At 43.2% G+C, this 72,089-nt stretch overlaps 3 protein-coding genes across 5 annotated transcripts; 1 reads left to right on the forward strand and 2 right to left on the reverse strand.

Annotated features, from left to right (window-relative positions):
• Positions 1-18,482: 18,482 nt before the first annotated feature.
• LOC127310051 (pentatricopeptide repeat-containing protein At5g66500, mitochondrial-like) lies at positions 18,483-19,640 on the reverse strand. The gene has a single exon (XM_051340751.1). It carries the CDS (start codon positions 19,638-19,640, stop codon positions 18,483-18,485), a length of 1,158 nt encoding a protein of 385 aa, XP_051196711.1.
• On the forward strand, positions 19,564-21,226 carry LOC127306147 (transcription termination factor MTERF15, mitochondrial). Of its 3 annotated transcripts, none has more exons than XM_051336759.2 (2): positions 19,564-20,388; positions 20,470-21,226. In XM_051336759.2, exons 1-2 carry the CDS (start codon positions 19,714-19,716, stop codon positions 20,983-20,985), a joined length of 1,191 nt encoding a protein of 396 aa, XP_051192719.1. In that variant the 5' UTR covers positions 19,564-19,713; the 3' UTR covers positions 20,986-21,226. The 3 variants fall into 3 exon arrangements, with proteins under 3 accessions (XP_051192719.1, XP_051192720.1, XP_051192718.1); XM_051336760.2 differs by having other exon boundaries at positions 20,473-21,226; XM_051336758.2 differs by having other exon boundaries at positions 19,566-21,226.
• A 12,203-nt stretch (positions 21,227-33,429) lies between these two features.
• LOC127306149 (probable auxin efflux carrier component 9) lies at positions 33,430-35,716 on the reverse strand. Its single transcript, XM_051336761.2, has 5 exons — positions 34,825-35,716; positions 34,621-34,706; positions 34,354-34,511; positions 33,817-33,893; positions 33,430-33,733 (listed from the first exon to the last, which is right to left on the reverse strand). Exons 1-5 carry the CDS (start codon positions 35,643-35,645, stop codon positions 33,658-33,660), a joined length of 1,218 nt encoding a protein of 405 aa, XP_051192721.1. The 5' UTR covers positions 35,646-35,716; the 3' UTR covers positions 33,430-33,657.
• Between the last annotated feature and the right edge of the window lie 36,373 nt (positions 35,717-72,089).

The raw sequence follows: 72,089 nt of genomic DNA on the forward strand, positions 1-72,089 counted from the left end.
AAGAAGAACTCGTGAAGAAGGCTTGAGGACCAAATCCCCACGATCTCCCAAACTAGCTTGAGAGGGACCAAATGCTTTGGTGAAGATGCTTGCGAGATCCCGATCTATGGTTGTGTGAAGTTTGGGGAGAATCTAGTGGTGGGAAGTGCCTAGGGTGTGGTGGAGATGGTGGAGGCGGCGGCCATGGAGGTTTGAGAGGTGGGGGATAATGAGGAAGAAGATCCCCAAGGGGTATCCTCTCCAAAACATAACAGCCCGCACGGCCGGTCGGGCGCCCGGTCGACCGGGCCAGTGACCGGATGATCCGGCGCACAGGCCGGTCCGACCGGGCCAGTGACCGGCCAGAGTCAATTTTCCCAAAAATGTGCCATTTTGCCTCGTTTTGCCCCTAATCTTTGTGTAAATGTGTGTGAGTGCTCATATGATGACATGTACATATAGATAGATAGATGATGATGAGATGAGCATAGACATGGGGTTGGAAAACACAAAGTTCTCTAGGCATACCCATTGGAGTGAAAATGCAAACAAGATACAAATAGCTACAATGGGCATGATTCGAAGTATATCAAGAATCATAAGAGCATTTTGAAATAGTTTTTTTTTTGCAATAAGATCATTTGGCCTTATATAGTCAAATCAAGTTGTAATGAAGGCTCAATGAGGGGTGGGGGATTACTCCCCCTATGTGAAAGCGCAAATGTCATGAGACCTCGAAGAGACATGCTTGGGTCCATATAATGACATTGGGTCTATTTATGTTGCACACATAGGTATGCATCATACCAAGATATGGTAGAATGACTATCCCCATATGTGCTATGCCTCTAAGCTAGATAGCAAGATAAATGCAAGAATATAGTGTAAGAAGTTAATCAATCCAAGTTTTTAGGATCAAGAATACCAAGTTCTCCTCTCAAGTTAACAAAGCGGGCTTCATCCAAAGGCTTAGTGAAAATATCCGCCAATTGGTAGGTTGTTCCCACATGAGTGAGATCAATATCCTTATTGGCAACATGATCACGTAGGAAGTGATGGCGAATGTCAATATGTTTGGTGCGACAATGTTGAACCGGGTTGTTGGCGATCTTTATTGCACTTTCATTGTCACAAAGAAGAGGCACCGTACCAAGAGACACACCATAGTCTTTCAAGGTTTGCTTCATCCATAACAATTGAGTGCAACAAGATGCCGCGGATATGTATTCGGCTTCGGCGGTGGATAGGGCGGTGGAGTTTTGTTTCTTGGATGACCAACTCACCAATGACCAGCCAATAAATTGGCAAGCCCCGGAGGTAGACTTCCGATCAACCTTATCACCGGCCCAATCGGAATCCGAATAGCCAATGAGTTCAAAGGTTGACCCCTTTGGATACCATAGCCCGAGAGTAGGAGTGAGAACAAGGTATCTTAGTATCCGTTTGACCGCCACTAAATGGCTCTCCTTGGGAGCGGATTGAAAACGAGCACACATCCCTACACTTAGCATGATATCCGGCCTAGAGGCACAAAGGTAGAGCAAGGATCCTATCATGGAGCGGTATACCTTTATGTCCACATCCTTCTCACCGTCACATGAACCAAGTTGCCCCTTTACGGGCATGGGTGTCTTCATTGGACTTGCATTGGTCATGTTGAATTTCTTGAGCATGTCCTTCACATACTTTTCTTGAGAGATGAAGGTGCCTTTTGCAAGTTGCCTCACTTGGAAGCCTAGAAAGAACTTCAACTCTCCCATCATGGACATCTCAAATTTCCTAGTCATCAATAGCTCAAAAGCTTTGTTATGATTGGGGTTAGTTCCACCAAAAATAATATCATCAACATATATTTGACATATGAAGAGGCCACCCCTTTAACCCGCTTGGTGAAAAGGGTGGAATCGACCGTACCCATGCAAAACCCATCATGTAGTAAGAAATCCCTAAGGAACTCATACCAAGCACGTGGAGCTTGCTTGAGACCGTAGAGTGCCTTATGGAGTAAATACACGTGGTTGGGTCGGCATGGGTCTTCGAAACCCGGGGGTTGAGCCACATATGCGGTTTCTTTTAGGGGACCATTCAAAAATGCACTCTTCACATCCATTTGATATAATTTGAAATTGTGGAAAGATGCAAATGCAAGCAAAAGACGAATAGCTTCAAGACGGGCTACAGGCGCAAAGGTATCCTCAAAATCCATACCTTCTATTTGGGCAAACCCTTGCGCCACTAACCTTGCTTTGTTTCGTATAACAATGCCATTCTCATCTTGCTTGTTCTTGAATACCCATTTGGTCCCAATGACATTGATGCGATGATCCTTGGGTCTCTCAACTAGAGACCATACTTCATTACGAGTGAAACACTCCAATTCTTCTTGCATGGCAATTACCCAATCCGGATCGACCAAGGCTTCATGTACCTTAAGTGGTTCAAAACTAGACACAAAAGCATGATGTTGACAATAAGTGATAAGTAATGCATGGTGTCTACGAGTTACCACTCCTCTTGAGATGCTACCAAGGACTTGATCCACTTTCATGTCACTTGCCCTTGTAGCGGCCTTGATCTTCAGAACGGTTCCTTCATGATCAATGAATTCATCTCTTGCTAGTACTTGATCATGAGGGACCACTTGAGCTTGATCATGAGTTGAGGATGTTTCTTGATCGTCATCATGATCTTGCTCCATGGAATGAGGATCTTCTTCTTGTTCTTCGGATTGAGACTCATCTTGAGTAGAGGATGGTTCTTGAGTTGCACTTGATGGTTCGGCTTGAGTTGAGCTAGGCTCCACTTGTGGCGTGCTTGAGACATCTACTCCATCATCTTGATCATCATTATGAACTTCCATGGGCCGGATGTGTCCAATGCCCATATGCTTGATGGCACTAGATGGATCATCATCATTACCTGCAACACATGGAGCAACTTGCTCCACTTGGGAGCCATTATCCTCCAAGAACACCACGTCACAAGATACTTCAATAGTCCCGGAGGACCGGTTGTAGTATCTATAGGCGTGAGAGTTCTCCGCATATCCAACAAATATACCCTCTATGGTTCTAGTTTCAAATTTACCGAGCTTTCCTTTGTTGTTCTTAACAAGGCATTTGCATCCAAAGACACGAATATACATGACATTAGGCTTGTTACCGGTAAGGAGCTCGTATGGGGTTTTGTTGTGGAGGGGATGGAGGAAGAGCCGGTTGGTGTAGTGGACGGCCGTAGAGATGGCTTCTCCCCAAAAGTTGTGGGGTGAGTTGAATTCACTCAACATGGTTCTTGCCATCTCAATGATAGTCCGGTTCTTCCTTTCAACAACACCGTTTTGTTGAGGGGTGTATGGCGCCGAAAACTCATGCTTGATGCCCTCATCATCCACAAACTCTTGCATAGTGTAGTTCTTGAACTCGGTGCCATTGTCGGTCCTAATTGCCTTGATCTCGGATTCATACATACGTTGAGCTTTCTTGGCGAAGGTGATGAACTCTCTATGGGTCTCGTCCTTAGACTTAAGGAGAAAGACCCAAGAGTATCTTGAGTAATCATCAACAATGACAAGTCCATACTTGCTTCCACCAAGAGTATCATAGTGTGATGGCCCAAAGAGGTCCAAATGAAGGAGCTCCAAAGGCCTAGATGTGGTAACAATACTCTTGATGGGATGCTTCTTCTTGAGTTGCTTTCCGGCTACACATGCACTACAAACACGATCTTTCTCAAAAGAAACACCGGTTAGTCCCACAATATGCTCACCCTTTAGGAGTTGTTTAAGATTCCTCATGTTAACATGACCAAGGCGGCGATGCCACAACCATCCTTCGTAATGCTTGGCCGCCATTAGACATGTGGAGAAGGAGGGGCTCTCTTTCGAGAGGTCAACCACATAAAGGTTGTTCTCCACATATCCAACAAGGACCAATTTGAGATTGTCACTCCTAAAGACTTGCACATAGTATTTAGTGAAATATGAATTGTACCCGGCATCGGCAAGATGATATATAGAAAGTAAGTTATAGCCAAGGTGTTCAACAAGCATAACCGTCTCAAGGCACAAGTCCTTAGAGATTGCTACCTTGCCATACCCAAGTACCTTTCCCTTTGAGTTGTCACCAAAGGTAATGCTTGACTTCTTGTTGATATCTTCAATGAATTGATCAAGCACACCTTTTCCTCCGGTCATATGATTGGTGCATCCACTATCAAACACCCATTTTGGACCACCGGAGGAATACCCCTACAAAATCAAGTAGAGGATTTAGGAACCCATCGATTAATGGGTTCCTTTGCAATGGCAACAATATCTTTTGGTACCCAAATTGAGTACTCTCTATAAGCATAGCCATTAGGAGGGCCAACATAGTTAGCATAGACATCACCATAATAATCAACAAATAATGCATAGTGATCGTTTGGCCCCGTGCGGTCACCACTAGTGGCTTTGCCCTTTGAGGCTTTGCCATTGTTAGTGACCTTCTTGTTCTTATCTTGAGCGGGTTTCTCCTTCTTGTAGTTGTTCTTCTTGTGGGACTTGGGGACATATCCAAGTCCATACTTTTGATTGTTTGACCTTTGCTTACTCAAGAGGTCATCCAATCCCATCTTGTTCTTGGCGGTGGTGAACTTTGCAAGTTCCTTTGTTAGCCTAACATTTTCCTCAAGAATAGATGCTTGCTCACAAGAAGATTCATTAGGATGATAGTCAAGACCATATTTGGTCACCAAGGACTCAAGATATGCATTGGTCTCAACATGCAAAGAAAGTTCCTCTTGTACACGAACATGTTCCTCAACAAGTTTAGCATGCTCACTAGTAAAGGAAATGGAGGAACAAGCAAGCTTTTCAACTTCAATGGGATCCTTCATTGATCCAAGAGCCCTTTTGTAGGATTCTTGAAGTAGATCATGATTCTCTCCAAGTTTCTTGAGCTCATCCTTGACAAGCTTGTTAGCTCTTTCAAGGTGATCAAGATCCCTAGTGAGAGAAGCATGAGCAACTTCAAGTTCCTCCTTTGAGGCATTGAGCTCTTGGGTCAATAATTGAGCCCTATCAATAGTTTCTAGGTCCTTAACTTTATCAAGTTCATAAGTTTCAATTTGTTGCTTAAGGCCTTGAGATATGCACCTTTCGGTGTTTAGCTCTTGTCTTAGGAGATTGAATCTCCGTTCCTTCTCATTCAATTGATATTCTAATTCCTCAATGGACTCATCCTTTTCTTTGAGCGAGTCCATCAAGAAATCAAACTTGACAAGAGCTTCACCACGAAGGGTGCATCTAACATCATAGAGTTCCTTAAGCATAATTAATTCTTCTTGATCTTCGTTTTCATCATCAAGAACACTAGATAGGGAAGGTGGAGGTTCCATTACCTTGGTTTCCCTTGCCATAAGACAAGAGCCAATGATTGGAGAGGAGGGAGAGTCATCGGAGTCATCATCTTGAGTTGTTCTTGCCATGAAGGAAGAGCCAACATCATTCTCCGTGGAGTAATATTTGGAGTAGTCATATGTGAAGAGTGACCCGGGCTTAGAGTAAGCTAAACCGGCCACTCCGGCCTCCTTCTCCTCAGCTTCCTCTTCTTCATCGGACAAGTACTCGGCCCCAACAAAAGCTCTTCCCTTGTTCTTCTTGTACCGATCGTTGATTGGATTCGGCTTCAATCTTGGCTTGACCCCTTTGGTGAACTTTGGCTTGTCTACCCTTTTCTCATAAGGGCACTCATTTGCAAAGTGGTTGTCTTCATCACAATTGTAGCAAGTTCTCTTCTTCTTCTTGTCATTGAGGAGCATTGGGAACTTGACCTTGTACTTCTTGGCAAAGAAAGCAAAGTCGGTAGCAATGTCACTAGTTGAAGTCATTTCTTCATCTTCTTCAATTTCATAGTCTTCGTTGCTTTCATGGTCGGCTCTAGCTTTGAGAGCAAGGTTGTGTGACGCTTCATGGTTGTGTGAGGCTTCATCAACACGGTTCATTGCCTTGAGCCTCTTTCCGGCTTTGGCCATGCTTTCATTGGCGGCCACATAGGAGACTAGATCATCGGAGTTGAGATCGGCACTCTTGGTCATGATTTGCAAGTTGAGTCCAAGGTTGGTGTCTTCTTGTTTGACGGCAATCATAGCAATGACCTTGGATTTTATGAAGGCTTCGTTCATCTCGAATCCGTCATTGTACTTCTCAGCACCAAGTCCCTTGACCCTTACTTTCAGAGCACCAAGCCTAGCATAGGCATCGAATACGGATTCTCCATCTCGAATCATGAACTGGTAGGCCTCTTGCTTTGCGGTCTCATAGAGAGCTGATTGGATCAAATCGGTTCCCTCTTGGAGTACTACGATCCGATCCCACAACTCTTTAGCGGAGACAATGTCATCGACTTGATCAAGAAGCTTGCGGTTGATGCCACTTCTAATCTTGTCACGTGCGGATGCATTGAGTTGACGGTTGTAGAACTCGGTGGAGGTCAACCGAGTAGGATCTTGTGGCTCCCGACGTCCATGAACAATGAGCTCCCATAGCTCCACACTGCAGCTGCGAATATGAGATTCCATAGCAGATTTCCAATGTGGAAAGTGTGTTCCATCGTAATGGGGAACGGTCCCACTATGGTTTATATGAGGCATGGGTGAAGTGTTTCTGGGATAGTCATGGTTAACATCATGGTAGGTTTCCTTAGAGGCCGAAGCCCCACTAGAAGTTCCACCCGCAGTTAGGTTCTTAAGCATGGCAGTCATTTCAGTCATTTGGTTTTGTAGCTCATCCTCCCTTTTCTTCTTCTCGACATCATATGCCAAGAATCTAGATTTCGTCTCTTTAACCGAAAGGTTAGAGTCGTCATCTAGACCCTCGAAGAGTTTATCCATCTCACTCTTAAGGCGGTGAAGCCCTTAATAAGAGTCCAGGCTCTGATACCAATTGAAAGTATAGAGATGGTAAACCTAGAGGGGGGGTGAATAGGTTTCTACAAATTTTAATTCTTTCTTTGCAATATTAGGCTTTGCGGAATATAAAGATGAGCCTAATGCAAACTAGGTGAAGCAACCTATATGAGGATACAACTAACTCGAGCACGAAGGCTCTCACGAGCGATTAAATCACAAGTAAGGAGTTCGGTTAGAGATAACCGATAGCACGCGGAGACGAGGATGTATTCCCGTGTTCCCTTGCTTTGCAACAAGGTACGTCACGTTTGGAGGAGTGGAGGTCCCACGAAGGATTCCCCGCGCCACGAAGGCTCACCCTATTCTCCGGAGCCTATCCCACGAAGGAATAGCTCACTCACTTGTGGTAGACTTTGAGGTAGCCTCCAAACCTTCACAATCTTGCCCGGAGCAAATCCACAGCCCGGATGCTTCCGGACTCCTCTTGCCTACCTAGGGTTTCCAAGGAACCCTAGGAAGCAAGCCTCTCAATGAATACAAGGGGGAATGAGATTTGGCTTGGTAGAACGGTAGATCGGGTCCTCCTCTAATGATTCCCCGGAGGGATTTGAGTTTGGGTGGAGGAGGAGGGAGATCTGAGGCTTTTGGTGTTTCTAGTAATGGAGTAAGAGAGAGAGAGCTCAAGAACAGCTTGTAGTGTAGTGCCTAACTGTTCAGAGGTAGGAGAAGACCTATTTATAGTGTTCTTCGAAATACGGCCGTTGGTCACTTGCCACATCAGCAGATTCTTCGAGAAACCCGGTCAACCGGATTTGGCGCCGGACAGGCCGGTCCACAGCCCGGTCAGACCGGGCCACAGACCGGGCCGGCCGGTTTCCAACCGGAGCTGGGACCGGGTCTTGACCGGGCAGGCTTCGAAGCTTCTTGGATGGCGCCCGGATGTCACAGGCGCAGAGTCCGGTTGCTGACCGGGCCTCTCGGTCTGGTGCCCGGTCAGACCGGGCCATGGACCGGAGCAGCCGGTCCGTGACCGGGCTGGTGACCGGACGCAGACTGGAGGGCTCGCCTTCTTTACTGGAACTTGCCCGGATGGCACCGGTTCTAGGTCCGGTTGGTGACCGGGCTGTCCGGTGCCAGGGCCGGTCCGACCGGATCTGTGACCGGCCAGGCTCTGAAAAACTAGCTGATTTTTCGTCGAATTGGGGGGGTCTCCCGTTGCCTTTTGTTCCATTGCTACACCATCATACCTCTTTGGCTAATACCTGAAAGTCATCTTGTAGGCATGTATTAGTCCAAATACTCTAGCACGGTGTCATAGATACCAAAATAATGGATAAGGGTAAAATACCCTTACAGTATTGGCTCTGGCAATGGTGTGATCGGGGAAATGGGCGCCGACAACATCCCTTTAAGAGGCTCGGAAGCCATATCGCCTTCAATGTCCTGCCACTGCGACGCCGCCCAGCTGCGCCGTGCGAGGACCGGGCGGACGACCGCAGCGTCCGCGCAGCGTCCGCGGAGATGCAAACCTGGCGCATATTTGGACCAGGTTTGCGTCGCCGCGGACGGCCCGGTCACTATGCGTAGCCCCGCTGGAGGTGGTACCAGACGCATTTTCCGTCTGCGTGCGCCGCTGGAGATGCCCTTATGTATTCTCCAGAGGTATAGAGCTAATCGTGCAACTTAGATAAGCACAGTAAGACATGAACCGCAACGTCAAATCCTTTTGAAGCATTCACACATGTGCAAGATGACAATATCCATCTTCTAAAATGAAGCATGAAGACATAACTAAGGAAGACATATTTCTTCAATCAGTAATGAACACTCCAAGTTCCAGAGTATAAACATCCACCTCGTTGTTCTTGGCCATATGTATCTAATGAAATACAATCTACATCAACATGTACATTCCATCAAAAACAAATCTATCACATTTGAGATGATTGTTGCTCTGGAGAAGTCTGTCCTGGGGGATGCGCTTCGCCCATGGACATCCCATGGCATTTTGTCATACATGTTCTGAAGGTGAAAGGATTGGTAAAGAGAGACATCTGACTTGTACACCGTATTTACCTTTACCCATGAGAAATTTGTGAAGAGGTCTTCTGGGCTTGCAGACGCTTATGTTACTGAAGTTGCGCCACACTATGAATGATTCTGCTTCTAGGCTACCATTTATCTAGCTAGTTTTCGATGATCAAATATAAGTTACCATGCTACAACTATTATAGAAGTTTACAGGGACAAGTAACTTTTTTTGGAATTGTATAAGCTTTCATCATGTCCTAAGTGCATAATGTGTTGGATCCTAGAATTACAAAATATTGTTGACTTTTTTTTTGGCAGTGGAACATGAAAAAACTCAATTTTGAGCTACAGGTTTGTATATTTTCACCTTATAACCTTCACATATTTGCATCTCGTCATGGGTGAGGGTGTGCTATCCAGCAATACATAAATCACAAGCTTTTCCATGGTCAGCCTTTTCATTCTCTGAACCATGAATTTGTCTGTGAGCATTTTCTTTAGCCTAGATCAGTTAGAATTGACTAATGTAATTATAGTATGTGTATGACCGCTGCAGTACCTGTTACTGTATATTGAAATGAAACAAATCATCCACTAATTACGGTTTTGGCAACTGACGTGAGTGTGAATTTGTATATTCTGTTAAGTTGCTATGTCTTGAGTTCTCGACTTGTGATTGTTTGGGCTCATTTGAAACTCAGGCAACCTGAGAGTGGTGTGAGCTGAAGCTCCTCATAGTTGGCATCGTCAGTGTATAATTGTTTCTGTCTTTGCTTTGCCACTACTTTACTGTGGGGTGTGCTCACACATTCTAGATGGTTATTGTTCTGGAGTAGTCTGTCCTCGCCTCATGGGGGAAGCTTTGCCTGTGGTTGTCTGCGTCGGCACCGAAGCGCGATATCCTCCATCCCAGGTCTCTGTGATCAACATAATCCGGAAGAAAGAAATGGTCTGGAAAAATATGATCTTATGGGCTTGGTGACCATGGTTTATGGGAACTTTTATTTTGCTGTGGTTGATGACAAGTTGCGTAGACGTCGCTATATCACCACCACAGGGGACATGGATTTTTTCAGGATCTCCGGCGTGTGTATGAATGATCATAATGTGAATTATCGGGAGTCATGATCTTTATGTTCAAGTATCTGGATTTGCTGGTTAAAAACTAATTGAATTTCACACCTGATCCTGATACTCTTGAGGCGTACCTTGAAACTTGTTATCCTAGCACTCTGATTATTGCAATCTTCTGAGTACTTAACCTTTTATTTTGTAAAAAAAAAAAAGTAAATCTGATGAGATTGACTCTATTTTTCAGTTTGCTCACACTTTGGATTTTCATCACCAGTATCTCTTCTCCATTCCCCTTCATTCTATGCCTTGAGGTTGTGCAAACGAAGGGTAGGCTTCACGTCGAGCCAGGGCAAGCAGTGGTGAAAGGTGGAGAAGCGTTGTGGATTAGGTAAAAACTAGAAGGGCCTAGCCCGCTTTGCTGCACCCGTTGAATATTCCCAAGGAACAATCACTTTGTTGAATTAATTCAATACAGGAGCAGGTGTACCGTGCTTTCAAGATATACACTCACTATACAAATAACTACTATACTAAAGAGTAACAAACATCTTTTTTCTCCTAATTTTGGATTATTTTCGGATTAGTTATATGCTTGACACGTACCCCTAACTTATGGTTCATTTCTGGAGTGATTTTTCTGTGTACATTTCCGGTGCTGCTTTGGAACTACCGTACTCCTTTTAAGATTTCGTTTTGTGGTGGGCTTCGTTACTACCTAGGTGGATGTAGCAATTTCTTTTAAACAGTTGGTCAAAGCGGTGCATAAATTCCCGCACTACAAACGATTTGAGCGGTCGTTTTGTCCCGACATCTTCTTTTTCCCTCTCCGCTCTCCTCCTTGTTGTTGCCGCATGCCTGCCGCCGGCGTCCTTCTTCTAGGGCCGGCGCCCACCGACCTCCCCTTCCCTATCTGAGCTTCTCCCCTGCCCCTAAATCCTCCTCGTGGTCGCCGGTCTCCTTTTCCTCCGTGCTCTGTCGGCAGATTTTGGCTCCCCGGCGACCCACGACGCACTGCAGGAGCAGGTGGAGAGACTAGACTTGGAGATGAGATGGCGCGGTAGGTAAGTGAAGCACGCTCTGATCGGCCGCTGAAGGGGATGCGATGTAGCAAGGATTGAGGATTCGGAGGAGAGCGACCTGAAGCGGCAGACACCACCAAATCAATGGCAGGTTAGTTCTCTCTGGCCATCTCCTACGTCCTTATTTTTTGCATCTGCGGCAAAATTTTGGCGATTAGATTGGCGCTTTCCAGCCGGGCCCTTGCGCCCCGATCCTACCCCCTTGTCGCTCCGATGTTTGATGTGGAATCCTACTTCCGTTCAATTCCTAAATCGTCTAAACCGGATCATTTTGTTAGTTTACTCTTTGCGCTAGATCCATCTTCCCCTCTATCTTCTTTCTCTCTCTTTCCAGGAGGAGATGCTCACGGTCATGGTGAGGGACGGCTCTGATCTAGCACCTTCAGGATTGATTGAGAGCCTCTACAGGGTGAGGATGTCCGGCTGCTCCAATCCTCTCTATCTTAAGACGAGGTGCAGGTGGACATGGTCACATCACGGGCCAGTAAGGCTTCCAGATCGCCCCGTCCTTGCCTCAGGAGGAGTTCCCAATCAAGATGCTGACCTGCAAGGTAATGATAAATCGTTTCTCTCTGTGATTTCTACTTGATTTGTATGTGATGATAATATTAGGATTTAGAGTCAGTTGAACGGAGCTTTGGAGTGGTGCTTGGATAGTTCTCATTTTCTCCTTTTGCCTCTTTTTTTTTCCTGATGTGCATACTTTCTTATGCAATACTACTATTGTGTAGAATATGTACTATACATATATGTACGCTGGAAGGACAGAAATTCTCCTGGGCAAGCATTCAATTGATTGTATTGCCGGTATGTTTTTATTTTCTTTTCTGTTGGATGAAAAAATCTTCTATATCTGATTGTATTTTCTGGAAGCTTTGAGTGAAGAATGGGGTACTGGTTTTCTGTATGTTGTGAATACAAACTGATTCTTACGTTTTTGCAGAGAAGGGGGACCGCCGCCGCTCGCGGGAGATGGGGGCCGCTGCGCCCTGCTCCACTTACTTCATATCGCCGTCCTGCTCCGCGTCCACGGCGGCCATGCCCTGTACCAGACGTGCGGTGCCAACAACCCGGAGGCGCTCCGGGCCTTCGACGACGGCATGGAGAGAAAACGCGTCCGTCCGCTTGGGTGGGGGGCCGACAGCGGCAGGTAGTGCTGCGCCTGAATGGGCGTCTCCTCCGACCTCGGAACGGGGCTGGGGTTGGATCCTGCGGAGATGCGTTGCAACCCGTGCACACGGGATGCATATCTTATTCACAGCATCGACCTAAGCATTCACACTCAATTGCTGATCAAGGGTGCCAGAGATGCAGTTCTTGCCTCCAAAGGCCCTGTCGCCATACGGATTCAACAAGGTTGTTCTACGCGTCTCCAGGATTTGGGAATGCAGGAAGCAAGATTCGGGAAATCTGCATGAGCTAGGTTTCATTGCTGTCGACCATGAGGTATTGCTCTGTAATCTTCTGCTTTGCAGCTAATGCTCACACAAATTTATGTGTACTAGATTTCCTTCATATTAGCTCAATGGCCTGCAGTCATGCTGACAAACTCCCTGTACCTAATTTTACTATGAAATTCATAGATGAGAATAAATTGACTAGATATTTTCAACTAAATTTTCACACCGACTGACCTTCTAGCTCTTACTAGCAGCAGCTTCTGCCAACCTTACGGTGCTCATTCATCATTGTCGATATCATTAAAATAATGAGATGGCTGAGCCAACTTGTGGTCTAGAACAGACATGGAGTGACCAGCCATAATCAACAACTAGATTCACTTTAGTAGATGTAGCTGAATCAATATGGACACGAAATACACTGGATTTATGAATAATCAAACTCATACCTTTTATTTATTACTTACAGATATGAATATAGAACTGTGTTATATTGGTGGTTATTATGAGTGTTTCGCATAATTGGGTGTCAGATCCTCTGTTGTGCATGAATTACTTTTCAAATGATTTTGTGTTGACATCATGCACAAACTTCTGTCTATTATTAACATGAGGTAGGTTTAATCACCTTTTCATATATTTATCACAATTGCCGTTGTGTCAATTGGGAGGAAAAATATTCTATTAGGATTAAAGCAAACAGCAACTATTAGCACACATGATTGGTATATTTTCACCTCCATCCAGGAGTAGATTGTGCCCAGAGTCGGGACTGTTACTTTCCTAAGCATTTCTATCGAGCTAACTACCTTTCCTCTTAAAACAACAAAGCAGTTTGTTACATCAGATACAATGGCTGTAGAAACCTCAGTGTTTCTTACTACTCGCACAACATCATCTGTCACATGACAAATAGGACTACTTCTCACATGAAGGTGTCTGCTCCTGCCGCAGGCAACAGTAATGGAAGCCAACATACTGGCCGTCCGGGTAAAACAATTCAGAGATGTGCTGAAGAATTACCACGTGTTGAAGAATTGACCAACTGTAGTCTCTTGAAATCCAGCAAGCATACTATGTGCTCACTATATGCTCTTCATACAATATCTGTTTTTGAACCTAGATGTGTGTGTGCTATGGTCCAGTTTTCTCTTATCAAATGCAATTGATTATCAGTGTTCAAGTTTCTTAATCATATTTAATATGTTGTTAGTTTTGTTGATTGCACTTTGTATCTTATGTTAGTGCTCCACATTTCGATAAATTAACTTAGTAACCAACTTTTTTTTTGGTTTGGTATAATCCTTCTCAAAACAATAATTTGTAAGCTATAAGTTTTAAATATGAGAATTATTTCGCCAATATTACACCTATACTGGTAACAAATAAGTTGTCCATTATTTCAATATTTTCGTTCTTAACGCTGTATTAGAAACTATAGCTCATAGTGCATATGTTGCTCCTGATAAGTTAGTTGCTAAAATAAGACTGGTAGAAATTTATTGTTATTTATTTTCCACTGCTCTCTGAGAGTTTTTAGTAATAAACCCACAGGTTTACAGCTTCGCATGCTAAAACATACACACATTAAACCGTTGTCTTGCTCAGTTGAGGCACTTTGCCATTTTTATTTATTTGTCAAGTTAAGTATCTCATCTTACTTCTAGAGATCACACTACAAATATGGGTTTACACAACTATGTGCTCTTTTATCTTACACAAATTTTTGTTTCTTATGTCATCTTTCAGAGATGTCAATTTCTCACACTATTGCATCCATATGTGTGCAACAGGTAGAAACATGGTCTCGAATGATAGGCCATTCGTGCATGGCCACAAAATAAACTTCTACAGTTCAGTTATTTTCATATAGGAATTCAGATACGAGGTACATCCATATTTGTATTTTTATACACCAAGGTACATGCATCTCTGATGGTTTTTGCATGTTGTGTGTCTGATGAAATGATTTTTCGACACATACTTAGGCAAGAGATACACGGCTTGGGAGGCCACGGTAGTGCATAGGATAACAAAGTTATATTTTCTTGATGCTAGGAAGGAAGGTGTTTCTGGATTATTGGTGTTCATTAAGGTAAGGAAGACATGCCTCCTTTTTTTACTCATGTTAAAGATTCTTCGATTTGGCTATCCTTTGTTTTCTTATCTTCCTAGATTTGGAGGTTCATTATTTCCTTGCACACCAAAGCCTGTGAGGTGAGCTACCTTCTGATAAATACATCATGGTGTCTATTTGTCATTATGGAGGTGGTATAGTTTACTTTAGAAGTCAATCTTCAGATATCATGAAGTTTGATCGCACACATCACTTTGCATTCAACTAGATAGAGATTGCTCTATACTGAAATAACCCGACACGAATATCAGTAAGAGATCTGTGTTCATTGTTGCTAGCTCACATAAAACTTAACATCATGTTCCAACTGTGCATCACTGCCGGGTTTGGCCGCTCTTCACACTTCAGCCTAAGCTAAGTAAATGGTTTTATGTGCTTAAATCCTCATTCAGAATGCTATGTTTGTTTTTGAGTTGGAAAGCTTGCTAATTTGTACAAATTCGATACTAAGCAACGATGATGAGCTTTTCTTATAGCATAATGAAGGTTAAATTTTGCTAATTCAGTGGTGCTTACTCTCATATGGCACCGTATAATTCTGCCTTGTTGGTATGGTGTCTGTAATATATAGAAAAATAAATTAGTTAGGGTCCCCTGTTAGATATCTCATATCTGTCCATTGTGCCTTTACAGTTACAAATTTTCTATATTTGAATCATGCATGAGAGCGCACTATGCTCTCCAAATTTCAGAAAATTCTATGTGCATGCCACAAGATTGGGGCAAATTCATCTCTCTTTGGATACATAAATTTTCTGAGATGAATTTGTTCATCTGCAGTCTACAAAGTAGAATATAGAAAAAACTCGAGTCACATCTTTAAAAGTATGTAGGATCTACATGGTCTGCCACTGTATTTATGATTTTTCGTTCATAAATTATGCTGCTTATGGATAAAAAGAGGGGAGGCACCCAACATGTTCCCGCTGAACTAGAGGCATTGAGGCCTAATACCAAGGAAGATTAGGAGATGCACATCAGGCATGCAACTGAATATTCAATCAAGTTATAGAGGAGATTATGCGTGACAAGGAGGAGGTTGACTGCTCAAGGAGCTCGACTTCTCGGACCTGAATGACACCACCGACAAAGAACCGGAGCCTTTAATTAGCAGGAGAAAGCCAACCCCTGGTTGGAAGATGACAACAGCGCCATTCCTCAGCCATGAAGTCAATGCTAGCGATCGCGCAAGGAGGAATAATCCGAGCACGTGCCTAGGCATAGCGATCTGCCATGTTGTTTAAGTTTAGCTTGACTCATGTATGTCTTAAACTATGTTAGTTATGTAGTCAGGTAGTGTCAACCTCCCAATGATCTTTGTAATGCAGTCTGAATCTCTATCAGGGGTGATATTTTCTCACTGGAGCGTTGTGCAAACAACAATAGATTCACATTTGAAAAAGAATATATCAACCTCTACGTTGGCATAATATTAAATGGAGATTGGCATAATATTAAATGGAGATAGTTCTTTTATTCATCAACTCAGAGGTTACTTTGAGGGCACGGCGTGCCGCCGTGCCTGCATTTGCTAGTGCAAATCATGAAGGAATGAGCAGAGCAGCTCCATGTCATCTAAATAAAAACAAGAAAGTATAAAGAGCAGCAAAGTTTATGACTTGCATATGATTCCAGTAACAAGAAAACAAAAACATAGTAATGAGATATTATACATTACAACCAATATTGGTTGCTTCCATATGCAAAGGTTCAGTTTCTAGGTTTGTCTGAAAGGTAATATCAAAAGACCTTTGCCCTTGTTTGGCTCAAGAAATATTCCAGGAAGAAAATTAAAAGAAGTTGCTTTTGCAATCAGGATCAGGACTAAGAAGAGAAAATGGATAATCCAAGAAGTGCTTACTTTCCTCCCTCTCTTGAATTAGCCACTGATCCTAGCTTGTTGCATGCCTCTATACATCAACGTCACTATTTAGAAAAATAGCTTATGAATTCAGCAGTCCTGTCCATTTTCTAAACCATCCGTTCAGCAACATCACACCATCTTTGTACTGCACTGACTATCAACAGCTACAGTATGCACCATGTAGCTGTACATGTACGGCTGTACATATGCAATGAATATTAGAAGTGAAATTTGGCAAATGGTTGGAGACCAAATAAATTAAGAATGAAACAGAGGAAAAGCAGACCTGTGTATAGCTTTTCTATGTAAGAACGGAACGAATTAGGTAAGAGATCGGAAAACTCACAAATGCCTATTTCATAAACTATGGTCACTTTTCTGAATAAGGAATAAAATAGATTCATGGCACTGTTAGATTCAAGGACGCATGTATATCAGTATATGAACCTTCTATGAGATAGATGGCTGCAAATTAGGACCTGAAATTAGACCACACACGATTGTTGTTTTCAGGAAATGAACGTGTTTTTCAGTACTGCAAATTAGCTTACACTTGACTGGTAGCAAACTATTACGTAACTTTTCCATTAATTTCAGGGAAACACATGTATTGGAGTAGTATGTTTTCTTGTCTAGGTAGCAGAACCAGAACCCAGGAAACCATCAGGTCACACCAGCATTACTGATGTTTAAGATCCGGTTTTTATAATTCTGCTTTGTCACGCTAATTACTAACGACTAAAGATTTTTTTTTTTACCAAATAGTGTTATATGAAACAAGTAGGAAATTGAAATGACCATTTGGTGACATCACTGAACTGGCAGAAGGATCTTGTAGAAGGACCAATAATCACAAGAATCACAGACATCTAGTTTAGCATAGTAGAACCAAGATTAACCTGATAGTTTTAAACCATTCCTTTACTTTCAGCCCATAATCTTTACAGCTAGACTATTTATACCAGAGACTTTGAATCTCCATGATTCCAGTTAGCATCATGGCTACAATTATTTTTTCTGCAGGCATAATTGCCATCCCAGAAATAGGGAAATACCTACTGTTCTGGCAAGCGCTCTAGCACACCACTCTCACCGCCGAGCCGGACCGCCTGCACTGGAAGTGGAACGCAAGCGGCACCTACACCACCCACTCCGCGTACCTGGCAACCTTCCATGGCTCCGTCACCTGCTGCGGATGGAAGCTCACCTGGCAGGGCTGGGTGCCGCTGCGTGTACGCTTTTTTCACTGGCTGGCCAATCTTGACCACTGCTGGACAGCTGATCGCCTTGCTCGCCGTACTGATGATGACGGAAGTGTTTTTTCACCGCAGAATTGTTTCTCTTAGGCATACTGATCTTTCAAACCAAAACTTCAAAATGTATAATGACCTACTCCAACCATTTAATAACTGAAATTTAATTCCACGTGTAAGTCAAGAAAATAGTTTAAGTTCATGATACATCAAGTAATTGTAGCTGCCTGACGAATTTTTTCACCAATAGTCCCAAATGTATTAAAAAATTAAAACATGGCAACTGAATTAGCTAGATGAGAGATACACTTGCTCTCACTATTGCAGTATAACTCATATTTAGTTCTTAATTAAAAAAATATGCCAAGTCAATTTAAAATAAGGCACCATCATGTCCAACTGTGCAGCAGTTATCACTGCACTAACAAGTTTCTAAATATATCTCAAATGAAGAGCAAGTTTAGTTTGAGACATGTTTACTAACACAAGGAAGATGGGACTGCACCATTTTGCATAATAAAGATTATATGACACTGGAACATCTGTGCGGAATCTTTGGATTGTTTAGGCCATTGCAAATATATTACACCAGCTGTCAGTAAAACTGACCTGCAATACTATATACATAACAGGTCTTCGAACCAAAATGAGCCCCAGCCTCCTATTTGCACAATTGATTTGTTGGTCTGCCTTTAAAAAAGTAACTGTCGATACACTTATGGTGTACAGTGCAGGTATGTCGATGAACTTTACCTTTAGATTTATGCAAATTAGTATTTAGCCCATAGATACATGACTACTAGCTGCTTCTTTCTTCAGACCCTTTTTCATTATAACCTCCCTTGACTCATCCGATACAGACCATTGCCTAGCAGCAGCGTGAAAATTTGAGATCAACACAAGGTTTCGAGTATTCTGCGGATCAACTTCCAGAAGATGCCCAGCTACCTTGTTGCCTCTCACCACATCTATGTTAGATATACATGCATTCAGCATAGCCACACAGATAGCACCAGAAAGCTCAGTAAGATTCGCACGCAAACTACAGTAGAGATCCCATGCCTCATCGATCTGTCCTGCCCGGCCTAACATGTCAATAAAACAAGCGTAGTGCTCTGGTCCTGGATCAATTGCATACTTGCTTTTCATCAAATGTAACTTGGCTCGGCCTTGGTCCACGAGGCCAGAGTGTCCACAAGCTGAGAGAACAGCCAGAAATGTAATGGCGTTTGGCGAGACAGCTTTCTCCATCCTCTCAAACAGATCCAAAGCCTCTTCGCCGTGCCCATGGCGACTATAACCATCAACCATGCTGGACCAAGAAAGGACATTTCGGCCGGTCATTCGATCGAAGACCTTGCGTGCAGCCACTGTCCGCCCACACTTTGCGTACATGTCGATGAGCGCATTGCAGAGGATAGTCTCGGAATCGAACCCGCAGCGGAGAGCCTTGCAGTGCACCTGCAGACCGTATGCCAAGTTTGCTGTGGCCGAGCAGGCTGAGAGAGCGCATGTCAGCGCGATTCCGTTGGGCTCGATTCCCCCCAGCATCAAGAAAGCTTCCCGGAAATGGCCATTCTCCACGCAGCCGGAGAGAAGAGCGTTGCATAGCGCCGCATCCTTTGGGCGCTCCATGTGGATAAACAATCTGTTGGCATCCTCGACGTAGCCGCAGCTCATGTAGAGATCTACAAGTGCTGTCTTCATGATGATATCATCGTGGCGCGCGAGTAGTGTCCGCGCGTGGACCTGGCGGCCGGGGCGGACGGCGCGGGAGGAGGCGCAGGCCTTGAGCATGGTGCAGAGGGTGGCGGCTGTTGGTGCGAACCCGGCAGCTGCCATGCTGCGGAAGGCTTCGGCGGCGGCTGCTGGGCGCCCGTGCCGGACGTGGCAGGCGATGAGCGCGTTCCAGGCAACGGCGTCTCGCGCGGGCATTTCGTCGAACAGGCGGGAGGCGGCGCCTGGGAGGCCGGCTTTTGCATAGGCTGTGAGCAGGGCGGTCGCCGGGATGGGGCTGGAGAGGGAAGAAGACTTGAGCAGCGTGGCGTGGATTGCGGAGGAGTGGGAGGGGTGGGAGGAGAGGCGGCGGAGCAGCGCGGAGAGAGGCGGCGGCGGCGGCGCACGAGACATTTGCTGGGACTTGGAGGCCCCAAGATGGGGCAGCTGGGCCAAGTTGCTGTTATCAGTATCACAAACACGAACTCGCTCAAATAAGCAGTCAGCGCGAGCGATGCTCCGCCTCCAAAGCCACCTCCTCCGCGCCGCCGCCTCTCCCCTCCACCGCTTCCACCTCTCCACCGCCGCCGCCGCCGCCTCCACAACCCCTGCCCAGTTCGTCGTCGAGGACTACCTCGTCGCGTCGTGCGGCCTCGCACCAGCGAAAGCGCTCAGGGCCTCCAAGTACCTCTCCCACCTCAAGTCGCCTGCCAATGCCGACGCCGTCCGCGCGTTCCTCGCCGACGCCGGGATCGCCAAAGCCGACATCGCCTCGGCCATTGCCTGCTTCCCTCGGCTCCTCTGCTCCAGCGTCGACAAAACCCTAACCCCCCGCCTCGCTCAGCTCCTGGACATGGGCCTCTCCCCTCCCCAGATCTCCCGCCTCTACGCCTTCGCGCCCTCCCTCAGCCCCGCCCGGATCTCCCGCCTCGCCTTCTACCTCTCCTTGCTGGGATCCTACGACAAGGTGGAGGCTGCCATCAGGTTTAACTTCTCCCTCCTCTCAAGAAACATTGACACCGTCAAGCTCAACATCGCGTTCCTGCAGCAGTGCGGACTAACCTGTGACGATATCGCCGACCTCTACGCGCGTGGACGTACCGGCAATCTGCTCACCAGCAGTTTAGAGCATGTCAAGGGAATGGTAGCATGTATCGAGAGGCTAGGCGTGAGCTGCGACTCCGGGATGTTCAAGGCAGCCCTTGTCACCGTCTGCAACCAAAGGCCTGAGAGGATTACCGCGAAACTCGAGTTACTGGAGAGGGCTCTTGGATGCTCGGAGGCCAGGATGGCCGTGTGCAAGCTGCCCACCATCCTTAACCTGTCGGAGCTCACGCTAGGCTACAGGGTGGAGTTCATGAGGACCGAGTTTGGGTTAGAGCCTTCATACATCGCGCACAGGCCTGCCATTCTCATGTACAGCTTGCAGAGGCGGCTCATCCCACGGCATTTTGTCATCCATGTTCTCAAGTCCAAGGGCTTGGTCAAGAGAGACATTGACTTGTTCCACGTGTTTTGTATTACCCACAACAAATTTGTAGACAAGTACCTTGACCGTCGGTGAATGTGTTCCAGGGCACTTGCAGCTGCTTATCCTGCTGCTTGTGCAGATGCTTCCCCGAGTTCAACAGTGAGAGATTGAAACATGGATGTGAAGGTCTATTCTAATTACCATGTTGGCCTAAGTTGATGTATTGAAGTCCTCAGTTCTGAATGGAAGTCTAGGGATTTGATTAAATTTGCTGTGGCTGAGCTTATAATTTATTTCTTATTATTATTCATGATATTTTGGTGGATTATTGTTCCTTTCATGCTTCATAAACCTTACTCATGATACCTGCTGCATTGTTAGAGCCTCACAGAAAGAAACTTATTCCACCCTTTATTATTGCTGCGCTACTTGGTAGCTGATGAATCTGTGTATGTGACAACTTGCTGGAAAATAGTATAAATTCCTTACGATATGTCATCAATTTTTAGCCACGGCAAGTGCTACTGGATTCGAATTAGGTTTTATTTGGTTGAGCGGATGAAAAATTAGAAGATCTGAAAGACATGGATGATGCCATTTTTGAACTTGTTTGTCCGGTTGAGGAGTAGGGAAGATCTGATCTGAAAGTTGGAAAATAACTAGCAGCAGCTCCGATGTCCTCTTACTGAGTTAGATTAGCGTTTTTATGCATATCCTCTATTTTCAAGAGTTTTGATACGAAGTATAGGTGGCAGCAATCTCGGATCACCTTAAAGCTGGATTTGTTTTGGTCTCAGGTGATATAACCTGAAACATCAACTTTTTTTCTTATCTTTCTTAGTGTTTAGGGTTAATTGTTACCTATGATGCCAAATCATGTACGGATTATGATTCAACTTTCCAAACCAGTTTTGATTGCTAAATAAGCCCGGTACCGTGGAGTTTGATCTAGTATGTAGTACATCAGAACCTTTTTCTCTAAAATGTTGGTGCTCAGTTTTTGCTGAAATTTAATTTTGTTGGGGGACTTAGATCTTTAAATGTTTTTAAATGTTTCTTAGTGTTTAGGGTGGTTAATTGTTACCTATGATGCCTAATCATGTATGATTCAACTTTCCAAACCAGTTTTGATTGCTAAATAAGCCTGGTAGCGTGGAGTTTGATCTAGTATGTAGTACGTTGGAACCTTTCTCTCTAAAATGTTGGTACTCAGTTTCTGTATGACGTTGCTGAAATTTAATTTTGTTGGGGGACGTAGGTCTTTTTGTTTTTTGTGTTGTGTTTTTGTTGTCCTAGTTTATGTATTTCTAGGTTTGATTCTGTCTAGCAGGTCAAGTAATTCAACCTATACAAGCACTCTGAAGCGGATATTTATTGTTGTGACTTCAGCCTGTGAAATTCTTCAAGACACCAAGAAGAGGGAGGGCAACTTTGTTCGTTCTTATCTTTGGAAACCCATGCAGTTATATATTTGAATTGTCCGATGCTTCGATCTTGGTGGTTGTATTAGATTTTTGTGATTTCTGTCCTTCATGCGTGCTGTTTATGTAGACATCAGACAGTTCCTGTGTTTATAAGACCTTGTACACTAGAATAACTTTGTGTTGTTGGTGACACATTAATAGCATCTTTATATAGACTAGCAATGACTTGTAGCATGTCATTGCAAACATTTTCGCCGTGTCTTAAAACTTTTGTGTTGAAACGGTTTCACATCTTATGATGGTACACCAGAACCATATGGTTGGGTTGATGCCGCAATCGTGCCTTTCTCTGGATCAATGTTTATTTCCGTAAAATTGTCCAAATAGGGTAGTATTTGCATTTCTGTTCTCTAACATTGATTTATACACTAAAGAGCATCATTAGTAGTGTCATTTGTATTGTAGCATGTAACCTCGTCAACAGACGGGTCACACCATATATCTATCTAGATAGAATTCTCAGAACCTTGTGCACAGTTCAGTATTGTTGTTTGCACCAAATTGTTTATCTACGACTCTGATGATGACATGTGAGAGTCTGTGGCAATTAGCCTGAGATGCTACGCCCTAGGATTATTTTTGCTGAAAATATTTGGTCAAACTACTGCATTTTCGGTTTGTTGCCTCTTTAGTCTTTCTATTGAAGAAGTACTAGAAAGTCACAACCTGAATTTTTTCTTCTTCGTGGAGGATCAGAGGAGTTTTCATCAAGATAAGCTACCATCTTGTTTTATCAATCAAGCTGTCAACACTGATCTCTAGTGGTATGTACATATGACTTGGCAGGAAGTATGAATGACATGTATTATGTACTTACATGCTTACTTACGGGAAGCTTTTTTGCTTCTCAATTTCGGGTTTTTTTTGCCACAAGTGAGACTTATCGATAGATGAATAACTTAGAGAAGCAGAAGCAGACCTGTAGGATCAGAATCCATATTTACTTAACAGCGCCTGTAAGAATTGTTTCAGAGAATTCTTTTTATTTATTTCTTACATCATATTCCCTTCAGTTCATCATAACATGTTATCACCCTTTTGATTCTTAGAAACTCGATATGTGTAATAACTGTTGTCTTACAGATTCCACAGACGAAGAAGAGGATGAAAAGTCGTTTCTAGTATTGCGGCCATTATGCCTAGCTTCTAGGAGATGGAAGACACCATACAATAGTCTCATGGCTGCAATTGTGCCTTCATGTCGTATAATAACAAATTGATGTGGAGATATTGCATGTGTTTTTCCAGATTAGTAGTGACTGAATTGTATTGCTGGCATCTGAGAAAGAACTCTATTGATTGCATGGTACTTATTCATACTTGTCTTGCTCCCACATGTAAGTACGCAAGCTGCCATGGGTAGAATGTGAGAAGGCGGTGGCTGGAAAACTAGTGTCAACACTACCATATGCATAAGCATAACAGTATATTAATTCCAATATTCTCTGATGATATTAACAAATAGTTAGATATGGAGTATATTGAAGTGGCACCAATCCTGATTAGATTATCTGTAGAGAACTCTTGGGTATAGAGATAAGGCCTGGACAAGTAGCCAGTTAGAATCAGGGCCATCTGTAAGAATAGTTATTTGGGCATTTTTGAAAACCTTTCTCTATATTTTTTCATTGATGTCGGAGGGAAGTGTATTAAAGACTTAAAGTAACCTGTGTGATTTCTCTGTACAATATTCTTCTGAGCAGCAAACCGCAGAAAGAGAATGGTTTTATCAGAGGAAATATCAAGGAAAGGATCACGGGACCAAAGTTGCATCTGAGCCTGTGAAGTTTCGAAGACTCATGGACACATAAATCTATATATCATAAATTGTGAGATGAGAAGACTCGGTTCTTCTGTTCGGCAGTGATTTCGGCAGCAGGCAAGCTCAAGCACCGGTTTCAGTTTCCTGCATGTATAGTACTATTTCCTATACAACATTACTATCACATTCTTAATTTTTTTTGCATACTGTTAGATCTATCCAGCCATCTGTCAGGATCCCCATGGATCTCTGACCGAATAGGATCACGAAGAACAGGATTTTGGGGGGAAATCGGTAGAAAAAAGGTAAACTGTAAATAACAGATAAATTGCAGAAAATAAAGAATAAATTAGGGTTCATATTTCTTGATTGGACCACAGGATACAATGGTAGCTTATGATCAAACCAACTACTAGATACCTACTTAGGTGCAATACCTAATATGCCCTTACCTACCAACATACTACTAGTCCCTGACATTACTCCCCCCTTGAGACCATTGCTCAGCAATGGAACAAGTTTCTTCAGAAACTTTTATCCTTGAAAATTGATCAGCCAAAATGCAACACTACAGAACTTGATGTCTTGTTGCCAATAAAGCTAAGAACTGTTTGCATTTCTGGAAAATCTAGCAATATGCAGGGCATAGCCTTGTCCGTCAAGGGAAATTGAAATCATCCTCCAGAATCAATTCAGTCTTTTCAAGGAGGTAGATATGTAATGAAGTAGACATCACTTTCCCACAAATTAAGATACATGGGTAAGGATTGATAAGCACTTGGTTGATTGGTTTATTGAAAGGCGGCACGATAGTCCATATCGCTGAACATAGAGATGTTACCTTCAATCCAGAGTGACTTCCATTTGCTTGTACTGAAATGTGTGAGAATGGAATAGGTTGCAGTATATGAGAGCATAAGTACAGTAACTCCAGGATCCCATATTAATCTATTTGCTGGTCTGATTGAGAACTCCTACACATATCTCATCTGGCAATATTCAGCTTGGCAATGGAAGGAACGGAAGTAATTATCTAGAGATGAATGTGTAGTCCTCAGCAGCACAAAGGATGTACCATGCAGTACAAAGTGGATGCCATTTGGAGCATAATACTGGATCCAGTCTTCCGAAGTAAGAATTAACAGTTCAGTTGTATGCTGGATGAACTGAACTTGATGTGGCACTGCACATTTATCTAGCATCGTATCTTTGATTTTCAGAACACCAGGGTCCCATGTGTAATTGGTATTGTTCAGTAGTAGGAATAAAGTCCCAGTTATTGCACGGTGCCATGTAAGCTGTCACATTACAAGAAGCATTTGCCATGAGCTCCTGGTTAGCAAGGCAATCGTCTGTAACTTCCCTGTAACTTGCAGAGAGTACTAGCATCATATCCATTTGGTTCAAAATGCCTGGATCCCATAAGAACTGAAATTCTCTAAACTGGGTTTTCACTGTAAGCATATAAGGAGGTGTAAAAATTCCACTTGATGGCAGTATTGAGGTTTGAAGAACAACGACCATAGCTCTGTTCAGTGCTTAACTCAAAACTGTTCTGTCTCTTGGATCCCATTCTTTTCCACTCTAATGAGTTACCAACACCTTCAACGACAGGTCTCCTAGCTGATGTCCGTTTACTTCTGTCCATCCTAGACCAAAAGCATAGGAACACATCATAGCAGATTCAAAAATGAGTGTCCTTGCACCAATCTGCACATCTAGTATCTGTACCATTGCAGACTTGTAGACATCTACACACTGTTTAGCACCAGCAACAGTCATGAACATGATAGGTAATTTGGTAGCTCCTGGATCCCATAAAAGTCTCGATTCTCTCTTACAATGCTCAATACTGAGTTGATTAGACATTGTGGCAACTGAATTTGAGGCCTTTAGTACCATACAATTGCATTCCCTTGCATCATTTTTCAAACTGAATATACCAACAGAACCAACAGTGGGTTTTTCAGCACAAAATGTTGTCTTGATGAAACACTTGAGAGGCTGAAAGTTTTCACTTTATCTTCTTCATTAGTATGCTTGCTGATGATTGTGTGAAGCCTACAGATGGTGCCGGGGCAGTTGTGGTGCTCGACTTGGACGTGGGTACCATGTCTACTAGTTTGGAGATACCACGTTTCAGTGATGCAAATGAACTCTTTGATTGAGCCTGTACTCATCCAATCGCCCCTCATGTCGAGGAGTGACTGCTGAGCGAGCTTGAGCTGCAACGCGAAGTCGTTGATGTTAGGATGATCTCCAACATGGTCGAACCCAACGGATCGAGCACGACCGTTTGACCTCGTCCGCGCCCTGATCGGGGGCGCCCAACCACATCTCTGGTTGGTGGTCCCCTGTCGCATGTGCTATATATAGAGTGGTGGGGGCAGTGGCACAGATGACGAGGTTGACCGGAGTGCCACTCGCCCCACCTACACACCTACCGATCTAGGTCTGCACAGTGCCGACGGGAAGCTCCGCCGCCACCTCTTGCTAGACCTCACGCAATCGCCATCGCCACCATCACCCAGGTGGACGTCGGGAGGATCGTCCTCCAGTAAAGGAGAAGGTACACATCTCTATAATCTCAAAGTACTACTCGGAAAGATCTAGACTAGTGATCCCATGGATCTAACGTTGGTATCAGAGCATCTAGTCCTAGATTATTTTTCGGTAGAAAAGAAATCGAAACAGCAAAGTGGAAACCCTAGATTAATCCTCGAAACCCTAGTTCGTAAAGGACAAAGAAAAGTTTTCCAAGCGGCCGAGGCCCTCGGGCTCGCCGGCAAAGAATGCGCCGCCGCAGGGCCGCGCCGTTCCTCTCGATCCAGGTGCGCATCGGCAAGCCGAGGCACCTGGAAGAAGAACAACTCCTCTCCACTTGCTGCTGCTGCGGCTGTGCGAGACGGGGCAAAGAAATTTACAGTGAACCGTACTGCGAGCGTTGTTGCTCGACGGCAAAGTTCAGCGCCGCCTCTGCGCCGCTTGACTGCAACGCGCCCACCCTCGAGTGCACGCGCCACCAGCAAGAGGGGCAGGGGGCGCCGCCGCGTCCTCTTCTCTGCCGTTGGCCTTCAGGTCTCCTTGTGGTGGAAGAGAAAGAAAAGGGGAGGAACGTGCGTCACCGTCGTTTCCCCACCGTACAAAGAGGCGTCGGCTGCTGCCGCCGTCGTCCATCACCGGCTGCTGCACAGGAGTGGAGCGTGCAGCGCGTGGCTGTTGCCGCCATCACCGGCAGAGCGAGCGAGGCATGGCAGGCCCGGGCTGCTACCGCCGCCGGTTGTCGCCGGCTGCTGCACAGAACCGGAGCTGCGCGCGCGGGAGGTGAAGCCTCCGCGCCGCCACCGGATCTGAAGAGAAGAGAGATAGGGTTCGGGGGCTTATGCGGCTAGGGTTAGGGTTCATGCGGGCGGCGGTTCAGCCTTCACCTTTATACCTCGAAAGTGAAGGGCCGCCGGCGGATGCGATCCGACGGCCAGAAAGGCTTGCCGCGTGGACACCGTGGTCGGGCCGCGTGCGGGCCGTTGGAAGGCCGCGGCAGCAGGCCGCGTTAGCAGGCCTCACCGCGTGCGGGCCGCGTCTACCAGCCGCATGGGCGGCGTGTTGCTGCGCGTCGCTCGGCGCGTGCGGGCCGCGACAGTTTTACTGTTTCTTTACTGTTTTATTATTTATAGAGGCAATTTTAGGCAGTTTTGGGTCAAAATTTTGGACAAATTTTGTCTAGTTTTTTCTGAATAAATAGGACCAACTTGATATTTGTTTAGGAATTAAAAGTGAAAGATATGCCTCTGGAAAGTTCAAAAGTTAATAGTTTAAAGTAAAGGTTTTCGCTGCAATAGTAAAAGAAGCATTTTTGTCAAGATTTTTCCTGAGCAAATTGAACCAACGAGATATTTGTTTTAGGAAATTAAAAAGTAACAGAGATGCTTCTGAAAGTTTTAAAGTTTAATGAATTCAAAGTTTCCGCTGCAAATACTTAAACATGCATTTTAAATTTGAAAAATGCGAAAGTGATGATCAAAATTTAAAGGGTTGATTAAAAGTGATTGTTGAAACAATTATGATCATGTCAAAATGACCAACGTTATTAATGGCATGATCATGCTTTGTTGTAATTATATGGGCAAAAGTGACAGTTAAAATTTTAAAGAGATGATTAAAGTGATTATTGTGACAATTATGGTTCTGTTATTTTTTGACCAACGTTATTAATGACATGATCATGATTTGTTGCAATAAGAGGCGCATTTATCTCTATTTCTGTCCAACGGTGATATAGATATAATTGCACAAACAGTTGTATGTCCTAATTTTGACCAACGTTGGATTATTGCATGCAATTGTTGTTATGATCTTATTTCATTGTGGTTTAAAGGTGGGTACTACTGGATGAGCTGCATCAAGGATGTTCCAACCCTCAGAGGTGAAAACTACACTGAATGGAGAAAGAAGGTCGATTTGTGCTGAGGTGGACTGGGTTCCCCCAGCCAGTCAGACCAAAAAGGTAATGCTGCATGGCAGAATAAAAAGTGGCTAAGTGCCTTTTATAAAGAATACAATTGAGAACGATATTGTGAGCTCAATTGCAGAGTGTACTTCCGTAAGGGAGTATCTTCAAAGAATAAAGAGTCAATTCACTGGTTCTTCAAAGATATGTGCGACCCAGTTGTTGAAGCAACTGGTGACAGAAAGTACACATGGACAGGAAGGACATGGCAGGTGTGTCATATGTTGTAATAATGCTTATGTGGGTGTTGTCTGTGTGTAATGTGAGTGAAAGAATGTTGTCCGCGTCGGACAAAGAACAAAAGAAAAGAAAAAGAACTGATGAATCATCGAAATTAAGGCGTTGTCGCTTAGGCCATATTTCGAGGGGGGGAATAGAAAGACTCGTTAAAAATGATATTCTTCCTCCATTAGAATTCTCAGACATAGAACAGCGCATCAAAGGAAAATTTGTAAATCAAATTAAAAAGGGTGCAAATCGATGCACAGCAACACTAGAAATAATTCACACCGATATATGTGGACCATTTCCTGTGAAAAGCGTGGATTACTCCCGATATGGTTATATTTATCCAATAAAAGAAAGAACAGAAGCGTTGGATAAATTCAAAATATTCAAAGCTGAAGTTAAAAATTAGCATGATAAAAGAATAAAGATAGTCAGGTCTGATCGTGGAGGGGAGTACTATGGTCGACATACTCCATATGGCCAAGTCCCTGGACCTTTTGCAAGATTCCTACAGGAGACTGGAATAGTCGCCCAGTACTCGATGCCGGGCGAACCTCAGTAGAATGGGGTAGTTCAAAGACGCAACCGTACCCTTATGGATATGGTGCGCAGTATGATGAGCTATTCCACTCTACCATTGGGATTGTGGGTTGAGGCGTTAAAAACCGCTATTCACATTCTAAACAGAGTACCAAGCAAATCGGTGCCCAAACGCCATATGAGCTAGCTATGGACAGGGAGAGTGCCTTCTCTAAACCACTTGAAAGTGTCGGGGAGCCCTGCTTAGGCCAAAGTATTCAATCCAAATATCGCAAAGTTAGATACCAAAACAATCAGCTGCCATTTTATTGGCTATCCTGAAAAGTCAAAAGGTTATCGTTTCTGAAATACACAAAGTTTGTGGAAACGAGATATGCTTCTTAGAGGACGAAATGATGAGGGGGGGCATGGTAGCTCCGAAAATTGATCTTGAGGAGAAGAGGGTGCATGCACATAATCCGATGACTCAGGAGCCATTTTTTGCGCTACCATGTGCACATGTACCGACGATCCCTGCGATTGTGGTGCAAGTGCCTGTTGTGACTCCACCCATGACAACGATGAGTGAAAATTCGGAACCTGTCCGTCAGGAGTCGAATGAACCATTTGTTGAGCATGAAAGGGAGCAACAACAGCCACCTCCTGAAAATTACAAAGCACGACTTGTGGCAAAAGGATTTACACAAAGAGAAGGGATAGATTACAATGAGACATTTTCTCCGGTCTCATGTAAGGATTCCTTCAGAATCATCATGGCACTAGTTGCACATTTTGATTTAGAGTTGCATCAAATGGATGTAAAGACGGCATTTCTAAACGGGGATTTAGAAGAAAATGTCTACATGAAACAACCCAAGGGTTTCATCATGGAAGGCAAGGAAGAAATGGGATGCCGCCTAAAGAAATCTATTTATGGATTAAAGCAAGCCTCCAGACAGTGGTATCTAAACTTCAATGAGACAATTAAGAGATTTGGATTTAAAAAAAAAATATTAAGGACAATTGCGTTTATTCAAAGTTTAAAAGTGGGAAATATATTTTCCTAATCTTGTATGTGGATGATATGCTGCCAGCAGTGATGTTAGTCTACTGCAAGAGACAAAAAAGTTCTTGTCCTCAAATTTTTATATGAAAGATCTTGGTGAAGCGTCATATGTTTTGGGCATAGAAATTCACCGAGACAGGAACAATGGAGTATTAGGACTATCGCAAAAGGCTTATTCACAAAAGATTCTAAGTATGTATAATATGCATAAGTGCAGTGCCACACCTGCCCCTATAGTCAAGGGCGACAATTTTGGGAAACATCAAAGTCCCCAAAATCAATCAAGCTCGATCAAATGAAAGCGGTTCCATATGCTTCGGCTATTGGAAGCCTACAGTATGCACAAGTGTGGACTCGCCCTGACTTAGCATTTATCACCGGAGTACTCGGTAGATATCAAGAAAATCCAGGTTTTGAACACTGGAAAATGGTAAAGAAGGCATTGCGTTATGTAAAAGGCAGAAAGAACTACATGCTAACATACAGAAGATCTGATTCCCTAGAAATAAGAGAGTACCCATACGCAGATTTTGCGGGGGATAAAGATGATAGAAAATCCACATCTGGATATGTATTTACCCTCGCAGGGGGAGTTATTTCGTGGAGAAGCTCCAAACAGACGATAGTTGCATCATCCACGATGTATGCAGAATTTATAGCATGTTATGAAGCCACGGGGCAGGCATTATGGTTAAAAAAAATTATACCCGACTTGAAAGTGGTAGATTGTATTAATAAACCACTAAAGATGTACTACGACAATGAGCCTGCAGTATTTTATGCTCACAACAACAAGTCGAGTAATGCTACGAAACCGATTGAGGTTAAGTATTATGTTGTGAAACACAAGGTCCAGGATCAAACAATAAGTCTCGAGCATATAAGGACAAAAGATATGCTTGCGGATCCGCTAACGAAAGGCTTACCACCTAGCGTGTTCAAGGAGCACGTAGCCGGCATGGGTTTTAAGGGAAAGTCTTACCTATCCTGGATCATAAGAGGCTCAAAAGTAAAAGAATTTGAAACAGAGAAGTGCATTGTGGCTGTCTGATTCCATCGGCAATAGAGTTGTGACGATGAAACATGCCGTATGGACTGATCCAAAATGAAACGAATAAAGTAAAAGTATAAAGTTAAAATAAAAGTTGAGATCAAGGGGGAGAATGTTAGGATGATCTCCAACGTGGTCGAACCCAACGGATCGAGCACGACCCTTTGACCTCGTCCGCGCCCTGATCGGGGGCGCCCAACCACATCTCTGGTTGGTGGGCCCATGTCGCTTGTGCTATATATAGAGTGGTGGGGGCGGTGGCACAGATGACGAGGTTGACCGGAGTGCCACTCTCCCCACCTACACACCTACCGATCTAGGTCTGCACAGTGCCGACGGGAAGCTTCGCCGCCACCATCACCAGGTGGACGTCGGGAGGATCGTCCTCCATTAAAGGAGAAGGTACACATCTCTGTAATCTCAAAGTACTACTCGGAAAGATCTAGACTAGTGATCCCAGGGATCTAACAGTTGAGGCCCGCGGACACGAGGTCTGGCTACATCCTGTTGGTGATGTTTGGGGAGGCAGGGTCGTCTCCATTGTCGGGCTTGGGCATGGCAGGCCTCGCTGAGATGGCCGGAGCTCCTATGGTTGGCGGCCTAGGGGAATAAGCCAAGGACGAACTCGATGGTGCGGCGCTGGAAAGCATCTGTCTTCTGGTCGCCGGATGAGGAGGTGGCACCGACATGGTTGTTGAGCTTGACCAGCAATGCGTGGGCGTGGAGGTTGGGTTGGGAGCAGTCGGTTCCGGAGGAGGCTGTGGCCAAATTGGCTCAACGTTGGTGGGGATAAGGGTTGAGGTTGGGGTTGGTGGCTGCTGTAAAGGGGAGAAGCCATATGAAGGTGTTGGGGAGGTGGTGGTGTAGCTGGCGTCGCAATTGTCTTATGCAGGAACCGTAAAGTAGCCGGTCGCGGGTGCTCCTAAGCCAAAAGGGGGTGGCAGGGAAGAAGAAGGGTAGGTCGGGGGTGAGCTCACCATGGATGCGAATCGGGGAAGATGGTGGTTAATTTGGGAAGGGAGTGTGGGTTTTGTGGTAAGGGCATGTACAATGATGATATCTTAGCAGTGCCACGTAGGATAAATGCTGAGGTGGAGGAAAGAGAAACATAAAAAAAGATTTTGCCTTCTCTTAGATAAGAGATGATCTCTTAGCACAATCTCTCTCACCACAAATTTAGGATGTCTCGTGACTAAAGATAAGACTAAAAAACAACCCATTGTATATCATGTTATTATATCTATATTTCGTGGCAGGATTAAGATAAGACAATCCTATGAACCATTGCACATGCCCTAAGAACGAAGAGAGGAGCTGCGAATCCAGAGCTGATTTGGGCAAGGGAGGGTGGGTACCGCGAATCGAATCGCAAGAAGGGAGAAGAAGAAGAAGCCGCTAGGGAGAATTTTTGGACGAAGAATCGCTCGCTCTGATACCACTTTGTCAGGATGAAGAAGAGGATTTTGGGTAGAAAAAAGGGCAAACTGTAAGAACTAAATAACAGATAAATTGCGGACAAGGTGTTTGTGCACCCGGGTGCATATGCACCCTTTATTTGAAATGCATATTAAACATATTTTCAAATATCAAAAAATACAAATAAAAATGTCTCATGTATAGCTTGACATGTTACATGTTGACAAAGTTGTTTCAGCAAAAATCGATATGTTTTGTTCCCATGTACTAAAAAGACAATTTTTTGTTGTTAAAATAGTCTATTTCTCTCGAGGCATTGTTTGTCTTTTTTACATAGGGTACAAAAAATGTCGGTTTTACGTGAAACTTTACGTGTACACATAGAATATGTCCCTCTACATGCTAAAAAAATTCCTAATTTTTTTGTTTTTGAAATATGTTTTTACATACCGTGTGCATATGCACCCATGATCAGTTTTGGTTTTTCCAATAAATTGCAGAAAATAAGAATAAAATTAGGGTTTATATTTCTTGATTGGATCACAGGATACAATAGTAGCTTATATAGACCAAACCAACTACTAGATACCTACTTAGGTGCAATACCTAATATGCCCTTACCTACCAACATACTACTACTCCATAGCACTACTAGTCCTAACACCATCCTTCTTGTTCTTGGATTGTCCTCTATACGTATGCCCATGCAGTTTCAGCCTTTGCCTAGCCTTGTTAGTTCCACCATGATCCCAATAGAATGTAGTACACGATGGTGACAGGAAGTGAGATGAATATCCCAAAAATAACCCTGAAAACATCCAATAATCAGGTGGGCATTCACAGAACTAAGTGAATTATCTCAAAGCAAGAATATTCAGCAATGAAAAATACCCTGTGCTCATGATGTCGGCGTGGACCTTGTACTCTTCAGCGTACACAAACGAAGTCACGGCCAGGGGTAAAGCCGCCTGCATGCACGCATGTAAGTTGTATTAGATAAATATGAGATTGATTTCAGCATGCATCCTTTATTCCGTAAGCAAACATAGAGCTTCTGCTTAGTGTTGAATTTGTTTGCTCTCTGTTTCCAACGTCTATTCTCATGATTTGAAAGCGCATGCAGCAAGCTCTTAGAGAGCGCGCGCTACTACAAGCAAAGCAGACTGAAAGCAAAAGATAAACGTTGCGTGCCAACATTATGATCCTAGCAAAACAGATATACATCGGATGGTTGCGCCAAGCTGTAGCAGGAAGTAGCTTACTTTTCTTTTCTAATGGATCACTTGTAGATTACAAACATGATTATCATCCTTCAGTATGCATTTTCTGTGTGATCCGCAACTGCAATGACTGTTATTGCTGGACATCTCTTTTAAGAGAGTTGCTGCCGATGTCAATAACTAAGAAAAGAGAATTTTTTGTGCTTACCTGTACAACGGCCATGTGCAGCATGGTGCCGTGCATGCCGACGACGAGGGAGGCGATCAACATCACCACCGGGCCTATGAGAAACTTGAGGAGCATCGACATTGAGGCGATGGTGTAGCCGCACGGAATGAACCGTGACTGTCGGGCAATGAACGTCCCTGAAACATGAAGGAGGGAATATCTAGCTAGATTAAGCAGCTGGTTAATTTCTGAAAACATCTCGCATTGGAAGTCAAGATTAATCTAAGCGATCGAGTATAGACAGACCTGAAGAGAACATGCTGAGGCCAACAGCTGTGCTGTATATTGTGAAGAGGGAGTCGTCGATAACTTTTGGCATCTTGATTCCACACCTGCAAAATTGGAAATAGTGCATGACAGATGTTAATATGATTTATGTGTGCAATTTGAATATGCAGGTGTGGAATCACGCACTGGATGTTGTGTGGAACATGAATGAAATGGACGTACTTGAAGGCAACCAGAGACCAGATGAGGCCAAGGATGCTGGCGTATGTATTTGGAATCCTCAGAATCTTCTTCACTGCCATCCACAAGACATGCTTCACCGACGGCGCCTTGGCGACGTCTCCAAAGGTACCTGCCTCCTTGTCCTTGCCGACTGACGTCGTATTCGTCTGGACAACGATGCTACCTTGCGCCAGGGAAGCGACCGTGACATCCGTGGTCTCAATGATCACCACCCTCATGGGGTCACCTTTCTCTGGCGATCCAGGAGGGCTGATGATCTCCTTGGTCACCGTGGCGGCTGCGCGCATGGCCTCCATGTATTCGTAGAGGAAGATAATGACATTGTACCAGAAACAGAACTGCATCACGACGATGGGCTTGAGGAGGGTGGTGGAGACCTCGCCGTACATGCCCCTGAGGAGCGGCACGCCCATGATGATGGTGTTGGGCAGCGAGGCGACGGAGAAGGCGGTGACCACCCACTCCAGCTGCAGCGAGGGAGCTGCCTTGGTCCCGTCATCGTCTCGGTGGCGGCGCGAGCGCGCCCACAGGATCGGGGCCACGAGGCCGAGCAGGATGGCCAGCTTCTGCAGGGTGTCGGCGGCGATGAGGCGGCCGCTCATGGCGTAGAGGTCGTTGGTGGAGACCATGTGGAAGATGAGCACGGGCACGGCATAGAGCGCGACAAAGTGGTTGATCCCCGCGCACTGCTCGTCGGAGAAGGCCTTGAGCCACCGCACCGACACGTACCCCAGGGCCGCCGCCGTGTAGAGCGGCGCCATGGCCTCGAGGACCTGGTACACGGCCGAGCCCGAGATCATAATGCCCTACAGCAATTGGTCTCTGCTGGTAATGGTGTGATACAGGCACTATGAGAGTTCAAGTTTTCGGCGCGCGGGACCTGATTGTATATATAGTTTTAGTTGCTAACCACGTATGCCACCACGTGGTCGATGCGTAGGACTCCCAGGAAGTGTGCGTCACACCATCTCCAATAGACGCGCTATCCCGCACCCGCGCTAGAAAAACCGTCAGTATGTAGTGTGCAGAGACGAAATCGGTCCTCCAGCAGGCCCGAGGTGGTGATGCAAAAAAATTGGTGCGCGTGACTTTTTGCACTATCCGTTGTAGCATATGTGACATGTGGGCTGCAGCGCGCGACATCTGTTCGGACGCGCGCATATATACAACGGCTAGAAATTCACCCCGCGCCCTCCTCCATTTCCCCACCAGCGTCGCCACCGCACGATTCCGTAGGCGCCAGTCGATTACGCCGTTGGCCCTGCTCTAGCTCGCCGCCGCGTCGTAGATCCGTCTCGCCCTCCCCTCCTCCCGGCAGTTTCGGCCGCTCCGCCGCGCTATACCGAGCCGCCGCCGCCACCGACGGCACAAGGCCGGCGCTTCCTCCTCGCCTCCCCCGGGCCTCCTCCTCTTTGTAGCGCCGCGCTCGAGCGGCGTCCATGTCGTTGTCGTCGGGCCTACTTCCAACATGGCGCATCCAAGATGCTCGCCGGTTTGCTCGCAAGGTATGCGCCTCCGTCGGCCGCCATCATTTTGTCGATTTTTTTTGCTACTAGCTAGTTGTAGTGAAGTCATTTCATATGTATATTTGTAGAGTTCATCATACGATTCATCGGATGACGAGTACGACGTAGAGGTAGAAGAGAATATATCCATACTATTAGCATACCGCGCCGTCAAGAAGTCAAAAATAGGTGGATCGGTGTTCGGTAGACAGAAGTTGTGAAGAGAAAGGATTGAAGGGCACGAGAAGTTGACGCGGTCGTATTTCAACGAGAATCCGATATTTCCCGAAAGCTATTTTTGGTGGCGTTTTCGGATGAGCATCGACTTGTTCAAGCACATCGCAGCGGAGGTGATCAAGTATGATCGATTCTTTGAGCAATGGAGAAATGCCGCCGGAGAACTTGGTCACAACCACATATCAGAAGGTGACCGTCGCCTTGCGTATGCTGGCATACGGTATACCGGCGGATCTAGTCGATGATCATTTGGCCATGGGAGAGAGCACTTCTATCTTATGTGTGAAGCGCTTTGTCATGGCAATTGCGAATGTTTTTGGATCCACATACTTGAGAGCCCCCAATGCTCAAGACACGGCAAGACTTTTGGAGTTCAACGCCGACCGGGGATTTCCAGGTATGCTTGGCTCAATTGCTTGTATGCATTGGAGTTGGAAGAATTATCCAGCGGTATGGCATGGTAAATTCAAAGGGTACAAGAAGGATGCCACTATAGTCCTTGAAGTGGTCATCAATCATGAGACTTGGATATGACATGCATTTTTTGGAATGCCCGGGTTTTGCAATGACATCAATGTTCTTCAACGGTCACCTTTAATGAGAAGACTTGCAATGCGGGAAGGTTAATTGGTGGAGTTTGAACCAAATGGCCACAAGTACAACTATGGCTACTTCCTTACCGACGGCATATATCCAAGGTGGCAAACATTTGTGAAGCCGGTTATTCAACCACGAGGTAAGAAACAAAACTAATTTCACAATGCACAAGCGACAGCTAGGAAAGATGTAGAGAGAGCATTTGAGATTTTGCAAGCCCAATTTGCTATTGTGAGGGGGGCGGCTAGATTTTGGGCCCAGGAGTGCCTTTGGTATATCATGACCGCTTGTGTCATCATCTATAACATGATTATAGAGGATGATTATGGAAAAAAGGTGGATCCTACCCACTACAAGTTTATGGGGCTTTCCGTGCAAGTGAGAAGGTCTGCACATAGGATTGTCCGGTTCATTGCCTCGTACCATGCCATTCGCTCCAACGAAACACATGATGAGCTCCAAAAGAATCTCATGGAAGAATTGTGGAATTGGCATGGACAATAATAGTTGCATACTTGTTGTATTGTTTGAAAAATATATGTTGTATTGTTTCAAAATTATACTGTATTGTCGTATGTTGATCCGTAAAATTGTTGTATTTGTTGTGGACAATTTGATGTACTTGTTATATTTTTGTGTTGTAATAATAAATGGTACATTTATTTGTGAATTTATGAAACTTGTTTGACCTTGTTGGATGCATAGTTGTGTGTGTGATTGTTGTTTCCGACGGTGCTGCGCGCTGTATATTAGAGCATCCGGTGGAGTAAGCTTTTTTGCGCCCGCGCACGGGCTCTAGTTTAGGGCTTCCGTGAGAGAAAATTCAGCGCAGCGCGCTTAACGTTTCAGTGCGGTCGAAGCGACATACATCCCGCGTCAAAATATAGCGCGAATGTTGATGATGCTCTCATTTTGTCATTTTCTCCGCTCCTGTTTGTGGCTGTTTTGTATAGTAGTAGAGCAGTGGCACAGCCCCGATTCGTGGAGTAGTCTAAACAGGCGATGGCGACGAAGTTAGCTGGCTCGATGTGAATGCGTCGCTGTATCAAGCTAGGCTAGCAAAGCTGGCTTGGTTGATTCCTCCGGAGACTTGCTCGACACGAGCCATTGGCGATCTGACCAAGTGTCTTCGTGTGGGTGCGTGTTGTTTCCAGGCCAATACCAAACCGATCAAACCGTGTGGTTAGCGGGAGTGATGGTTTTTTTCCCGTGTCCTTTTTTGTGATCTTGTGAGTTGCGAGAAGTAAGAATTTGGTTATTTTTCCTTCGACTGAGAAACGATCACACCCATTAATAAATTAAGATGTATTAGAATCTGGCTATTTTAAATCTCAACTATCATCATCCCTTTAAGTCACTATACCTACCCTTACCACGCCATACGCCCAAACAAAGAGAGCAAAATCTAAAAATCACGATTAACATATCTGAAATGACTCTTAACAAATACATGGGCTCCTAGACCTTATTCGGAATCTACCTCGGATCCGGTCAGAATGATCTGAGTTAGAGCATCTCCGGTCGCGTCCCCGAAACCAACCTTAAAGGGATTTGGGTGCGCCGGACAAAAGAAAGTCCTTAGAGGCGTTCCCCAAAGCCGCTTTTTGTCCGGCGTGGCCCGATACGGTGTCCGGCGCACCGAGTCCATCCTCGCTACACAAGGGACGCTCCGGGGACGCCGAACACACCGAAAAGCGAGGCGAGGAGTGGTGGGACCGACGCGTCAGCGGCACATTAAATTTTAACCTAACCCTCGCCTACCTCGCGAGGGAAGGTATTGGCACGCAGCGACGGTGCAGTTCCCGCATAGGCGCAGCGAAGCATCTCGTCGCGCTTAGCTCTGTGTGCCGGCGTTAATAAGCGCCACCGCTCCCCCTCCTCCCTCCGGCCTATAAAAAGGGCCACCTCTCATCGTCCCTCTCACACACAAACCCTAGCGCATCTCTCCCCAACCCTAGCCTGCGACGCTTGTTGTCGCCTGCGACGCCGTCATCTTCATCGTCGGACATGCAGGACGAGGAGGGGCCCGTGCTGTTCGAGTTCGTCGTCTCCTCAAGGGCGACCCACACGCCATCCAGAGGCTGTCGGACACCTTCGCTGACTTCGTCGCCGGCGACGGGCGCCCGGGCTCGCTTCATTTGCGGGAAGCTGCCTGCGGCTGCTGCCGGTGGATCGTGGACGTGATCTACGACGCGCGCGGCAAGATGTACCTCCACATCGGCTGGGAGAAGTTCGCGCGCTACCACCGCCTCGAAGCCGGCTTCGTGCTCGTGTTCTCCTACTTTGGCGAGAGGGACATGAGTGTCAAGGTGTTCGACGAGACGCGTTGTCGCGGGCACTACCACGGCGACAGCTCCGAGGAGGACGACGACTGATGAGTGTTGTTTCTTCGCAGCGAAAATATTTTCATGGAGGTTTCTGGTTGTTATTCCTCGGAAGAACCAACAGGGGCACCGTCAACAGCTGGATTTTCCAGTTTGGGTGACTGGCACGAAACCTTCGATGCCCGGCCTAGTTATGTTTAGTTATTTTGCAATGTTTTATATTTGTGCCAACCATGGTTCAAACTATGTATTAGTTTGTGGAAAACCATGTTCCAAACTATGTCTTCGTGTAAACCATGTTCCCAACTATGTATTAGTTTGTGGAATGTTTCTTCTCTTTATTGAAATAAAAATGCAAAAAAAATAGAGTATTTTAATGTTTGGGGGAGGCGTTTGGGGGACGCGGCTGGGGAGCGACGTCCCCCAAACGCGGCACGAACGGAACACGTCCCCCAAACGCTCAATCCGGCACCGTTTGGGGAACAGTTTGGGGGACGCGACTGGAGATGCTCTTACTCATGTTACCACCCAAAATTTTGAACCCAATCTAGATCTCACGAACATGCTCAAACAGCTAGTTTTTTTTGGTATAAGCCCCCTTCTTCTCCAAAGGGGTACCTTTTAGATTGATCTCCACACGATAAAGTCCAACGGCTCGATGTGCCCCTTGACCACACCCTGATTGGGGGCGCCCAACCGAACTCTGGTTGGTGGACCCATGTCGTCGCGCTACATAAATAGATGGGGTGGCGGACGCACACGGTACGAGGTTCACCATGCGCCGCAACCCCACCAATATCCCCTACCAATCTAGAGTTAGCGTAGGCCGACGGGAAGCTCCACCGTACCGCCGCCTCTGCCTTGCCCACGCACACACATGCACAAGCCATCACCCTCCACCATAGCCAATGGGTCGGGCTCGCTGAGCTCCAGTGAAGGAGGGTACTACTTGATGAGCTGCATCAAGGATGTTCCAACCCTCATAGGTGAAAACTACACTTAATGGAGAAATAAGGTCGATTTGGTCTTTGTTTGTGCTGAGATGGACTAGGTTGTTGTAAGGGTATATTGCCCTTAAGTGTGTTTTTCGTAATTAATGACAATTCTCTATGGACCAATGTTTTCATTGTGTTTATATGAAGGAACATTCCGTAGGTAATTCTTGTAGTCCATGTGTTGAATTCAAGTGTGAATGCCATGAAGATAAAGATATACCTTGGTTATTGGCATCAAGATATTGAGTGGTTGACTTTAAGAGAAGAACTCTAGATATGGCTCTAAGTCGGTGTCATGGTAGCCTCATGAGTTGAGCTGTGGTTGACTAGGGTTTAGAGCATGCAATCAAATGAAGAGTTCTCTATGTACCTCAAGATATGTTGATAGAGCATTAGAAGATACAAGGTTGATCAAAACTAAGAGTTATTATTGAATTCAAGTTGGTCAACACATGAAGCATAAAGACTGTGTCACTTTGGATCATGTGATCTTGTGGATGGTAAGTCTTGTCAATTATGCTTCTTGAGCTAACCCACTATATATGTCCATTTGTGTTGTCTATGTGGGTTAGGTATCTTGCCATGGGCATGCATCAAGAGTATGATCTCATATAGCCCATGTGAAGATGGCATCAAGTATGGATGTCATCAAGCTTGAGAAGGGAAAGTTCAAGATGTGCATATCGAGAAGATCATGCATGAAGCTTGCCGTCCATTTGGTGATAATGGACTTGTGAAGATGTGGCTCAATGAAGCTTTCCCATAGTGGTGTATGGAGGAACAATTGTGAGTCTTCACGAAGAAACAACGATCAAGTGAGGCATTCCGGCTTGAGTGGAGCTTGAAGCGTTGTCATCAAGATCAAGCGGTATGTGCAAGGAAAATGTATGGCCATGGTAGGTTTTCCTTTTATCGGTCTCAAGGTGGTTGTTGAGAGACAGGGTTATAGGATAGATAGCCACACTATCAAGAAGGGCTTTCGGTGGGGTAACTTGATCGCTTCGTCTTAGGGAGCTCAATCCTTTTCATCATTTGCATCCCTATATTCTCGTTGCTTCTTGGCGTTTCTCTGTGTGAAGTTCGTGAGCTTGTTGCTAGCTTTTCAACAAGCCCAAGTTCATCGAAAACGGAATCTGTATGCATCTTCTATTGCGTTTTTTGAGTTAGGACATCTTTACCGTTTCATAACATTGCGAGGCTAAAATCATGTAAAAATATTCCATGAGGATTCTTCATATTTTCAATAAAATAGGTTCTATTCATCGTTATATTTCCAATAAATTGGTTTCATCTCAATCGGAGTTTGGGAACTACGTGAGAAGAGTTTTTAGTTCTCGAAGAAAAATGGTCATTTGATCAGAATTGTGCAACACGACATTGGGCCTGGCATGTCGAGTGCTGTTGCCGGGTTGGCCGGCATCTGGCCCGGTCCACCGGTTGTGGCATCGAGCGTCCCAGCTTCATGGTCAGCCCGTTGATACGTATCCAACGTATCTATAATTTCTGATGTTCCATGCTAGTTTTATGACAATACCTACATGTTTTTCTCACACTTTATAATGATTTCATGCATTTTCCGGAACTAACCTATTAACAAGATGCCGAAGTGCCAGTTCCTGTTTTCTGCTGTTTTGGTTCCAGAAAGGCTGTTCGGGCAATATTCTCGGAATTCGACGAAACAAAAGCCAAACATCTTATTTCACCGAGACGGGCCAGAACACCGAAGAGGAGACGGAGAGGAGGCCCAGGGCCCCCAGACCACAGGGCCGTGCGGGTGGCCCCCTGGCCGCGCCGGCCTGTGGGGAGGGAGCCCCCTGGCTCCTCCGACTCCGCCTCTTCGCCTATATAGTCCCTCGTGACCTAAAAACCCGAGACCAATTGACGAAACTGCAGAAAGACTCCAGGGGCGCCGCCGCCATCGCGAAACTCCATTTCGGGGGACAGAAGTCTCTGTTCCGGCACGCCGCCGGGATGGGGAATTGCCCCCGGAGTCATCTCCATCGACACCACCGCCATCTTCATTGTTGTTGCTGTCTCCCATGATGAGGAGGGAGTAGTTCTCCCCCGAGGCTGAGGGCTCTACCGGTAGCTATGTGGTTCATCTCTCTCTCCCATGGTGTGATCTTTATGTGATCATGAGCTTTGTATCACTATTAATCTATGTGCTACTCTAGTGATGTTATTAAAGTAGTCTATTCCTCCTCCATGATGTAAAGTTGACAGTGTGTGCATCATGTAGTACTTGGCGTAGGTTATGATTGTAATCTCTTGTAGATTATGAAGTTAACTATTACTATGATAGTATTGATGCGATCTATTCCCCCTTTCATAGCTATTGTTGATAGTGTGTATGCTATGTTAGTACTCGGTCTAAATTGCAACGGTCTATTATGCACTCTAGAGGTTACTTTAATATGAACTCCGGGTGTTGTGGAGCTTGATTACTCCGGCTTGAGGTGTGCTTTTATAGCCCTACACAATGAATGGTGTTTATTATCCAACAAGAGAGTGTGAGAAAGTAGCACAAGTGAAGAGAAGTTATTCAGTTATGTGATCATTGTTGAGAGTGTCCACTAGTGAAAGTATGATCCCTAGGCCTTGTTTCTAAGCATTGAAACACCGTTTACAACAAGTTTTGTTACATGTTCGCTTGCTGCCATCTTTATTTCAGATTGCAATTACTACTTACAATCATCCATATTACTTGTATTTCACTATCTCTTCGCCGAACTAGTGCACCAATACATCTGACAAGTGTATTAGGTGTGTTGGGGACACAAGAGACTTCTTGTATCTTAATTGCAGGGTTAATTGGCCAGAGCCTCTACTAATAACGAAGAGCATGCAAGATCATAAACAACACATAGATAGATTGATAATCAACATAGCATAGTATTCCATATTCATCGGATCCCAACAAACGCAACATGTAGCATTACAAATAGATGATCTTGATCATGTTAGGCAGGTCACAAGATCGAACAATGATAGCACATGAGGAGAAGACAACCATCTAGCTACTGCTATGGACCCATAGTCCAGGGGTGAACTACTCACACATCACTCCGGAGGCGACCATGGCGGTGAAGAGTCCTTCGGGAGATGATTCCCCTCTCCAGCAGGGTGCCGGAGGCGATCTCCTGAATCCCCCGAGATGGGATTGGCGGCAGCGGCGTCTCTGGAAGGTTTTCCGTATCGTGGCTCTCGGTACTGGGGTATTCGCGACAAAGACTTTAAGTAGGCGGAAGGGCGGAGTCGGAGGGCTGACGAGGGGGCCACACGCTAGGGCCGCGCGGGCCCCCTTGGGCCGCGCCGCCCTTGTGTGGCGGCGCCTCGTCGCCCCACTTCGTTTCCCTTTCGGTGTTCTGGAAGCTTCGTGGAAAAATAGGCCCCTGGGCGTCGATTTCGTCCAATTCCGAGAATATTTCCTTACTAGGATTTCTGAAACCAAAAACAGCAGAAAACAGCAACTGGCTCTTCGGCATCTCGTTAATAGGTTAGTGCCGGAAAATGCATAAATATGACATAAAGTATGTATAAAACATGTGTGTATCATCATAAAACAAGCATGGAACATAAGAAATTATCGATACGTTGGAGACGTATCAGCATCTCCAAGCTTAGTTCCTACTCATCCCGAGTAGGTAAACGATAACAAAGATAATTTCTGAAGTGACATGCCATCATAATCTTGATCAATACTATTGTAAGCACATGTAATGAATGCAGCGATTCGGAGCAATGGTAAATACAATGAGTAAACAATTGAATCATATAGCAAAGACTTTTCATGAATAGTACTTTCAAGACAAGCATCAATAAGTCTTGCATAAGAGTTAACTCATAAAGCAATAAATTCAAAATAAAGGCATTGAAGCAACACAAAGGAAGATTAAGTTTCAGCGGTTGCTTTCAACTTGTAACATGTATATCTCATGGATAGTTGTCAATGCAAAGTAATATAATAAGTGCAATAAGCAAGTATGTAGGAATCAATGCACAGTTAACACAAGTGTTTGCTTCTAAGACAGAAGGAAATAGGTAAATTGACTCAACATAAAAGTAGAAGAATGGCCCTTCGCAGAGGGAAGCATTGATTGCTATATTTGTGCTAGAGATTTTATTTTGAAAACATAAAGAGAGCATAAAAAGTAAAGTTTTGAGAGGTGTTTGTTGTTGTCAACGAATGGTAGTGGGCACTCTAACCCCCTTGCCAGACATACTTTCAAAGAGCGGCTCCCATGAAATTTTTATTTTTGGGTGGCACTCCTTCCAACCTTGCTTTCACAAACCATGGCTAACCGAATCCTCGGGTGCCTGCCAACAATCTCATACCATGAAGGAGTGCCTTTTTATTTTAGTTTTATTTAGATGACACTCCTCCCCACCTTTGCTTTCTCAAGCCATGGCTAACCGAATCCTCGGGTGCCGTCCAACAATCACATACCATGGAGGAGTGTCTATTTTTGTAAAATTATGAAGGTTAATTAATTTGGGACTGGGAATCCCATTGCCAGCTCTTTTTGCAAAATTATTGGATAAGCGGATGAAGCCACTAGTCCATTGGTGAAAGTTGCCCAACAAGATTGAAAGATAAACACCACATACTTCCTCATGAGCTATAAAACATTGACACAAATAAGAGGTAATAACTTTTTAATTGTTTAAAGATAGCACTCAAGCAATTTACTTTGGAATGGCGGAGAAATACCATGTAGTAGGTAGGTATGGTGGACACAAATGGCATAGTGTTTGGCTCAAGGATTTGGATGTATGAGAAGTATTCCCTCTCAATACAAGGCTTAGGCTAGCAAGGTTATTTGAAACAAACACAAGTACGAACCGGTACAGCAAAACTCACATAAAAAACATATTGCAAGCATTATAAAACTCTACACCGTCTTCCTTGTTGTTCGACCCTTACTAGAAAATATCTAGACCTTAGAGAGACCAATCATGCAAACCAAATTTTAGCAAGCTCTATGTATTTCTTCACTAATAAGTGCAAAGTATATGATGCAAGAGCTTAAACATGAGCACAACAATTGCCAAGTATCACATTATTCAAGATATTATACCATTTACCACATGTAGCATTTCCCGTTTCCAACCATATAACAATTTAACAAAGCAGTTCAACCTTCGCCATGAAAATTATGAGTAAAGCTAAGGACATATTTGTCCATATGCAACAGCGGAGCGTGTCTCTCTCCCACACAATGAATGCTAGGATCCATTTTATTCAAACAAAAACAAAAACAAAAACAAAAACATACAGACGCTCCAAGTAAAGCACATAAGATGTGATGGAATAAAAATATAGTTTCATTAGAGGAACCTGATAATGTTGTCGATGAAGAAGGGGATGCCTTGGGCATCCCCAAGCTTAGATGCTTGAGTCTTCTTGAAATATGCAGGGATGAACCACCGGGGCATCCCCAAGCTTAGAGCTTTCACTCTCCTTGATCATATTGTATCATCCTCCTCTCTTGATCCTTGAAAACTTCCTCCACACCAAACTCAAAACAACTCATTAGAGGGTTAGTGCATAATCAAAATTCACATGTTCAGAGGTGACATAATCATTCTTAACACTTCTGGACATTGCACAAAGCTACTGAAAGTTAATGGAATAAAGAAATCCATCAAGCATAGCAAAACAGGCAATGCAAAATAAAAAGCAGAATCTATCAAAACAGAACAGTCCGTAAAGACGAATTTTTTAGGTGCAACAGACTTGCTCAAATGAAAATTCTCAAATTGAATGAAAGTTGCGTACATATGTGAGGATCACTCACGTAAACTGGCAGAATTTTCTGAGTTACCTACAGAGACTACTGCTCAAATTCGTGACAGCAAGAAATCTGTTTCTGCGCAGTAATCCAAATCTAGTATGAACCTTACTATCAAAGACTTTACTTGGCACAACAATGCAACAAAATTAAGATAAGGAGAGGTTGCTACAGTAGTAACAACTTCCAAGACTCAAATATAAAACAAAGTACTGTAGTAAAATCATGGGTTGTCTCCCATAAGCGCTTTTCTTTAACGCCTTTCAGCTAGGCGCAGAAAGTGTGCATCAAGTGTTATCAAGAGACGAAGCATTGGCATTCTTACCAGAGGCTCTGTGCCTACCCTTCTTACTCTTATTCTTACTCTTTGGTTTGGGGAATATATGATTGCACCCAGGTATGGAGGATTTTAGAGTGCCTTTTTCCACATCTATGGTTACTCCGAAGAGCTTCAGCAGGGATCTTCCAAGTGTGATTTGTCCTGTACCTACACATTCAATAACGAGATAATCAGTGGATACCGTTTTTCCAAGAAGGGTTGTGAATACTCCTTCAGCTATTCCCTTAGGAATTATAACAGAGTTATCAGTGAGAGTTATTCCTTCTCCTCCTTCAGTAAGTCCCCAGAGTGTCAAAGATTTATAAATACTTTCAGGCATAAGGCAAAATTCAGTCGTAATATCACAACGAGCATCAAAAATTTTACCATCAATAGTAACTTTAATAGTGGGGTCCCACATTGATGGTTCAGAGTTTATTGGAACATAATCAAAATGCTCACGAATCCGACCATACCCTTCTTTCAAGCAAGATACATGTGTCTCAAGAGTGTTCAATCTATTATAAACGCTAACAAGGGATGGATCATAATTATTAGTGGAGCTAGATGATGCAACCAATTTCTTTATGGCATTAAAAGCTTGATCCCCATCACAGTGAAGGAAATATCCTCCCACTACTGTTGGAGATATGCCCAAGAGGCAATAATAAATAGTTATTATATATCTTTGTGTTTATGATAATGTTTACATACCATGCTATAATTGTATTAACCGAAACATTAATACATGTGTGTTATGTAAACAACAAGGAGTCCCTAGTAAGCCTCTTGTATAACTAGCTTGTTGATTAATAGATGATCATGGTTTCGTGATCATGAACATTGGATGTTATTAATAACAAGGTTATGTCATTATATGAATGATGTAATGGACACACCCAATTTAGCGTAGCATAAGATCACGTCATTAAGTTATTTGCTATAAGCTTTCGATACATAGTTACCTAGTCCTTATGACCATGAGATCATGTAAATCACTTATACCGGAAAGGTACTTTGATTACATCAAATGCCACTGCGTAAATGGGTGGTTATAAAGGTGGGATTAAGTATCCGGAAAGTATGAGTTGAGGCATATGGATCAACAGTGGGATTTGTCCATCCCGATGACGGATAGATATACTCTGGGCCCTCTCGGTGGAATGTCGTCTAATGTCTTGCAAGCATATGAATAAGTTCATAAGAGACCACATACCACGGTACGAGTAAAGAGTACTTGTCAGGAGACGAGGTTGAACAAGGTATAGAGTGATACCGATGATCAAACCTCGGACAAGTAAAATATCGCGTGACAAAGGGAATTGGTATCGTATGTGAATGGTTCATTCAATCACTAATGTCATCGTTGAATATGTGGGAGCCATTATGGATCTCCAGATCCCGCTATTGGTTATTGGTCGGAGAGAGTTCTCAACCATGTCTACATAGTTCGCGAACCGTAGGGTGACACACTTAAGGTTTGATGTCGTTTAAGTAGATATGGAATATGGAATGGAGTTCGAAGTTTTGTTTGGAGTCTCGGATGGGATCCAGGACATCACGAGGAGTTCCGAAATGGTCCGGAGAATAAGATTCATATATAGGAAGTCACTTTCCAAGTTTGGAAATGATCCGGTGAATTTATGGAAGGTGGTTTCTAGAATTATCCGGAATAAATCACTATGGAAGGAGGAGTCCCGGAGGGACTCCACAAACCCTAACCAGCCAACCAAGTGGGAGGGTGGAGTCCATGGTGGACTCCACCTCCTTGGCCGGCCAAGAAAAGGGGGAAGGGGAGAGTCCCTGTCCCTCTAGGTTTCGTCCATAAGGCAGTTTTTCTGTTGGGGTCTTATTCGAAGACTTTGGGCAAACCCTTGGGGTTCCACCTATATAATGAGGAGGAGAGGGAGGGGCAGCCCATGGCTTGGCCGCACCACCCTTGCCCCCTTGAGGCCAGCGCCCATAGCCCCCTCTCCCCAAACCCTAGCCTCCCCTCCTCCACATACAAACTCTCGCAGCGCATAGGCGAAGCCCTGCCGGAGTTCTCCACCACCACCGCCACCACGCCGTCGTGCTGCCGGGATTCCGAGGAGGATCTACTACTTCCGCTGCCCGCTGGAACGGGGAGAAGGACGTCGTCTTCATCAACACCGAACGTGTGACCGAGTACGGAGGTGCTGCCCGATCGTGGCACCGTGATCAAGATCTTCTACGCGCTTTTGCAAGCGGCAAGTGATCGTCTACCGCAGCAATAAGAGCCTACTCTTATAGGCTTTGTAAATCTTCAAGGGTTAGTCTCGATCATCCCCTCGTTGCTCCCATCTTCTAGATTGCATCTTGGCTTGGATTGCGTTCTTGCGGTAGGAAATTTTTTGTTTTCTATGCAACGAATCCCTACAGTGGTATCAGAGCCGTGTCTATGCATAGATGGTTGCACGAGTAGCACACAATGGTTTTGTGGGCGTTGATGCTCTTGTTGTCTTTAGTTTGAGTACTTTGCATCTTTGTGGCATAGTGGGATGAAGCGGCTCGGGCTAACTTTACATGACCGCGTTCATGAGACTTGCTCCTCGTTCGACATGCAACTTGTATTGCATAAGAGGCTTTGCGGGTGTCTGTCTCTCCTACTATAGTGAAGATTCAATTTACTCTTCTATTGACAACACTAGTATCACCGTTGTGGTTCATGTTCGTAGGTAGATTAGATCTCACTCGAAAACCCTAAACCACGTAAAATATGCAAACCAAATTAGAGACGTCTAACTTGTTTTTGCAGGGTTTGGTGATGTGCTATGGCCATAATGTGATGATGAATATGTATGAGATGATCATTATTGTATTGTGGCAACCGGCAGGAGCCTTATGGTTGTCTTTAAATTTCATGTTGAGTAGTTTTTCAAAGTAGTTGTAATAGTTGCTACATGAGGTGAACAACCATGAAGACGGCGCCATGGACCTTGATGCTACGCCGACGATGATGGAGATCATGCCCGTTGATGATGGAGATCATGTCCGTGCTTTGGAGATGAAGATCAAAGGCGCAAAGACAAAAGGGCCATATCATATCACATATGAATTGCATGTGATGTTAATCCTTTATGCATCTTATTTTGCTTAGAACGCGACGGTAGCATTATAAGATGATCCCTTACATTAATATCAAGATAATAAAGTGTTCTCCCCTCGTATGCACCGTTGTACAGTTCGTCGTTTCGAAGCATCTCGTGATGATCGGATGTAATAGACTCAACGTTCACATACAACGGGTGTAAGCAATGTTGCACACGCGGAATACTTGGGTTTGCTTGACGAGCCTAGCATGTACAGACATGGCCTCGGGACAACGGAAACCGAAAGGTTGAACACAAGTCATATGGATGATATGATCAACATGTTGATGTTCACCATTGAAGCTACATCATCTCATGTGATGATCGGTTTTGGTGTAGTGGATTTGGATCGTGTACCACTTAACAACTATGAGGGATGTTGTATTAAGTGGGAGTTCATTAGTAATTAGATTAAAACATGAACTAATTATCATAAACATAGTCTGAGTAGTATTTTGAATTAATTTTGTAGTATTGGCATCCATTTTCTACCATGCGCTAGTCTTGTAATTGAGATAGAAATACTGTTAAAATCTGACAAGAAACTTTACGGATTGGTACCGTATTGTTAAAGAATCAAGAATTGATTAAGTCCTATTGCAAACTTTTAGTAAACCTCACATTGTTGATTCAAAGAGCTATGGTTTCAAATTAGTACCTAAAGTTATCTTGTCTCCGTGAAATTTGAAGTTCAAATTTGTTTGAAAAGTAAGGAGCTGAAAATTTAGTTTTCAGAAATAATCAAGGTATGAGATATATATGATATCTAAGACCTTATTGCAAGATGATAGAATATAATTTGGTGGGACTACATAAACTCATAAGTTTTATGGGAATGTATGAAGGTTGAAGACGCCAGGCGTCACAATCCTCCAACTATTGGGGCACTAATAATATTCGCATATCCATGAAGTTATCATCCTTAGTATGCACCGTTGCTAAGACTCGTCGTTTCGAAGCATCACGTGATGATCGGGTGTGATAGATTCTACGTGTGCATACAACGGGTGCAAGCCAGATTTGCACATGCGAATACCAAGGTTTAAACTTTACGAGCCTAGCATGTACAGACATGGTCTCGAAAAGTCGTCATGATATGATGGATAAAATTATGAGTGAAATTGTTCATCATATTAAAAGGTTACTAATAAGTGAAATCTAGAACACTTGTCATATGATGATCAACTTCAAAGTAAGAACCTCAAGGTTATTGGTATTTGACCAACAAACCTAGAAGTTATTGAAAATGAAGTGTTTTCTGAATAATGAGGAAAGCTAAAAGAGAAATTACAAAAGATATTTTGGCAAAAAGAAAAGAAAAGACTAGAAAGTCTAGCTCAGGTGTATATAAATGATATACATGTTATGGTTGTATTCCTAGTTAAGTCACACTATGAAATTCTTGGGTATTTGTACCATATTGGTTGGTATGAAGTGTCATACAAAACAACGCAATACAAGAATACAATGGCCTACGTGACTGATAAGGAATATGGTAATAATGCACGTCTGGAACATAATAAAGTGTTATTAGGTTTATCATTGGCATTCTACCTAGCCCTTAGAATTTATAATAAAGAGCTTAATAAAATTGTTATTTTGCTCTGGTCAAATAAAAACAATGAGTTGTTCAAAGTATGACATTACTCCATGTACGATGGATAAGTTATTATAAATATTAATGGTGAAACACACACACATAATACTGACGCTAAAATGCCATAAGGCAAATGATTTGAATTCCACTTATTTGTGGAGCCGCCATTTAGGTCATGTTAGAAAGGAACGCATGAAGGAACTCCATGCAATTGGATTTTTGGAGTCATTTGATTTTTTGAATCGTTTGGCGCTTGCAAAATCTTTTCTAAAAAGTAATGACTGAAATACCGTTCATAGGCCGAGAGTTGAACGGGCAACTAACTTAGTGAAAACATACATAATGATATATGTGGTTCATTGGGCATAGTTGTGTGCGGGAGATTCGTCTACTTCATGAAAACTTTCAACAATGAATTGAGTATATATGTGGATATATTCAATAAGGAAGAAGTTTGAAACATTTGAATGGATTCAAATAAATTTCAGCATGAAGTGGAAATCATCGTAATAGAAAAGTCAAATATCTATGACTGGATCATGGTGGAAATAATTGAATTATGAGTTTTAGCGAACATCTAAGAGAGTTATGAAATTGTTCTACAAACTCACATTTCTTGGAGTATCATAGTGATGATGAAGTATCCAAGAGATGTATCCAAACCTTGTTGAGTCAATGATGAGATAAGATATTGATGCCATTATATTTTTGTGGATTATGCTTTAGTGACTACCGCTTTTACACTGAATAAGAGCATCATCATGATCCGTTGAAATGACACCATACGAGTTATGGCATGGGTATGAACCCTGATAGTCTTTTCTTAAATTTTGGTATGCATAGCATAAGTAAATAAGTTTACAACCAAAATCGGATGAATGTCTTTGTTGGTTATCCCAGAGATTTGATTGGGAATTCTTCCCACGAGACAAAGACAAAAGTGTTTGTCAATGTTTCTTATTTCCGAGAAATTATTTCTAGCGAAGTATTTGAGTGGGAGGACAATAGAACTTGATAAAGTTTATGAACTTGAGCATAATGATGAGAGTAGCGCAGCATTGGAATTGGTTCCGGAATCGGCCACGACGATCATGGCTCCCATGACTACAAAGTGTTTTAGCCATGGAGATCGAAGTACTTATTGAACCTTGTAGGTATGGTTTACTTTGTGATCAAATAAATGATTTGTGGACAAAGGATTGTTTTTTTTTGAACAATGATAAACCAATTACAAACAAAGAAGTTATGATGGGCCCTGACTCCGTTAAAATGGCTATACGCCATGAAATCCAAGATAGATGAATACTTTTTGAAAGTAAATGGATCTATAAAATTGATGGACTTGGATGAAATATCATTGAAGAAGCTCGACTTGTCGAAAAGTTGTTTACGACAAAGTTCAAAAAGTTGACTACGATAAGATTAGATCTTCCGTAGCAATGCTTATAGTCTATGTGGATTATTCTAGTAACCACTACATATTTCTTTTATGAGATATGCTAGTAGGATAGCAAAATACATTACTTATCAGAAGTATGTATTAAAGGTGTATACAAGATACAACCAAGAGTTTTGCTGGTCCGTAGAATACTAGATAGGTATAAAAACTTCAATTCGATGAAGTGAGTATCATGGAGTTGGAATCTTCACCAGATGAAATAGTCAAAGAGTTTTTGATTTCATCAGAGACGATGAAGAGGCTTGCATTTGCAAGAAATTAAGTGGGAGCACTGAGACATATTTATAATACTTTATGTAGATGACATATAGTTGGTTATAAATAATGTAATTATATACTTGATTAAAAGGTTTCATTGAGAAATTAACTTCAATGAAAGGATATGGACTGAAACGTATCTAGTGTCAAGATCTATGAAGATAGATTGAAACACAAAATAAGTTTAAGTCAAAGTACATAGAATGGATATTGAAATAGTTCAATATAGAAATATTAAGAAAATATTCTTATCATGTGAAGTTTTAACAAGACTTGAGTGTATCTGACACTCAATGAGTAAAAACACATGAGTGATTATAGATCACAAATAATATGTACACAATCAGATGTCATGTGTTCTTAAAAATGTTATGAGCATGTACCAGAATGATTCATGTGATGATCAATGAAAAAACAGTAAGAATATTCTTGAGTACTTAAGAAGAAACCAAGGATATATATATATAGTTTTATATGGAGAAATGACAAACAAATCACTGTAAAGTGTTGCACCGATATTTGTTTTGTCACATATGAAAATAAAATTTCAATCTTAAATTAGACTAAGTGTTGTTTAAAAGGTAGCACAATGATCTAGAAATTGTCTATGCTAGATTTAGAAGAGTTCTAAATATTGTGACGGATTCTACAAAAGAACGTAGAATATGTCATTGTTTTGACAATGACCAAGGATGTTAAAATCAAGAGGTTCTTTGAGAACTTGGTGTAGTTCCGACAGAGTCAGAACTTTGAAGCTATATTGTGTGTGACAATATTAGTGACATATTTCAGACCGCGGAATTAAGGTTCCACCAGAAGACCGAACATATTTAATGCCGACTCATTTGGAAATGAGTGATGCGTTGAGATGCAAATGAATTACAAAATACATACGTTTCTGAGCGTGTCAGATCCGTTGACTAAAACCTCTCCCGTGAGCAATACATGATAAAGCACCGGAAGGCCAAGGTGTTATATCTTTACAAATGTAAACTAGATTATTGACTCTAGTGCAAGTGGGAGACTGTTGGAGATATGCCCAAGAGGCAATAATAAATAGTTATTATATATCTTTGTGTTTATGATAATGTTTACATACCATGCTATAATTGTATTAACCGAAACATTAATACATGTGTGTTATGTAAACAACAAGGAGTCCCTAGTAAGCCTCTTGTATAACTAGCTTGTTGATTAATAGATGATCATGGTTGGTGATCATGAACATTGGATGTTATTAATAACAAGGTTATGTCATTATATGAATGATGTAATGGACACACCCAATTTAGCGTAGCATAAGATCACGTCATTAAGTTATTTGCTATAAGCTTTCGATACATAGTTACCTAGTCCTGATGACCATGAGATCATGTAAATCACTTATATCGGAAAGGTACTTTGATTACATCAAACGCCACTGCGTAAATGGGTGGTTATAAAGGTGGGATTAAGTATCCGGAAAGTATGAGTTGAGGCATATGGATCAACAGTGGGATTTGTCCATCCCGATGACGGATAGATATACTCTGGGCCCTCTCGGTGGAATGTCGTCTAATGTCTTGCAAGCATATGAATAAGTTCATAAGAGACCACATACCACGGTACGAGTAAAGAGTACTTGTCAGGAGACGAGGTTGAACAAGGTATAGAGTGATACCGATGATCAAACCTCGGACAAGTAAAATCTCGCGTGACAAAGGGAATTGGTATCGTATGTGAATGGTTCATTCGATCACTAAAGTCATCGTTGAATATGTGGGAGCCATTATGGATCTCCAGATCCCGCTATTGGTTATTGGTCGGAGAGAGTTCTCAACCATGTCTACATAGTTCGCGAACCGTAGGGTGACACACTTAAGGTTTGATGTCGTTTAAGTAGATATGGAATATGGAATGGAGTTCAAAGTTTTGTTCGGAGTCTCGGATGGGATCCAGGACATCACGAGGAGTTCCGGAATGGTCCGGAGAATAAGATTCATATATAGGAAGTCACTTTCCAAGTTTGCAAATGATCCGGTGAATTTATGGAAGGTGGTTTCTAGAATTATCCGGAATAAATCACTATGGAAGGAGGAGTCCCGGAGGGACTCCACAAACCCTAACCAGCCAACCAAGTGGGAGGGTGGAGTCCATGGTGGACTCCACCTCCTTGTCCGGCCAAGAAAAGGGGGAAGGGGAGAGTCCCTGTCCCTCTAGGTTTCGTCCATAAGGCAGTTTTTCTGTTGGGGTCTTATTCGAAGACTTTGGGCAAACCCTTGGGGTTCCACCTATATAATGAGGAGGAGAGGGAGGGGGCATCCCATGGCTTGGCCGCACCACCCCTGCCCCCTTGAGGCCGGCGCCCATAGCCCCCTCTCCCCAAACCCTAGCCTCCCCTCCTCCACATACAAACTCCCGCAGCGCATAGGCGAAGCCCTGCCGGAGTTCTCCACCACCAACGCCACCACGCCGTCGTGCTGCCGGGATTCCGAGGAGGATCTACTACTTCCGCTGCACGCTGGAACGGGGAGAAGGACGTCGTCTTCATCAACACCGAACGTGTGACCGAGTACGGAGGTGCTGCCCGATCGTGGCACCGTGATCAAGATCTTCTATGCGCTTTTGCAAGCGGCAAGTGATCGTCTACCGCAGCAATAAGAGCCTACTCTTATAGGCTTTGGAAATCTTCAAGGGTTAGTCTCGATCATCCCCTCGTTGCTCCCGTCTTCTAGATTGCATCTTGGCTTGGATTGCGTTCTTGCGGTAGGAAATTTTTGTTTTCTATGCAACGATCCCTACAACTACAGCATCTAAGGCATATCTATAACGAAGAATAAGCCCAAAATAAAAATTACTAAGAAGCAAACTTAGTGTCATTTTAGGTTCAGTTTTATTATATGAATCAAAAATTCTAGACCAAGATTCTTTAAAGCCCTCTTCACCACCTTGTTTAAAAGTGAAGATCGATTCCTCGGGCGATAGAGTAACAACTACAGGACTAGTCATGGTAACAAAAATAAGGTAAATGCTAATAACTGATTTTTTTGTGTTTTTAATATGGAGAACAAGACAGTAAATAAAGTAAAGCTAGCAACTAATTTTTTTGTATTTTGTTTTAGTGCAGCAAACAAAGTAGTAAATAAAAGTAAACCAAGACAAAAACAAAGTAAAGAGATTGGAAGTGGAAACTCCCCTTGCAGCGTGTCTTGATCTCCCAGCAACGGCGCCAGAAAAAGTGCTTGATACGCGTACAGCACGTGTCCGTTGGGAACCCCAAGAGGAAGGTGTGATGCGTACAGCGGCAAGTTTTCCCTCAGTAAGAAACCAAGGTTTATCGAACTAGTAGGAGCCAAGAAGCACGTTGAAGGTTGATGGCGGCGAAGTATAGTGCGGCGCAACACCAGGGATTCCGGTGCCAACGTGGAACCTACACAACACAACCAAATTACTTTGCCCCAATGTGACAGTGAGGTTGTCAATTTCACTGGCTTGCTGTAACAAAGGATTAGATGTATAGTATGGATGATGATGTTTGCAGAAAACAGTAGAACGAGTATTGCAGTAGATTATATTCGATGTAAAGAATGGACCGAGGTCCACAGTTCACTAGTGGTGTCTCTCCCATAGAAATAGCATGTTGGGTGAAAAAATTACAGTTGGGCAATTGACAAATAAAGAGGGCATGACCATGCACATACATGTTATGATGAGTAGTGTGAGATTTAATTGGGTATTACGACAAAGTACATAGACCGCTATCCAGCATGCATCTATGCCTAAAAAGTCCACCTTCAGGTTATCATCCGAACCCCCTCCAGTATTAAGTTGCAAACAATAGACAATTGCATTAAGTATGGTGCGTAATGTAATCAACAAATACATCCTTAGATATAGCATTGATGTTTTATCCCTAGTGGCAACAGCACATCCACAACCTTAGAACTTTCTGTCACTGTCCCAGATTTAATGGAGGCATGAACCCACTATCGAGCATAAATACTCCCTCTTGGAGTTACAAGTAACGACTTGGCCAGAGCCTCTACTAATAACGGAGAGCATGCAAGATCATAAACAACACATAGATAGATTGATAATCAACATAGAATAGTATTCCATATTCATCGGATCCCAACAAACGCAACATGTAGCATTACAAATAGATGATCTTGATCATGTTAGGAAGCTCACAAGATCGAACAATGATAGCACATGAGGAGAAGACAACCATCTAGCTACTGTTATGGACCCATAGTCCAGGGGTGAACTACTCACACATCACTCCGGAGGTGACCATGGCGGTGAAGAGTCCTCCGGGAGATGATTCCCCTCTCCGGCAGGGTGCCGGAGGCGATCTCCTGAATCCCCCGAGATGGGATTGGTGGCGGCGTCTCTGGAAGGTTTTCCGTATCGTGGCTCTCGGTACTGGGGTATTCGCGACGAAGACTTTAAGTAGGCGGAAGGGCGGAGTCGGAGGGCTGACGAGGGGGCCACACGCTAGGGCCACGCGGGCCCCCCTTGGGCCGCGCCGCCCTAGTGTGGCGGCGCCTCGTCGCCCCACTTCGTTTCCCTTTCGGTGTTCTGGAAGCTTCGTGGAAAAATAGGCCCCTGGGCGTTGATTTCGTCCAATTCCGAGAATATTTCCTTACTAGGATTTCTGAAACCAAAAACAGCAGAAAACAACAACTGGCTCTTCGGCATCTCGTTAATAGGTTAGTGCCGGAAAATGCATAAACATGACATAAAGTATGTATAAAACATGTGTGTATCATCATAAAACAAGCATGGAACATAAGAAATTATCGATACGTTGGAGACGTATCAGCATGCTAATGGCAATGTTATTAGTATGAATGTTTTGAACACCATTGTTGCTAATGCTATGGAAAATTCTAAGCTTGGGGAAGCTGGTTTTGATGAGCTTGATATTTTTAGTCCCCCAAGCACGGAGGAGAAAATTTTCTTTGATGATACTTTGCCTCCCATTTATGATGATTATAATGATAGTGGTATTTTGGTGCCACCTACTATGGAGGATAAAGTTTATCATGATTATACCATGCCTGCAATTTATGATGATTACAATGATGGTTGTGATAGTTTTACTCCCACTATTACTAATAAAATTGATTATGCTTATGTGGAGAGTAATGATACTTTTATGCATGTAGCTCATGATAAGAATGCTTTATGTGATAGTTATATTGTTGAGTTTGTTCATGATGCTACTGAAAGTTATTATGAGAGAGGGAAACATGGTTATATGGGTCTTAATAATATTAAGTTTCCCCTCTTTATGTTGAGAATCTTGAAGTTGCGCTCGTGCTGCCTTTCTATGCTTGTTGCATTATGCTTACATGACTTGTTTATTTACAAGATTCCTATGCATAGGAAGTGGGTTAGACTTAAAAGTGTTTCTTATTTGCTTTTGATGCTTGATGTCTACGCCCCCCTCCTTTTCCTGTAGACAGTGTTGGGCCTCCAAGAGCAGAGGTTTGTAGAACAGCAGCAAGTTTTCCCTTAAGTGGATCACCCAAGGTTTATCGAACTCAGGGAGGAAGAGGTCAAAGATATCCCTCTCATGCAACCCTGCAACCACAAAGCAAGAAGTCTCTTGTGTCCCCAACACACCAAATAGGTGCACTAGTTCGGCGAAGAGATAGTGAAATACAGGTGGTATGAATAAGTAGCAACGGCACCAGAAAAGTGCTTTGCCCAGGACAGTAAACAAGCAGTAGTAACGCAGTAAAACAGTAAACAAGCAGCAATAGCAGTATTTAGGAACAGGGCCTAGGGATTAGACTTTCACTAGTGGACACTCTCAACATTGATCACATAACAGAATAGATAAATGCATACTCTACACTCTTGTTGGATGATGAACACATTGCGTAGGATTACACGAACCCTCAATGCCGGAGTTAACAAGCTCCACAATTCAATGTTCATATTTAAATAACCTTAGAGTGCATGAAAGATCAATTCGAGTAAACCAAGTACTAACATAGTATGCACACTGTCACATTCACACTATGTAGGAGGAATAGATCATATCAATACTATCATAGCAATAGTTAACTTCATAATCTACAAGAGATCATAATCATAGCATAAACCAAGTACTAACACGGATGCACACACTGTCACCATTACACCGTGCAGGAGGAATAAAACTACTTTAATAACATCACTAGAGTAGCACATAGATAAATTGTGATACAAAATACATTGCAATCATAAAGAGATATAAATAAGCACTTCACTATGCCATTCATAACAGTGAATAAGTATTCTGTGAAATATAGCCTAAGAGACCCACACGGTGCACACACTGTCACCTTTACACACGTGGGACAAGGAGTCTCCGGAGATCACATAAGTAAAATTCACTTGACTAGCATAACGACATCTAGATTACAAGCATCATCATATGAATCTCAATCATGTAAGGCAGCTCATGAGATTATTGTATTGAAGTACATAGGAGAGAGATGAACCACATAGCTACCGGTACAGCCCCGAGCCTCGATGGAGAACTACTCCCTCCTCATGGGAGCAGCAGCGGTGATGAAGATGGCGGTGGAGATGGCAGCGGTGTCGATGGAGGAGCCTTCCGGGGGCACTTCCCCGTTCCGGCGGCGTGCCGGAACAGAGACTCCTGTCCCCCAGATCTTGGCTTCGCGATGGCGGCGGCTCTGGAAGGTTTTTGTGGGTTTCATCGGTCTTGTCGAGGTTTTTAGGTCAGGGACGATTATATAGGCGGAGAGGCGGCGCAAGGAGGCGGCTGGGGCCCCCACACCATAGGCTGGCGTGCCCAGGGGGCCACCCGCGCCGCCTTATGGTGTGGGCCCCCTGCTGCCCGCCTCCGACTCCCCTTCGGTGTTCCGGAAGCTTCCGGGAATTTTAAGACTTTCGGTGTTGATTTCGTCCGATTTCGAAAATATTTCCTTACTAGGATTTCTGAAACCAAAAACAGCAGAAAACAGCAACTGGCCTTTCGGCATCTCGTCAATAGGTTAGTTCCGGAAAACGCATAAAAATGATATAAAGTGTGAACAAAACATGTTGGTATTGTCATAAAACAAGCATGGAACATCAGAAATTATAGATACGTTGGAGACGTATCAGCATCCCCAAGCTTAGTTCTGCTCATCCCGAGCAGGTAAAATGATAACAAAGATAATTTCTGGAGTGACATGCCATCATAACCTTCATCATACTATTTGTAAAGCATATGTAGCGAATGCAGCGATCAAAACAATGTATATGACATGAGTAAACAAGTGAATCATATAGCAAAGACTTTTCATGAATAGTACTTCAAGACAAGCATCAATAAGTCTTGCATAAGAGTTAACTCATAAAGCAATAATTCAAAGTAAAGGCATTGAAGCAACACAAAGGAAGATTAAGTTTCAGCGGTTGCTTTCAACTTGTAACATGTATATCTCATGGATATTGTCAACATAGAGTAATATAATAAGTGCAATATGCAAGTATGTAGGAATCAATGCACAGTTCACACAAGTGTTTGCTTCTTGAGGTGGAGAGGAATAGGTGAACTGACTCAACAATGAAGGTAAAAGAATGGTCCTCCATAGAGGAAAAGCATCGATTGCTATATTTGTGCTAGAGCTTTGATTTTGCAAACATGAAACAATTTTGTCAACGGTAGTAATAAAGCATATGTATCATGTAAATTATATCTTACAAGTTGCAAGCCTCATGCATAGTATAGTAATAGTGCCCGCACCTTGTCCTAATTAGCTTGGACTACCGGATCATCACAATACACATGTTTTAACCAAGTGTCACAATGGGGTACCTCCATGCCGCCTGTACAAAGGTCTAAGGAGAAAGCTCGCATTGGATTTCTCGCTATTGATTATTCTCAACTTAGACATCCATACCGGGACAACATAGACAACAGATAATGGACTCCTCTTGAATGCATAAGCATGTGGCAACAATTATTATTCTCATATGAGATTGAGGATATATGTCCAAAACTGAAACTTCCACCATGGATCATGGCTTTAGTTAGCGGCCCAATGTTCTTCTCTAACAATATGCATGCTTAACCATAAGGTGGTAGATCGCTCTTACTTCAGACAAGACGAACATGCATAGCAACTCACATGATATTCAACAAAGAATAGTTGATGGCGTCCCCAGTGAACATGGTTATCGCACAACAAGCAACTTAATAAGAGATAAAGTGCATAAGTACATATTCAATACCACAATAGTTTTTAAGCTATTTGTCCCATGAGCTATATATTGTAAAGGTGAAGAGTGGAAATTTAAAGGTAGCACTCAAGCAATTTACTTTGGAATGGCGGAGAAATACCATGTAGTAGGTAGGTATGGTGGACACAAATGGCATAGTGGTTGGCTCAAGGATTTTGGATGCATGAGAAGTATTCCCTCTCAATACAAGGTTTAGGCTAGCAAGGCTATTTGAAACAAACACAAGGATGAACCGGTGCAGCAAAACTCACATAAAAGACATATTGAAAACATTATAAGACTCTACACCGTCTTCCTTGTTGTTCAAACTCAATACTAGAAATTATCTAGACCTTAGAGAGACCAAATATGCAAACCAAAATTTTAACATGCTCTATGTATTTCTTCATTAATAGGTGCAAAGTATATGATGCAAGAGCTTAAACATGAGCACAACAATTGCCAAGTATCACATTACCCAAGACATTATAGCAATTACTACATGTATCATTTTCCAATTCCAACCATATAACAATTTAACGAAGAAGAAACTTCGCCATGAAAATTAAAAGCTAAGAACACATGTGTTCTTATGCAACAGCGGAGCGTGTCTCTCTCCCACACAAGCATGATGTAATCCAATTTATTCAAACAAGAACAAAAACAAGAAACATACAGACGCTCCAAGTAAAGTACATAAGATGTCACCGAATAAAAATATAGTTTCAAGAGAAGGAACCTGATAATTTGTCGATGAAGAAGGGGATGCCTTGGGCATCCCCAAGCTTAGATGCTTGAGTCTTCTTGATATATGCAGGGGTGAACCACCGGGGCATCCCCAAGCTTAGAGCTTTCACTCTTCTTGATCATAGTATATCATCCTCCTCTCTTGACCCTTGAAAACTTCCTTCACACCAAACTTCTCATAAACTTCATTAGAGGGGTTAGTACATAATCAAAAACTCACATGTTCAGAGGTGACACAATCATTCTTAACACTTCTGGACATTGCTCAAAGCTACTGGAAGGTAATGGAACAAAGAAATCCACCCAACACAGCGAAAGAAGCAATGCGAAATAAAAGGCAGAATCTGTCAAAACAAAACAGTCCGTAAAGACGAATTTTTAATAAATACTTCCATTGCTCAAATCAGAAAACTCAAAACTAATGAAAGTTGCGTATATCTGGGGAACACGCATGTAAATTGGCATATTTTTCTGATTTTTCTACAGAGAAAACAGCCCAGATTCGTGACAGATAGAAATCTGTTTCTGCGCAGAAATCCAAATCTAGTATCAACCTTCGATTAGAGGCTTCACTTGGCACAACAAAACACAAAACTAAGATAAGGAGAGGTTGCTACAGTAGTAAACAACTTCCAATACACAAATATAAAACAAAGTACTGTAGCAAAATAACACATGGGTTATCTCCCAAGAAGTTCTTTTCTTTATAGCCATTAAGATGGGCTCAGCAGTTTTAATGATGCACTCGCAAGAAATGGTATTTGAAGCAAAAGAGAGCATCAAGAGGAAAATTCAAAACACATTTAAGTCTAACATGCTTCCTATGAAAAGGAATCTTGTAAATAAACAAGTTCATGAAAAGCAAAGTAACAAGCATAGGAAGATAAAACAAGTGTAGCTTCAAAAATTTCAGCACATAGAGAGGTATTTTAGTAACATGAAAATTTCTACAACCATATTTTCCTCTCTCATAATAACTTTCAGTAGAAACATGAGCAAACTCAACAATATAACTATCACATAAAGCATTCTTATCATGAGTCTCATGCATAAAATTATTACTACTCCCAACATAAGCATAGTCAATTTTATTAGTTGTAGTGGGAGCAAATTCAACAAAGTAGCTATCATTATTATTCTCATCAAGTGTTGGAGGCATAGTATAATCACAACAAAATTTACTCTCCATGGTAGGTGGCACCAAAAGACCACTACCATTATAATCATCATAAATAGGAGGCAAAGTATCATCAAAGAAAATTTTCTCCTCAATGCTTGGGGGACTAAAACGATCATGAAAACCAGCTTCCCCAAGCTTAGAACTTTCTATATCATTATCAACAATGGTGTTCAAAGCGTTCATACTAATATTACTACCAGCATGCAAATAATATTCCATAGGTTTTTTAATTTTCGCATCAAACAATCCATGTTTTAAATCAGGAAATAGCATAAGAAGCTCATTTTTGTCCATTATGCCAAACTAGTGTAAACAAGAAACAAAAAGATGCAATTGCAGGATCTAAAGGAAATAGCTTTGAGTACTTACAACGGCGGAAAATAGCTTGGTAGCCGAGGTCCGGAGTGTGAGTACCTTTTACCTTTCCTCCCCGGCAACGGCGCCAGAAAATAGCTTGATGTCTACGCCCCCTCCTTTTCCTGTAGACAGTGTTGGGCCTCCAAGAGCAGAGGTTTGTAGAACAGCAGCAAGTTTTACCTTAAGTGGATCACCCAAGGTTTATCGAACTCAGGGAGGAAGAGGTCAAAGATATCCCTCTCATGCAACCCTGCAACCACAAAGCAAGAAGTCTCTTGTGTCCCCAACACACCAAATAGGTGCACTAGTTCGGCGAAGAGATAGTGAAATACATGTGGTATGAATAAGTAGCAACGGCACCAGAAAAGTGCTTTGCCCAGGACAGTAAACAAGCAGTAGTAACGCAGTAAAACAGTAAACAAGCAGCAATAGCAGTATTTAGGAACAAGGCCTAGGGATTAGACTTTCACTAGTGGACACTCTCAACATTGATCACATAACAGAATAGATAAATGCATACTCTACACTCTTGTTGGATGATGAACACATTGCGTAGGATTACACGAACCCTCAATGCCGGAGTTAACAAGCTCCACAATTCAATGTTCATATTTAAATAACCTTAGAGTGCATGAAAGATCAATTCGACTAAACCAAGTACTAACATAGTATGCACACTGTCACCTTCACACTATGTAGGAGGAATAGATCATATCAATACTATCATAGCAATAGTTAACTTCATAATCTACAAGAGATCATAATCATAGCATAAACCAAGTACTAACACGGATGCACACACTGTCACCATTACACCGTGCAGGAGGAATAAAACTACTTTAATAACATCACTAGAGTAGCACATAGATAAATTGTGATACAAAATACATTGCAATCATAAAGAGATATAAATAAGCACTTCACTATGCCATTCATAACAGTGAATAAGTATTCTGTGAAATATAGCCTAAGAGACCCACACGGTGCACACACTGTCACCTTTACACACGTGGGACAAGGAGTCTCCGGAGATCACATAAGTAAAATTCACTTGACTAGCATAACGACATCTAGATTACAAGCATCATCATATGAATCTCAATCATGTAAGGCAGCTCATGAGATTATTGTATTGAAGTACATAGGAGAGAGATGAACCACATAGCTACCGGTACAGCCCCGAGCCTCGATGGAGAACTACTCCCTCCTCATGGGAGCAGCAGCGGTGATGAAGATGGCGGTGGAGATGGCAGCGGTGTCGATGGAGGAGCCTTCCGGGGGCACTTCCCCGTTCCGGCGGCGTGCCGGAACAGAGACTCCTGTCCCCCAGATCTTGGCTTCGCGATGGCGGCGGCTCTGGAAGGTTTCTGTGGGTTTCGTCGATCTTGTCGAGGTTTTTAGGTCAGGGACGATTATATAGGCGGAGAGGCGGCGCAAGGAGGCAGCTGGGGCCCCCACACCATAGGCTGGCGCGCCCAGGGGGCCACCCGCGCCGCCTTATGGTGTGGGCCCCCTGCTGCCTGCCTCCGACTCCCCTTCGGTGTTCCGGAAGCTTCCGGGAATTTTAAGACTTTCGGTGTTGATTTCGTCCGATTCCGAAAATATTTCCTTACTAGGATTTCTGAAACCAAAAACAGCAGAAAACAGCAACTGGCCTTTCGGCATCTCGTCAATAGGTTAGTTCCGGAAAACGCATAAAAATGATATAAAGTGTGAACAAAACATGTTGGTATTGTCATAAAACAAGCATGGAACATCAGAAATTATAGATACGTTGGAGACGTATCAATGCTCTCTTTTGCTTCAACTCTTATTTCTTGCGAGAGCATCATTAAAATCACTGAGCTCATCTAAATGGCTATAAAGAAAGCACTTCTTGGGAGATAACCCATGTGTTTATTTTGCTACTGTTTTGTTGTGTCTTGGAAGTTGTTACTACTGTAGCAACCTCTTCTTATCTTTATTTTATTGCATTGTTGTGCCAAGTAAAGTCTTTGATAGAAGGTTGATACTAGATTTGGATTTCTGCGCCGAAACAGATTTCTAGCTGTCACGAATTTGAGTAGGTCTCTCTGTAGGAAACTCAGAAAAACCTGCGAAAATTCATGAGTGATCCTCAGATATGTATGCAACTTTCATTCAATTTAAGCTTCTTCATCTGAGCAAGTTAAGTACCTATAAAAAATCCATCTTTACGGACTGTTCTGTTTTGACAGATTCTGCCTTTTATTTCGCATTGCCTCTTTTACTGTGTTTAAGTGGATTTCTTTGCTCCATTAAATTTCAGTAGCCTTGGGTAATGTCCAGAAGTGTTGGGAATGATTGTGTCCTCTCTGAACATGTGAATTTTTGATTATGCACTAACCCTCTAAAGAGATTACTTCGAGTTTGGTGTGGCAGAAGTTTTCAAGGGTCAAGAGAGGAGGATGATATAATGTGATCAACAAGAGTGAAAAGTCTAAGCTTGGGGATGCCCCCGTGGTTCATCCCTGCATATTTCAAGAAGACTCAAGCATCTAAGCTTGGGGATGCCCAAGGCATCCCCTTATTCATCAACAACTTATCAGGTCACCTCTAGTGAAACTATATTTTTATTCCGTCACATCTTATGTGCTTTACTTGGAGCGTCTGTGTGCTTTTATTTTTGTTTTGTTATCTTAGTTCTCTGAATACATCGGATCATATCATGCTTGTGTGGGAGAGAGACACGCTCCACTTTTTCATTTGAACACTTGTGTTCTTCGTTTTACTTTTAATATTCATGGCGAAAGTTAAAAACTGCTTCGTTCATTGTTATATGGTTGGAAACAGAAAATGCTTCATGTGGTAATTGGTATATTTCTTGAATAATTTGATACTTGGCAATTGGTTTGCTCAAATAGATCATGTTTAAGCTCTTGCATCATATACTTTGCACCTATTAATGAAGAACTACCATAGAGCTTGTTGAAATTTGGTTTGCATGATTGGTCTCTCTAAAGTCTAGATATTTTCTGGTGAAGTGTTTGAACAATAAGGAAGACACTGTAGAGTCTTATAATGCTTGCAATATGTTCTTATGTAAGTTTTGCTGTACCAGTTCATACTTGTGTTTGCTTCAAACAACCTTGCTAGCCAAATCCTTGTACTGAGAGGGAATTCTTCTCGTGCATCCAAAACCTTGAGCCAAAACCTATGCCATTTGTGTCCACCATACCTACCTACTATGTGGTATTTCTCTGCCATTCCAAAGTAAATTGCTTGAGTGCTACCTTTAAAATTCCATTCTTTGTCTTTGCAATATATAGCTCATGGGAAAATAGCTTAAAAACTATTGTGGTAAAGAATATGTAGCTTATGTATCTTATTTCTTATAAGTTGCTTGTTGAGCGGTAACCATGTTTCTGGGGACGCCATCAACTATCACCTTTGTTGAATATCATGTGAGTTGCTATGCATGTTCATCTTGTCTGAAGTAAGGGTGATTTATCATGATCAAATGGTTTGAGTATGCATATTGTTAGAGAAGAACATTGGGCCGCTAACTAAAGCCATGTATCATGGTGGAAGTTTCAGTTTGGACATTAATCCTCAATCTCTTATGAGAATATTATTTGTTGTTGAATGCTTATGCATTAAAGAGGAGTCCATTATCTGTTTTCTATGTTGTCCCGGTATGGATGTCCTAAGTTGAGATGTATCAAAAACGAGAAATCAAATGCGATCTATCTCCTTGGACCTTTGTACAGGCGACATAGAGGTACCCCTTTGTGACACTTGGTTGAAACATATGTAATGCAATGATAATCCATGGAAATCCGAGCTAATTAGGACAAGGTGCGAGCACTATTGGTATTATATGCATGAGGCTTGCAACTTATAGGATGTCTTATGCATAACACATATGAATTATTACTACCGTTGACAAAATTGTTTATATGTTTTCAAAATAAATGCTCTAGCACAAAAATAGCAATCCATGCTTCCCTCTGCGAAGGGCCTTTCTTTTACTTTATGTTGAGTCAGTTTACCTACTTCTTTCTATCTTAGAAGCAAACACTTGTGTCAACTGTGTGCATTGATTCCTACATACTTGCTTATTTTCATTCATCATATTACTTTGTGTTGACAATTATCCATGAGATATACATGTTGAAGTTGAAAGCAACCGCTGAAACTTATATCTTCCTTTGGGTTGCTTCAAAACTTTCTACTAAGAATTTATTGCTTTACGAGTTAACTCCTATGCAAGTCTTATTGATGCTTGTCTTGAAAGTACTATTCATGAAAAGTCTTTGCTATATGATTCAGCTGTTTAGTCATTGTCTTTACCATTACTTCGAATCACTTCATTCATTTCATATGCTTTACAATAGTATGATCAAGATTATATAAGTAGCATGTCACTTCAGAAATTATCCTTGTTATCGTTTACCTACTCGAGGGCGAGTAGGAACTAAGCTTGGGGATGCTTGATACGTCTCCAACGTATCTATAATTTCTGATGTACCATGCTAGTTTTATGACAATACCTACATGTTTTGCTCACACTTTATAATGATTTCATGCATTTTCCGGAACTAACCTATTAACAAGATGTCGAAGTGTCAGTTCCTGTTTTTTGCTGTTTTTGGTTCCAGAAACGCTATTCGGGCAATATTCTCGGAATTCGACGAAACAAAAGCCAAACATCTTATTTCACCGAGACGGACCAGAACACCGAAGAGGAGATGGAGAGGAGGCCCAGGGCCCCCAGACCACAGGGCCGCGCGGGTGGCCCCTGCCCGCGCCGGCCTACGGGGAGGGAGCCCCCTGGCTCCTCCTACTCCGCCTCTTCGCCTATATAGTCCCTCGTGACCTAAAAACCCGAGACCAATTGACGAAACTGCAGAAAGACTCCAGGGGCGTCGCCGCCATCGCGAAACTCCGTTTCGGGGGACAGAAGTCTCTGTTCTGACACGCCGCCGGGATGGGGAATCGCCCCCGGAGTCATCTCCATCGACACCACCGCCATCTTCATTGTTGTTGGTGTCTCCCATGATGAGGAGGGAGTAGTTCTCCCCCGAGGCTGAGGGCTCTACCGGTAGCTATGTGGTTCATCTCTCTCTCCCATGGTGTGATCTTTATGTGATCATGAGCTTTGTATCACTATTAATCTATGTGCTACTCTAGTGATGTTATTAAAATTGTCTATTTCTCCTCCATGATGTAAAGTTGACAGTGTGTGCATCATGTAGTACTTGGCGTAGGTTATGATTGTAATCTCTTGTAGATTATGAAGTTAACTATTACTATGATAGTATTGATGCGATCTATTTCCCCTTTCATAAAACTAAGCAAGACAAAACAAAGTAAAGAGATTGGGAAGTGGAGACTCCCCTTGCAGCGTAACCTTGATCTCCCCGGCAACGGCGCCAGAAATTTGCTTGATGCGTGTAGTTGACACGTCCGTTGGGAACCCCAAGAGGAAGGTGTGATGCGCACAGCGGCAAGTTTCCCTCAGTAAGAAACCAAGGTTTAATTGAACCAGTAGGAGTCAAGAAGCACGTTGAAGGTTGATGGCGGCGGGATGTAGTGCGGCGCAACACCAGAGATTCCGGCGCCAACGTGGAACCTGCACAACACAACCAAAGTACTTTGCCCCAACGAAACAGTGAGGTTATCAATCTCACCGGCTTGCTGTAACAAAGGATTAACCGTATTGTGTGGAAGATGATTGTTTGCAGAAAACAGTAAAACAAGTATTGCAGTAGATTGTATTTCAGTATAGAGAATTGGACCGGGGTCCACAGTTCACTAGAGGTGTCTCTCCCATAAGATAAACAGCATGTTGGGTGAACAAATTACAGTTGGGCAATTGACAAATAAAGAGGGCATGACCATGCACATACATATTATGATGAGTATAGTGAGATTTAATTGGGCATTACGACAAAGTACATAGACCGCTATCCAGCATGCATCTATGCCTAAAACGTCCACCTTCAGGTTATCATCCGAACCCTCCAGTATTAAGTTGCTAACAATAGACAATTGCATTAAGTATTGCGCGTAATGTAATCAGTAACTACATCCTCGAACATAGCACCAATGTTTTATCCCTAGTGGCAACAGCACATCCATAATCTTAGAGATTTCTGTCCCTTCCCTAGATTCACGGAGACATGAACCCAATATCGAGCATAAATACTCCCTCTTGGAGTTACAAGCATCTACTTGGCCAGAGCATCTACTAGTAACGGAGAGCATGCAAGATCATAAACAACACATAGATATAAATTGATAATCAACATAACAAGTATTCTCTATTCATCGGATCCCAACAAACGCAACATATAGAATTACAGATAGATGATCTTGATCATGTTCGGCAGCTCACAAGACCCGACAACTAAGCACAATGGGGAGAAGACAACCATCTAGCTACTGCTATGGACCCATAGTCCAGGGGTAGACTACTCACTCATCACTCCGGAGGCGACCATGGCGGCGTAGAGTCCTCCGGGAGATGAATCCCCTCTCCGGCAGGGTGCCGGAGGCGATCTCCTGAATCCCCCGAGATGGGATTGGCGGCGGCGTCTCTGGAAGGTTTTCCGTATCGTGGCTCTCGGTACTGGGGGTTTCGCGACGGAGGCTTTAAGTAGGCGGAAGGGCAGGTCAGGGGGCCACACGAGGGGCCCACACTATAGGTCGGCGCGGCCATGACCTGGGCCGCGCCGCCCTATAGTCTGGCCACCTCATGGCCCCACTTCGTCTCCTCTTCGGTCTTCTGGAAGCTTCGTGGCAAAATAGGACCCTGGGCGTTGATTTCGTCCAATTCCGAGAATATTTCGTTACTAGGATTTCTGAAACCAAAAACAGCAGAAACAAGAATCGGCACTTCGGCATCTTGTTAATAGGTTAGTTCCAGAAAATGCACGAATATGACATAAAGTGTGCACAAAACATGTATATATCATCAATAATGTGGCATGGAACACAAGAAATTATCGATACGTCGGAGACGTATCAGCATCCCCAAGCTTAGTTCTGCTCGTCCCGAGCAGGTAAAACGATAACAAAGATAATTTCTGGAGTGACATGCCATCATAACCTTGATCATACTGTTTGTAAAGCATATGTAGTGAATGCAGCGATCAAAACAATGTATATGACATGAGTAAACAAGTGAATCATAAAGCAAAGACTTTTCATGAATAGCACTTCAAGACAAGCATCAATAAGTCTTGCATAAGAGTTAACTCATAAGGCAATAATTCAAAGTAAAAGCATTGAAGCAACACAAAGGAAGATTAAGTTTCAGCGGTTGCTTTCAACTTGTAACATGTATATCTCATGGATATTGTCAACATAGAGTAATATAATAAGTGCAATATGCAAGTATGTAGGAATCAATGCACAGTTCACACAAGTGTTTGCTTCTTGAGGTGGAGAGAAATAGGTGAACTGACTCAACAATGAAAGTAAAAGAATGGTCCTCCATAGAGGAAAAGCATCGATTGCTATATTTGTGCTAGAGCTTTGATTTTGAAAACAAGAAACAATTTTGTCAACGGTAGTAATAAAGCATATGAGTTATGTAAATTATATCTTACAAGTTGCAAGCCTCATGCATAGTATACTAATAGTGCCCGCACCTTGTCCTAATTAGCTTGGACTACCGGGATCATCGCAATGCACATGTTTTAACCAAGTGTCACAAAGGGGTACCTCTATGCCGCCTGTACAAAGGTCTAAGGAGAAAACTCGCATCGGATTTCTCGCTATTGATTATTCTCAACTTAGACATCCATACCGGGACAACATAGACAACAGATAATGGACTCCTCTTTTATGCATAAGCATGTAACAACAATTAATTTTCTCATATGAGATTGAGGATATTTGTCCAAAACTGAAACTTCCACCATGAATCATGGCTTTAGTTAGCGGCCCAATGTTCTTCTCTAACAATATGCATGCTTAACCATAAGGTGGTAGATCTCTCTTACTTCAGACAAGACGGACATGCATAGCAACTCACATGATATTCAACAAAGAATAGTTGATGGCGTCCCCAGAAACATGGTTATCGCACAACAAGCAACTTAATAAGAGATAAAGTGCATAAGTACATATTCAATACCACAATAGGTTTTAAGCTATTTGTCCCATGAGCTATATATTGTAAAGGTGGAGAATGGAAATTTAAAGGTAGCACTCAAGCAATTTACTTTGGAATGGCGGAGAAATACCATGTAGTAGGTAGATATGGTGGACACAAATGGCATAGTGGTTGGCTCAAGGATTTTGGATGCATGAGAAGTATTCCCTCTCGATACAAGGTTTAGGCTAGCAAGGTTATTTGAAACAAACACAAGGATGAACCGGTGCAGCAAAACTCACATAAAAGACATATTGTAAACATTATAAGAATCTACACCGTCTTCCTTGTTGTTCAAACTCAATACTAGAAATTATCTAGACCTTAGAGAGACCAAATATGCAAACCAAATTTTAGCATGCTCTATGTATTTCTTCATTAATGGGTGCAAAGTATATGATGCAAGAGCTTAAACATGAGCACAACAATTGCCAAGT

Source organism: Lolium perenne, chromosome 6 (genome assembly GCF_019359855.2).
Source record: "Lolium perenne isolate Kyuss_39 chromosome 6, Kyuss_2.0, whole genome shotgun sequence".
NCBI lineage: Eukaryota > Viridiplantae > Streptophyta > Magnoliopsida > Poales > Poaceae > Lolium > Lolium perenne.

Excerpts from the sequence above, each read along its gene's own strand:
- LOC127310051 (XM_051340751.1), bottom strand. The coding sequence starts at position 19,640 with ATGCCCGCGCGAGACGCCGTTGCCTGGAACGCGCTCATCGCCTGCCAC.
- LOC127306147 (XM_051336758.2), top strand. The coding sequence starts at position 19,714 with ATGGGGCTGGAGAGGGAAGAAGACTTGAGCAGCGTGGCGTGGATTGCG.
- LOC127306149 (XM_051336761.2), bottom strand. The coding sequence starts at position 35,645 with ATGATCTCGGGCTCGGCCGTGTACCAGGTCCTCGAGGCCATGGCGCCG. Across the intron at positions 34,707-34,824 it reads TGGTCTCTGGTTGCCTTCAA|GTGTGGAATCAAGATGCCAA; the intron begins GTACGTCCATTT and ends CCAATTTTGCAG. Across the intron at positions 33,894-34,353 it reads TGCACATGGCCGTTGTACAG|GCGGCTTTACCCCTGGCCGT; the intron begins GTAAGCACAAAA and ends GCGTGCATGCAG.